Raw genomic sequence first — 65,046 nt, 5'->3', positions numbered from 1 at the left:
TCCTCTCAGATTAAAGCAGTCTGATTTATCTCTGTGTATCTTCTTTTACTGTTTTTGGAACTTTATTGCCATATGCATAGGGCAAAACATGACAAAACAATAACACTGTCCCAAGACTGGGCATCATTACAAATAAAAAATCAGAAACAAAAGAGAGAGAGAGAAGAAAAAAATACAGGCAAAGGGTAATCCTATTTTAGAAACTCAATCATTGGTCTCCACCTTTTATCAAAAACAGGTGTTTTTAATTGCAGTTGTGCTGTCAGCTGCTCCATTAAAAAAGAAAAACTTGTCTAATTTTTTGTGTCCATTCTGCAACTGTTGGTGGCTCAGGTTTCAACCAGCAAATTGTTATAATTTTTCTTGCAGTCATTAACATTAGATGCAGAAGATATTCTTGGTTATAAGAAAGACTGTCAGGAAAGATGTCCAGTAGAAATATTAAAGGATCCCTGGTTGGCATGGGCCGGTATGAGATTCTGACGGTATGATAACCTTAGGCAAAAATATCACGGTATCACGGTTTCACGGTATTATGATTGCAGCTATAAAATGTGTACTTTGAATGTCTGTATTTTTAAAAAAAAAAGGAAAAAACGTTTCAATTGAACAGTCTTATTTTTTCTGTTTTTTCTGTCCAAAAAAAAAAAAAAAAGACATACAAAATAAAACATTACACGTGCGTCTCTCTCCCTCACGTCATGTTAGAGAGTAAACTAGCTGTTGTTATCCATCTTAGCAATAAAGATAAATCCTTAGCAAGCTAGTTACCATATCTGCCTCAGTTAAAATATTAAAAGTTACTAAAAGAGAGATGAAGAAAAGATAAGATATGATAGTTACCATATCTGCCTCGGTAACAAGCTCATTTCACTAATGCCAGACGCTAATACGATCGTTCATTTCAAGACAGCATTAACTTTTCCTTAAATTTAGCATACAGCGATGGGTGGTGCTCCGTAGATGCACTATATTCGATGTATTGCCTCCTCGGGCTGCCACTGTCCGCAAGCACGTTTTGCACGTCGGGCGACCTTCTTCCTCCAAGCCGTGGCCGTTCACGGTAGCCGAAGTATTCCCAAACAGCCGACTTTTAGTCCACTTGGACGGCGGAAAAAGTTCCGGGGGCTCGCCTCCTTCAGCCATCACACAGCCTGCAGAGCTGCCTGCTGGTCACTCACAACAAGTGGGGGGGGGGGCTAGGCTGCTACTGCAGACAGCGTGAGGGACCTCTACTTTCTCCCTGATTAGACGTTACATTAGAAAAAAACGCTCATACCGCAGGAACGGTATGACGGAAAATTTTAGTGGTTTTGAAAACCTTGACTTTTTCATACCGTGGTATACCTTAAAACCGGTAACCGGCCCATGCCTAATCACAGGGAAGGTTTACTTTCTGATGCTTTTCCAATGTGCCTTTGATGTTTTTCCAATAATCTCGAACAGCAGAACAGTCCCAAAAAATATGAGCTTGGTCACCCACAAGTCCACAATTTCTCCAACATATATTACTTTTACTAATTTTTGACAAAAAAGTTTTTAACGGAGTTCCAGTCGAACTATTTTCAAGCCTGACTCCCCACACCATGATGACATCCTGAACAGACATTTCTCCAAACATCATTCTCCAAAACCACATTTAACTCCAGTTCCCACTGCTGTTTTATATGTAGTGTATTATCTGACATATCACTCTGCAGTTTTTGATACATCACTGCTATTTGTTTTTTCATTACCCCATTACTTTCAATAAGATTAATAAAATATGTTTCAATATTCGTTGGTTCTCTTCTACTGTATTCCCAGTCCAGATGATTTGTTAAATAGCTCCTTATTTGTAAATATCTATAGAAATCCTTTGATGGTATATCAAATTTTGCTCTTAATTGGGTAAAATGTTTTAATGACATTCCCTTCAAACATCTGATTTACTGTTATAAGTCATCTCTCAGCCCAGCTACTAAAGCCGCTGTCCAATAAAGATGGAAGGAATTCAATATTTCCATGTATTGACGTAGCTCGAGGTCGGGAAACCCTGCCCTTCAGTTGTTTTTGGATTCTATTCCAAATCTTTAGTGTATGCTTGACCCATACATTTTCAATTTTTATTTTTTCTGTGATTGCTGGTTAAGGAATGGGAAACATGAGAGAGAGATCCCTGGCAACGAATATTTTTCTATAGAAACCCACTGTTTCTGGATCACAAATGATCCATGCCACCATCGCCTTCAACTGGGCTGCCCAGTAGTACAATTTCATATTAGGTAGCCTCAGGCCCCCATTTTCTTTGTCCGACATCAAAATTTTGAAGCGCACTCTTGGTCTTTTCTTTTGCCAAATAAATGTTAACATTAATTTGTCTAATATTTTGAAAGGGGATTCTGGAATAGGGACGGGTAAGTTTTGAAATAGGAATAATAATCTAGGCCGAACATTCATTCTTATGCATTCAATTCTCCCTAAAAGAGAGAGTGGAAGTAAGTCCCATCTATTTAAATCATTTTTAATTTGTTTTAATAATTTATCATAATTTGCTGAAAACAACCCTGTGATATTTGGGGTAAGAATTACTCCAAGATATCTAAACCCATGTTTAGAGTGTCTAAATGTCACCATGTTATCCAATTGCGACGGCCAACTACCAGAAATCATTAGGGCTTCAGATTTATTCGTGTTTATTTTATAACCCGACACCTCACCATACTCTTTAAAGCGATACTTCAACATTTTGGCAAATTGGCCCGTTTAGCGCAATTCATTAGTCATTTCGAACAGCATACTTACTTTTTTTGTGAGGGCGAGCTGTTGTTTATTCAGAGGTGAGTCGGGGAAGGTTTTCGGGACGGACACAATGGAAGTGGATGGTATTTTGGTTCCCCCTCGTCAAACTCATCAAATACACAATCCAACAACCCCAAAACACTTTGGTGGGCAAATTATAATCCGCACATTCACTACACTGTGAAATATTAATACAAAATTACGAGATTGAGTTGTTTATGCGAAGATTGCTAAGACGGAACTACTTGTCTGGGCGTAGTGATTTCAAAAGAAAAAGTAGTTCCCAGTATTTGCTTCAGTGTCGTAACGCTACAATATTATTTGTTGGTGTTCCACAGCGTAGTGAATGTGCGGATTATAATTTGCCCACCAAAGTGTTTTGGGGTTGTTGGATTGTGTATTTGATGAGTTTGACGAGGGGGAACCAAAATACCATCCACTTCCATTGTGTACGTCCCAAAAACCTTCCCCGACTCACCTCTGAATAAACAACAGCTCGCCCTCACAAAAAAAGTAAGTATACTGTTCGAAATGACTAAATAATTGCGCTAAATGGGCCAATTTGCCAGAATGTTGAAGTATCGCTTTAAAGGAGCTATCCGTGATTCTGCACAATTTTGAGCCCTTACTTCAGTTTGAAATGTTGGCTCCGCCCCCGAGCTCTCTGACTGGCCAATTTGTGCTGCACATTATTTTCATCTCTTATTCCTTGTATCAGTGGGTTACATCTTATGAGTTCAGCTTGTGGCTCAATACTCAAAGCAAACAAGGATGGAGACAGAACCTCGCCCTGTCTTGTGCCGCGTCCCAGTGGAAAAAAATCTGAGCAATAAACATTCACTCTCACCCGTGATTTTGGATTTTTTATAAAAAATTTGAACCCTCTTAATAAACATCTCATTGAAGCCCATATGACTCAGTGTCTGTTGCAGGAGAGCCCCGTCTACCCGATCAAATGCTTTCTCGGCGTCTAAGTCGAGAAGCATCGACGGGGTGTTCCTTTTATGAGCGATTATTTGGAGGTTTAAGGCTCTTCAAACATTATCAGATCCGTGTCTATGTGCAATAAAGCCAGTTTGATCAGGTTTCGCTATTTTTCTTAGATATTTTTGTATTCTATTAGGTATAATAGCAGTGAGAATTTTCAGATCGACACAGAGAAGACTGATGGGATGATAAGATGTGCAGAAGACAGTCGGACGGCCAGGGGCGGCCGACCTTACCTGACCTTCTGGGGGGGCAGGGGGTGCCGTAGGGGGGGCGGGGTGCCCCCCTAATATAATGGTAGGGGAAACACTGATATTGCTCATTAGTCTTGCCTTAACTTACTGTGTAGAGGTTTGGGGTAATAATTACAAAGGTTCACTATATACTCTAATTATACTCCAAAAATGTGCAGTAAAAATCATACATAAGGTAGGATATTATGACCACACTAACATTTAGGGGTGTCCTCAGATAGTCGACGATTCGACTATTCCTTTGAAGGGGCCTGATTCGACTGCCAATCACGCAGTCGAAGCATCGAAAAAATGCGATTATTAAACGAGGACCATTCCATTCCAGCTGTATGGGGGTGCTGAATGACTGATTTTGCATAGAATTGCTCGGTTTTTTTCCCCAAATAAACATGATATAAATCCTATTTGATATACATGTTCACCTATCAAATATACTGTGGAAAAATTTACTTAACTTGTAGTTTTATTCAATATTCTATCTATTTAGTGTCTGTGAATCAACCACCATGGTGAGTGGCACAATCCCATTTTGCACAGAGCTCCGTCACAGAGCAGCATCTCAATGGTGATTTGGCTTAACTTTAAAAGGCTCACAATGTTGGAAAAAAACAGAACTTCAGACCAAGTCAAAGATGATCCAAAAAAAGTCAAATGCAAGTTGTGTCCTTTCATATCACTTCACAACAACATGGCTTTCCACATTAAACGGGTAAGTAGCCAGATAATTGGGCTAATAAAAGACGGTTCTGTTACTCAATTCTCATTTTTAATGCTGACTTTTATTTCGTTTAATTGTAATATTTTAGGTTATTATTATATTATTATTTTTATTTATCTAAAAGGCTTATTCTGTTGAATTTAGTGTTTGTTTTTGCATGGATGTTGCGCTGCGAAACGGACCGACACAGTGCAATTAAGCCTTTCATTTAATTTGAGCAGATAATGTGAGAAACTGTTTAGCCAAAAAATGTGAGCTTATCTGCAGAGATTTTAGATACAAATAAATAACATGCTTTAGCCCGTTTGTTAGAAGAGGGTTTGGTTCTGGTCATTTGAACTATACTTCATTTGTTCGATGTTTAGAGTGACCGACACTTTGTTCCAGTCTGTGTTTCAGTGTGTAGGAAAAAAATAAGTGTTGTTTTACCTGCCTGCGCTGTTTTTTTTTTTTTTTTTTTTTTTTTTAATTATTTGTATTTTTTATTATTATTAGTGCAATCAGGGCCGGCTGTGGGTATAGGCGCCCCGACGCTCCGTGTGCTGTGTGAGCACCGCTCTGCACTGTGCTGCGCTGCTCCGACTCCCCGTGCAGGCACGCTCTGCAGCGCCCCCCCTCCGCCAAACAAGATGATAGATTCGACTATCAGTCAACTATTGGCAGAATCGGACGAATCAGATTCAACTATCGAAATTCTTAGTCGGGGACACCTCTACTAACACTTTATTTCTGCAGGCAAAACTGTTAAAACTCTGATTTGGTTGAATTTTATTCAGCCCAGGTTCTATCGAGTGAAAATACACTGCTGGTGAATCTCCAAAAGCTTTTTATGCAGAGAGAAGGGGGCTATAATTTGAGTGGGTGTGTTAACTTTAAGATTAAAGCCGTGCGAACCACTCGAAAGAGCTTCTGTGTGTCTGTATGTGGAGTTATACTTTGGAATCAACCGGCACCAGAACTCAAACAATGTCCAAATATTCATCTGTTCAAATCCAGATTTAAAAATATGGTATTGTCAGGATACAGAGGTTTTGTGTTGGGCTGATTCATAAATGTTGTTCTCAATCATCAAATATGTAAGACAACAATGGAAAGTATGTATTATTATCATTATTATCAAGATGCCATAGCCTATAACACAGTGTTATGTGGTACCACCAAAATATATGTATTATATAAGACTATTTTACTTGATTATTGGTAAATGATAATCAACTGATATTCAGTTATATATTGGTGGTATTATTATTAATTATTATTACTACTACTACTACTGCTGCTACAATTGTTACTGACCCCCTCTGGCAGCAGGTCCACGTAACACCTGGGCATTTGAAGGTACATCATGTACTAGCAAAACTAATGCTTAAATTAAAGACAAATAGGTTAAACTATCAGCACCACTGATTATAATTACTGGTGATATTCTACTATATGTTGATATGTGTTGATGATGTGATAAGGGCGGTGGTAAACAGTATTATATATTAGACTTGTAGTTCTTGAGACTGGTCTTGGTCTCAAGACCACTTTTTTGTGGTCTTGGTCTCGTCTTGGTCTCGACAGTCTGTGGTCTTGGTCTCGGGTGTCTCGGACTGCCTGAGCGGTCTTGGAGGGATTAGTAAGTTGCGGCTGGTGGTACATTTCTAAGGCGGGGCTTCATTATTCTTCAGTTTCAGTGCTCACCGGCGGCTCCTCTCATCAACCGCTGCTGCTGTGCTCAGGTAACGTTGATGCAAGCTCGGACCTCGGTGAGGCGTTCAAAACTATTGGAAATTTGCAACGTTTACAGAAATGAAGAAATGACAGACAAAAATAAAACGTCAAACTCATCAAATACACAATCCAACAACCCCAAAACACTTTGGTGGACACGTTACAATCCGCACATTCACTACGCTGTGGAACACCAACAAATAATATTGTAGCGTTACGACAGTGAAGCAAATACTGGGAACTACTTTTTCTTTTGAAATCACTACGCCCAGACGCCATGTTTAGTAAGTAGTTCCGTCTTAGCAATCTTCTCATAAACAACTCCATCTCAGAATTTTGCATTAATATTTCACAGCGTAGTGAATGTGCAGATTATAACGTGTCCACCAAAGTGTTTTGGGGTTGTTGGCATTGTGTATTTGATGAGTTTTACGAGGGGGAACAAAAATACCGTTCATCTCCATTGTGTCCGTCCTGAAAACCTTCCCCGACTCACCTCTGAATAAACAACAGCTCGCCCTCACCAAAAAAGTAAGTATGCTGTTCGAAATGACTAAGGAATCGCGCTAAATGGGCCAATTTGCCAAAATGTTGAAGTATGGCTTTAAGCACAATAAACAGAAACAAGCACCTGACTCTCTCAGTTTCTGGCACCAGCTCCCTAAAGGCTTGCTGTCTCCACCCTTTTCTTCTAGCCATGCCCAGCGCCATTTGTTTTTAAGGCCGTTGTGAATTAGAACGTCTTCCCCTGGCTTCAAGAATTTATGCTCCATTTTCTGGTCTGATTTCGGCCAAACAAACGTCGGCTTGGATGCTGCGTTCATGACCACTCGGAAATAACGTCACGCCACAGGTTAACTCGGCGGAGAAAAACGAAGTGTGGCATATTATCACTATTTTCTGAACACTGAAACATGCAGCAGCAATTTATGCTTATCTTAGAAGACGAATATACGTGTAATTTCTGACTTTAACGGTGTTCATTGTTCAATTAATTTTCTACAATTCAGAGCCCGTTTTTTTACCAGAGGTGTCTTGAATGCAGCATTAGCTGATGCTAGTTACGGGTGCTAATTTAGGATTGGACAGGAGCAGTTTGAGGGTGGGACCTGACAAGTTTGTGTGTGTGTGTGTGTTTTTCTGAACCATAGCCAAACGCCGGGGATCCGGCAGGGTGTCGGAGTACTTTAAGCATTACAGTATCAGTGACACTGTCGTACTGGAACCACTGCCTGGAGGTTTGGAGCAGCAGCTCCAAATCCTCACTGCAGAAAAGAGCCGTCAGGAGGATCCATGAAGCAGCTTTCAGGACCACACTCATGTCTTCCTTCTAGTTGGTGCAGCACTGAAACTCCCAGATGGAGGAGAATTCCCAGCAGAGAGAGAAGCAGCAGTGAGCAGCAGAGTCCTACCTGAGCTCCACAGCAGCAGCAGCTTCAGCTCCATGTCCAGCCAGACCCGTCTCATCTTCTTCTTCTTTGTTAGCTGTTATACGGCAGACGCGGCTATGAAAGCGCATTACCGCCACCTGCTGTTGTATGTGTGAATGAACTCTCACAGTTATGGCTCACAAATGTAACAGTGAAAAATTATAGCATGCAAGCTACAGAACAAAAAAAAAAACACAACAAAAAACACTAGATTCTATTCATTAATTCCGTCCTAAGATATTCAAATAAATACTTAACAACTGCATGATCTGATGACTTGTCTAAAATTTCCTTCACTCTGAAGATCACATTCCTGTCCTCAACCTTGCTTTTAAAAACTTTTCTCTCTTTCAAAGGTTCTGCATCTAATCTATGGTTTCTGCTTCATGACACTCATCACATTCTCCTGAGTTGTGTTTCCCCATTAACTGCAGTGTTTTGTTCAGACCCGGATGTCCAATTCTCAATCTTGTGAATATTACTTCTTCTTTCCTCGACCTTGTTCTTTGACGTCCCAAACCAACCTTTGGATTCAAATTATAATAAGCCCTCCCCTTGGACTCTTCATCCCATCTGTCCTGCCACAAATTCCTTACGTGTTTTCTAATTACTGACTTGACCTCCGATTGAGACAGTTTACAATGGATGGAGACGGTGCTTCCTCTTAAGGCCCACTTTGCACATTTATCCACCAGCTCATTCCCATCCAGGCCCACATGAGCTGGAACCCAAACAAATCTGACATGAGACCCTAAATTTTGAACAGACTGGAGAAGAACCAATATTTCACCAATAAGGTCACATCTTTCACTGACATTACCTGACTGAAAGTTTTCTAATGCTGACAACGAATCTGTGCAGACTATTGCTCTGAGTAGTTTAACCGGAAAGCGTGCTGAAGAAAATGGTAAGGAAGGACAGTTGGACTCTATAACAGTCACGATCATAAGGATAAAGTTGTTTAAAAAATAAAAATTAAAAAACGCTCGCCCATGTTGTCTGTTGTTTTGTTTTCCCGGAGGTGCAGCCTGTAATCCTCTCGGTTTTGCTTTTACGTAATGATTAGAATATGTGCGCACCGCTAAATGACGTCACCGCTTAGCGAGTTCACTGCGGTCAAGCCAGCCGGCGCTCTGACAAACACAGTCACGTGAGCCGACACGTTATTTAGCGGTGCGCGCATTTTCTAGGCATTACGGTAAAAGCAAAACTGAGAGGACTGCAAAACAAACGATCACAGCTTTATTCATAATTAATCGAAGACACATGAATAATGATGACAAAAACTAAACTGAACAGCGAAGTAAATGAAGGAAAGCTTGTCCTAATGCTGCTTTTCAGTCAATAGGTCAAATGAACTGAGAGATACTGAGCTCAAATACTGCATTTCTATTAAAAATATTAATATATATATATATATATATATATATATATATATATATATATATATATATATATATATATATATATATATACATATTTGCATTATTTAAAGCGAAAACAGAGGTGTGTCTGAAAGAGACACTACAGTAATGTGATTCACAAGTGATTTGGAATCAAGAGGTCAAATAACCTGGGAGCTATTGAGCTACAATACTGTATTTTTCATAAAAATACTAATACAAATTATTAGGAACATTAACAGAGGAAACAAAGATGTGTGTGGGAACCAGACAGTGCAGTAATGTAATTCGCATGGGATTAGGAGTCAATCGGTCAAATAACCTGGGAGCTATTGAGAAAAAAAGTCTATTTTTAGAAAAATGTTACTAAGTTATTGAAAATGTTAAAAGCTAAAACAAAGAGGTGTGTCTGAACCAGACAGTGTAGTACATTACGTACATTGTACATTACATTATCTGTGGCTTTTTTTTTAAAGCGATTATGTTTTAATAGGGATGTTTAGGCCACAAGGGCCCATGGAGAATTGCTCCCACAGCTCCACACTGAATCTGTCTCTTCCTTCTCACCGTCTCCGTTTCAGTGGAAACTGCTGCAGTACTGCAAAAGTAATACTTTCTAACAAGACTTCAACCTGGTCCAGAAGAAGGCGCAGCAGCGTCTCCACTTCCTGAGAGTCCTCAGCAGGACCAGCCTGGACCGGGAGCTGCTGCTGGCCTTCTACCGCTGGTCCATCCAGAGCCTGCTGACCGACTGCATCTCCACCTGGACCGGGACAGAGGGAGGCTTCAGAGGACAGTCCAGGCTGCCCTGTCCCCTCCCTGATGGACATCTACTCCACCCGGTGCCTCAGCAGGACAGTTCACCCCCTGCTGCCCTCTGGGAGGCGCTACAGCTGCATTAAAACAAAGACGAACAGACTGAAGAACAGCTTCTTCCCGGAGCCGTCACCACCCTGAACTCGGCTCTACAACCACTCAGCTCACTGGAGGAAATGCAAATGTGCAATATTGATAACTCTGCCACTGCAGTTGCTGCTACTTTTTTTTTAGATATACTTATTTATACTTTTATTTTAATTTATTACCTTGCACTGAAGGAGAAGCTCTCCAATTTCGTTGAACACTTGTATAATGACAATAAAGGCTCTTCTATCTCCACCCAGGATGTGTCTGTCTCCTCCTCCTGTCAGAGGGAGTCTCTCCTCTCCACCCTCTCCTCCCTCCATGTTCAATAGTTGACTTTTCCTCTGTAAAGATATCTTCAAATGACTGGCTTGTATCTGGCAATGCAGAAATCAGCCTGAACTGAAAAGCCAAGAGGAGAAAACGACCCCAAGTCTCCACGTCCAAGCCCCTCAGTCAGACCTGTTCCTGTCTCAGTGTGAGCTGAGGAGGATGGGACTTCAGGAGGATTTTCAGTGGAATCATTCAGCGTATTTTTCAAACAGCTCATTTCAATAAAGGATGATAATTAGCTTCACACGCAGATATTATGTTGTAAAATTAAACACTATCTTTCCACTAATTTGAAGAACAGTAACAATCCTCACAGATGGAGATGTTTTCTTCTATCTCCTGTACAATGTCTGTGTTGCTTTTAAAGAATTTTGATTCACTGACAAAAAAAAACCCAATTTTTTTTATTCACTCTCTTTACAAACTTCCAATAAAATCAAATTTTAATGTCCATCATTCGAAGACAATTATTTTGTTGGAGCCACAGAACAAACAGGTGAGACTGATGTCAATCCATCTTCACATCATCACCTTTGACGCTCACAGTCTGACGCAGAGCGCCACATAATGGAGAAAATAATAATAATAACAATAATGCATTGGTTTTATATAGCGCTTTTCTGGACACTCAAAGACGCTTTACAATGCATTATTCATTCACTCCATACTAGGTGGTGGTAGGCTACTATTGTAGCCACAGCTGCCCTGGGGCAGACTGACAGAAGCGAGGCTGCCAATCTGCGCCATCGGCCCCTCTGACCACCAACCATTCACTCTCACAACTTGCATACTTAGGCAAGGTGGGTGAAGTGTCTTGTAGGAAAGTAGATCCTTCCTGCTGTACATATATACCTGTAATATTATCGTTTTTCAGAGAGTTTGGGGTTTGTGGTTAACCCTGAACACCTCCAACTGTGATTACTGTCACTGTTTTTTAAATCGGACTGCAATGCACCGTGAGGGATTCAGTTTTAAAGGATAACAAAGCGAAGGTGAAACTTGTTGATCCGACTCTTTGGTTGTAGTTTCCCCATGTGGCCACCAGAGGGCGATCATTCAGGAATCAACGACACACAGCGGCCATAAGGACCAATGACGTATAGAATTAGTAATTCTATACGTCATTGATAAGGACAGTAAACTATGGAGGTTTCAATTTCAATTCATTATCTTTAAAAGATGACTGAAATACATCACAAATACTTGACGGACCGTCTGCATGAATCAGACTGCAGGGGGGCGGGGGGGGGGGGGGGGGGGGGGGGGGGGCAGCCGAGATTGAAGTTTATCTTAATTTTCCACGCAACTGACTTTAATAATCAGATTTCTCCACAGGAGGGCAGCAATGCTCTCTGAATCTGCATCAAATCGATTTATTAGTTTAGTTCTGTTTTTTATGATTTCCAGTCAAAGCCTGTTTTTACTCATGTTAAATAAATCTAATGTAATCTAATGATGGAAATAGACAGGAAATAAATAGCAGTACTAATCCATGACTTCTTACGATTGCTTAGACTTCAGCATTTTCAATATCAGGCCTATTTTTGAACTCTACACTTCTCTTAATGTAAGAAAATATTTCCTCTGTCTTCAGTGATAAACAGAAACTCTACTGATATTTCTGTTCTGCGCTCTTGGTTTGCAGTTGTCGGGGGGGGGTGCGAAGCAGTTAGTTGCAGACTTGGTTTATCTTCTGCCACATGATGGAGAGCGGGATCACAGCTGGTGCTGATCTGAGGTTCCATATGAGATTCCACAGGTTCTCCTGAGAACATTTGGTGCTTCAGTTCAGAACAAGGGTCTGTGTGGGGTGGGGGGTTCCACATGTTCTCATGTTCCACACACTCACGTGAAGGCTTGGAGCTTTTCTTGGATCTTTCTGATGACATTTTGGCCTCTGGGTGAGAAAAACCTAAGATCTTCTGAAATACTGCGATATTGAGGAACTGAGTTAGAATTCTAAGACCTGATGGTTTCTGATCCCTGCAGGATCAGCGATGTGTCAGTTCAGTCTGTGACTGGACCCTGAACGGAGTCATAAACTGATCCAGTAGATTCGTTTTGGCTTTCAAGGATCATAATTCTGTAAATCATCTGCAGAGAGTCGTTCTGTCCAAAGTGCATTCCCTCCACTCTGATAAGGACTGCAGAGTTCCACACACAGATCAGGGGAAGGTTTTTATGATCAGACCGGTTTATAAACTGATCATAAACTGGTCCTGCAGTTCTGTTTTGACTTTCAAAGATCATAATTCTTCTGTGAATCATCAACAGAGTGTCTTCCTATCCAAAGTGCATTCCCTCCACTCTGATAATGACCCTCCCATAACGTCCATTTCCTCTAGTCAGAGAAGGACTGCAGGGTTCTTCACTCACGTCTCTGGAGTCTGGGAGAGGCTTCCATAGATCGGACTGGTTCGTCATTCACGTCCCTGAGAAAACATTCCTGAAGCATTTCTGCTGCGTGAGTATGTTTCAAAAATCTCTATTTCTGGAGTCCAATGAGTCCAGACTGGTGAAATATACACCTCAAGTAAAACTCAAGGAGGCCTACTGTCTGGACCCACCTGGAGAGGCTCCCATGAACTCGACGTCCAGAGAATGAGAAAGGTGTGATGTGATTCCAGAGCGGAGGACGAGCTGAGAGGATGGATCAGCGTGAGGACAGAGACAAGTCCACAGCTCAGAGGTGAGACCGTCTTCACTGGACTTCACTGCTCTGCATGTCAGAGCTCAGCACTCAGGGCCCTGCACTGTCTGCACCCTCAGCTCTGGACCTGGACCTGGACCTGGACCTGGACCCATGAGGACTCACTCAAAGATGACAGGAGTTAAAAGGCTTCGTCCTTCAGCTGGAAAGAGGTGAGCTGATCCAGATGTGATGAGGTCAGGTGATACAGATGTGGTGAGCCCGGCCGTTCAGGGAAGTGAGCTGGAGTCTTCAGTCTGATTCATTTGTTCATTGATTCCATTTCCCTCAGTAAACAGAGAGGTGAGAGTGTTTTTTTTTTTTGTTTGTTTTAGAGAGGTGAGAGTGTGGGCGACACGGTGGGGCAGTGGTTAGTGCTCGTGCCTCACAGCACGTGTACCCCAGGGCGTACCCCGCCTTCGCCCACAGCAGCTGGGATCGGCTCCAGCCACCCGCGACCCCGAAAGGGAGAAGCGATAGATAATGAAAAGATAATGAGAGTGGTTTTTTTTTTTTTTTTTTTTTTAAAGAGAGAGTTGAAAGCGTTGAGCCGGCGGTGAATCTGATGGTGAATCTCCAACATGGCACTGAAGCTCATGCTGGTGTGTGTTGTGTGCCGGTGTGTGTTGTGTCCTGTTTGAGGCCTGAATGAATCCCAATTACCTGCTTAATCCTCACTCCTCAACCTTGATCCTCAATCTCAAATTAAGTGCCTCCTAAAAACAAGTGTTAAGGAATGTAAAGTCACTTGGAAATGGGACTACCCTTAAAGACAGTTACGTCCTTGGACCACAGGGGGCAGCACTGCGCAAGAGGATAGAAGAAAGCCGAAAGAAGTGCAGCGTTTCCTGTAGGAAAAAAGTTCAGCCAGGGGGGAGCGCGCGGCGGGGAGTTTTTGGACCGTCGGGAGGGTGCCAGGGGCTCGCGCGACGCTTCTTTGGACCGTCCGAAGGAGAGAGAGAGAGAGCGCACACGCGTGGACCGCTGTTTTTTTCCCCTCTCCGTTGTCAAGGCGCTGCAGAATTTAGCGCGGGGGTGGTGGGGGTGGTGGTGGGGGGGTGGGGGGGGGGGGGGGGTGGCAGCAGTGATAATTTTGGTCAATGATCAATAACAACGCCCTTTATAACTGTAAGTACTGCGCCCTGCATTAGAAAAGTTTAACATTTTGCTGTGTGACCTTGTTAATAAATGCATTCAAATGAATTTTCTTGATTTCTTTCTAATAGCCTTTGTAAATATTATCTGTGATATAAAGTTAATACAACTACTCCCAAAGTAATATACACCATTTTTTATTAATAAAATAACAGCAAAACGAACTATTTAACAAGCATTCTGGATTCTCCTTAACTCCAAGGTAGGTCTGGTAGAATCTCAACTTGTTTAGGAATGGGACAGCACTTAACTTCACGGGAGCGCGCATTTTGAGGAATGAGGAGTAAGATTGAGGATTAAGCAGAGAATTGGGATTCGCCCTGAGACTCAGAGACAGAAGATCTGCTCACAATCTGCTGCATTGGTGCCACCTAGTGGTGAAATACTTCACAAACATTCTGAGTGGATTGAAGAAGCTCCAGAGCTTCAGTGTGTTTCAGTCTGAAAACAGTGTAGCTCGGGTAAGAGGAGCTCGCCTCTTTTCCTTTGACTTTTCACAATAAAATACAGCTTCTCTGATTTTTTTTTTCTCAGTATATTGAAAACTGAATTCATGCTCCTGAACAGTTTGTATTAATACATTTATCAACGTGTGTACAACATAAAACACACACACATAATTACTGAAACTGAGGGAAAACCAAATACTTCTTATTTGGGGTCTGCATTTATCCCAGTTGCTCCATCAGGATCAGGTTCTTGTTGATCCAGATCTTGAATATATTGACTGAAAGTCTCCTTTCACTCTGGAAAACCTGCTGTCAGGACTCTAACATCCAGGTTCTCTCTCTCATGCATGAACACTAACTGGACTTCAGTCGCTCCAGGCAGGCTGCTTCTCCTCTTTCCATCAGTTCCACTTGGTCTGAACTTCAGTTGGTTTGAGCTTTGATCAAATCTTAAGAGTTGTTTCTCTTTCAGGACCCTTCAGAAAGAAAAATCTCCTGAGTCTGGACCTGAGTCTGAGTCTGAGTCTGGACCTGAGTCTGGACCTGGGTCTGGGTCTGAGTCTGGACCTGGGTCTGAGTCCAGACCTGGGTCTGAGTCTGGACCTGGGTCTGAGTCTGGACCCAGCCTTGTGTCTTTGAAAAGCAACTGGTCAAGGAACGTTGGTGTTGTGTTTAAAGCGGGACGGCCTTCAGCTGGAAAGAGGTGAGCTGGATCTGCATGTTGTGGTGTAACAGTCTGAAAAGACAGTCGTAGCCATGGTAACAGACGCTGGCTTCTTTTTTTATTTAACTTCTCATACTGAAATACACTTTCTCAAATATTTTTTTCTCAGTCATGTTGCAAATTATTTGCTTTACGAACTTGACAAATAGAAATACATGAATGAAAAACTGCATCCAGGCACTAAGTAGTTTGTATTTACCAAAGTCCCAAGTTATTCCAGACTCTCCATAAAAAGAACAACAGCAGAAAAACAACAAACTCTGAGAACAAAAAGGCAACAATAAAGCAGGATATCATAGTCCAGGGCTCCTCCAACCTGGTCCTGCATGGTTCCGGTGTATGGTCCTGCAGGCCCACGGTCCTGCATGGTTCAAGTCTCTGGTCCTGCATGGTTCAGGTTTCTGGTCCTGCAGGCCCCGTATCCTGCATGGTTCAGGTCTCTGGTCCTGCAGGCCCCCGGCGGTCCTGCATGGTTCAGGTCTCTGGTCCTGCAGGCCCCCGGTCCTGCATGGTTCAGGTCTCTGGTCTGCTGTGAGCAGTTCACTTCCTCTTCAAGCCTTCAGCTGATTCGATCTGGTTCTTTCACTGGAAGAGACACTTGGTGCTCTGAGGCCGAGTCTGACAGCAAAGCTACCAGATGTTTGATAGGAGTCAACACGTCAGGACAGATGCTGCTATGTGTGTGTCTTAGGAGAAAGCTGGAGGAAACTGAATCATCTGCATGTGAAGAAAGTGTTCCTCTGAATCCCGACTGGACTGAAGACCAGGGATTTCCTTCAACAGCAGGCCTGCACCAGCAGGATGGAAGGTAAAGACACCACCACCTCCAGGAAACCTCCTCACTGAGCTGCAGATTCTCAGTGGGAACAGGAAGTCTCTGGACTTTTACTCTGGTCGTCTCTGGACCAACGGACATGCTGAGACCTGTCTCTTTGTCTTTTGTTGTGCAGTAGCAACCAGGGTGAAAGACCACTGGACTCCACGTTTCAGGTGTGTACTGAGAAACGTCGAAATGTGCGGAATGTGAAAAAAAACACGAAGCAGGGAAATGGTGTAGAATTAAGAATATTTATCATCATTCTAAATGTTGTTTCAAAACTCAGGACAACGGCTTCAGCTTCTCATTTCACATCACACTTCAGTTCAGTTTTCAACTGGAGCTGAAGCAAAGTATAAAACATAAATAACTCACACATACGACGCACATTGAAAACTCCAGGTTTTCAGAGAGCTGAAACCAGATCAGAGGCAGTAAATACACCGAAACAGTCTACCGGCTGTGAGATCCCGGGTATTAAAGTGCCTTCAGTGCAGACTGGAGATTTCTGCCTCCACGCTGTTAACAGCATCTTTACAGCTGATGGAGAAAGTCCGATAAGATTAAAGCTTTGGGACTGCACCAGCCGCCCCACTGAGGCCGTCCTCATCCTGATCACTGCTAAGTTACATTTAAAAGCTTCTAACAGTCACTGAATGGAAGACCTGACTGTCAGTTTGACTGACAGCTGCTCTCAGCTCTACGCCCATGTATCGTCATGAGGGTCAACAAAGTTTCTCTCTCAGAGAAAAGAGCTGTGAAATCTGAGGATTTTGGGCAAAAGTGAGCATTAATTATCTCTTTTGATAGGGAGATTGGTCATCTTTCACTTTGTGTGGTTTCCAGAGTAGTCAGATGTATAGTTTAGACAGTGGAGCTCTCAGTTTGTGGACGCGGTGAGATTTCCTCTCCATTATAACGACAGCCAAACAGAACTGCAGAGGTCAAGCTTTGATGCCTATTAAAAACCGCACCGTGGGCCTTATTAAAAGGTGGTTCTATATTTTTGGAGAGCAAGTTCTCCTCTTGCATGCAGTGATACTTGGACGTCTCTACCAAAAACGCCCTTGGAGGAGATCATGTTTTTGTAAGGAGCGAATTTGAAGGAAAATCTTATTTTGAAAAGTCTCTTGTTTGTTTTAGGGAAAAAATGACCACATGCGCTAGACAGCATGTTTGGTCACAGTGGGGTTAATTTGTTTTTGATTTTTAATTTGGTTTTGAGCACGTTTCAGGGGAGACACTTGTGGTTAAACACACACTTTTCAGCATCAAACTCCTGACTTAAAATGACAATCGGAACCTTGCCTTCCGGGACTCGATCCCTACTAAAACCTCCAGAGCCTGGAGAGCTTCCTCAGATAGGACTGTCGTGAAGATTCAGCCCTCCACATCAGACGGTACTTTCTGGTCTCAAGTCTTCCTGGTTTCTTCTGGATGGTTTGCATCTCAGAAACAGGAAACTTCTATTTCCCAGAGTGCCCTGATGTGGCCAGGCGGGTTAGGCTGAGGGTTGGTGTTCGGTTTGGTTTGGGTTTGGGTAAGGGCTCGGGGTTAGGCTTGGGGTTCGGTAGGCTTAGGGGTTTGGGTCAGGGTTAGGGTTAGGTAGTGTATCCTCTAATCCACTCTCTGGGCCAGTGGGTCTTCATGAATTCAGTCTGGGAGCGTCACTGATATCTCGTCCTTTGTTCCAGCTGCTGCAGGAACACTTCTTCACTTTTGTGAGCAACGAGTTGAAGAACATGAAGAATGCCTTGGATCTGGATTCCTCAGAATACTTTCGGAGTCTGAGTGAAGGCGATGATGAAGAACGGATGAGAGGCAAAAGAGAGCCGTTTCTGAAGCTTACACTCCATTTTCTGAGGGAACTGAATGAGGACGGGCTGGCTGACCGTCTGCAGAGCCGTAAGACCATTTCTCTAAACCAGAGGTGTCCAACGTCGGTCCTGAAGGGCCGATGTCCTGCATGTCCTCCTTGATCCCTGCTGCAGCACACCTCCACCTCATGTTGATGTCGTCCTCAAGCTTGCAGAAAAGCCCACTAAAGAGTCTCTCATTGCAACCAGCTGTGCTGCACCTGCGAGAAAACTAAGACGTGCATTACATCGGGCTTTCAGGACCGACTTTGGACACCCTGGTCTAAACAAACAGATTGATTAACATAACTCACCCATTCTCTTTTTGTTTGCTCATTCAGACACTGAGGCTGTCATTTGTCAACGTAAACTTAAAGCGAGGCTGAAGGAGAACTGCCAAAATGTGTTTGAGGGCATTGCGAAAACAGGAAGTCAAACAGCTCTCAGTGAGATCTACACCGAGCAAGACATCACCGAGGCGGAGGATGAGGATCCCAACCGGTGGCACGAGTTTGATCATATTGAGGCAGTTTTCAGGAAAACCGTCAGGCCACAGAAGAAGATCCAGCAGTGTGATCTGTTCAAACCTGACGGACACAAGGCCATCAGAACAGTGCTGACCAGAGGCGTGGCTGGCATCGGGAAAACCATCCTCACACAGAAGTTCACTCTGGATTGGGCCGAAGACAAGCTCAACGAAGACATCCACTTCACATTTCCATTCAACTTCAGAGAGCTGAACGTGCTGAAAGAGAAGCGCTTCAGCCTGGTGGAGCTGCTTCTCCACTTCTTCCCCGTAACTACAGAAGGAATCTGCCGATTGGAAGACTTCCGGGTTCTGTTCATCCTGAACGGTCTGGACGAGTGTCGACTCCCTCTGGACTTCCACGGTAACGAGGTCCAGACGGACCCTCAAGTGTCCACCTCACTCGATGGTCTTCTGACGAACCTGATCTGGGGAAAGCTGCTTCCTTCTGCACTCATCTGGATCACCACCCGGCCTGCGGCAGCCAATCACATCCCTGCTGGGTGTGTCCACAGGGTGACGGAGGTTCAAGGCTTCAGCGACCCTCAGAAGGAGGAGTACTTCAGAAAGAGGTTCAAAGAGCCCAAGCAGGCCAGCAGGATCATCTCCCACATCCAGATGTCTCGGACCTTTCACATCCTGTGCCACATCCCGGCTTTCTGCTGGATCACTGCCGCCGTTCTGGAGAAAGTCCTGCGGAGTGGGGACGAAGGAGAGCTGCCCAGGACCTTGACTGAGATGTTCATCCACATCTTGGTGATGCAGACGGAACTGAAGAAGGTCAAGTATGACGGAGGAGCCGAAACAGACTCACCCTGGACTACGCAGACTACCGCGATGATCACCTCTCTGGGGAAACTGGCTTTTGACCAGCTGCAAAAAGGCAACCTGATCTTCTACGAGTCGGACCTGAAGGAGTGTGGCATCGATATCAGGGCCGCCTCAGTCTACTCCGGACTCTTTACACAGATCTTTAAAGAGCAGAAAGGGGTGGGCCACATTCAGGTCTTTACCTTCCTCCACCTGAGCTTCCAGGAGTTCCTTGCTGCTCTTTATGCCCATGTGACCTTCACCAACCATGGAGTGAACATACTGAAGGGACAAACTTCAAGTCCCACCAAGACCTGTGAGACAAAGAGAGATGTGACTGCTCAGATCCAGTTCTACCAGGACACTGTGGACGAGGTCTTGAAGGCCCCACATGGACGCCTGGACTTGTTCCTCCGGTTCCTTCTGGGTCTTTCAATGAAATCAAATCAGATCCATCTCCAAGGCCTGCTGCCACAGACAGCAAGTCCACTGGCCAGACAGGAGACCGTCCAGCACATCAAGAGCAAGATGACTGCAGATCTGCCAGCGGAGAGGAGCACTTTTCTGTTCCACTGTCTGAACGAGCTGAACGATCGCTCCCTGGAGGACCAGGTCCAAGGGTACCTGAGTGCAGGACGCCTTGCCACCGACACTCTTTCCCATGCTCAGTGGTCAGCTCTGGTCTTCATCCTGCTGTCGTCAGAGGAAAACCTGGAGCGGTTTGACCTGAAACAGTATGGCGCCTCAGAGGAGGCCTTCCGGAGTTTACTGCCCATCGTCAGAACCTGTAATGAAGCTCTGTAGGTGCTCAGTCCATCAGACCATCGGTGAATATCTGCCGTCTTTCAGCTAGAAACATGAAATGAACAGCTTCCCTCTTCCCCTCTTTAGGCTGAGTGGCTGTAACCTGTCCCAGGAAAGCTGTGGACTTCTGTCCAACATCATCAGCTCTCAGTCCTGCAGTCTGAAGGAGCTGGACCTGAGTAACAACGACCTGAGGGACTCGGGAGTCCAGCTGCTCTCTGAAGGACTGAAGGGACCACTCTGTGAACTGGAAGCTCTCAGGTCAGCAGGACCAGACACTCACCTGGACACAGCAGGGACGGTGGCTGTCAGACATGCTCACTGACAGTGGTTTCAGACGTGCTGACAGACAGTGGATGATTCAGACAGTAGTTTGTGAGAGTGTTCAGGAACAGTGGTTCTCCCGCTGTTCTCATTATCAGTGATGGTTTCATACGCTGGTTCAGAGCAGTCTTTCTACTAAAGATGGGCTGATGTTCTGAAGATAAGACAGGGTTTCAGACTGGGTGCAGATGAGTTTTTTAAGGTGGACACTGGTTTCTGGCACTGTTGTTTGAAAATGGCTTTTCTAAAATGTTTGGAAAGGTGTCCAGACAGTGGTGAACCATGAAGAGCTGCTCCTCTCTGTCAGGTTTAGATCACAGGGTGAACTGACCTTTCTCCTCAGAGGTCATTCATCTTGCAGGCAGTGTTCAGGGTGGTAAGGCCTCCATTAACAGTTAAATACAGCTTGATCTCATCTTTCTCCTTGTTTTCCTGCAGATTATGCTTTAGTTTACATCCCTCAGATCTTCAGAAAGATTGCATTACATGAAGGAGGGGTCATGTACACATGAGCATTCAGGGCTAATGTTGGTCTTAACTGATCAGATTTGTCAGTATTACTGAGGCCGCCTTTCAGGAGGACTTCTCTTTTGTTCCCTGTTGTTTATTCTCATTGAAATATTAGCAGCAGATGATTTCTGTTCTTTGAGTCTAAAGTAGCTTTGAGAGAATCGTCTGATTTGATCAGGTAAATAATTTCATTTTCTCAAATGCCTCATAAATCAGATTATCTGGTGTCACTGCGCTTGGTGACTGATAAACTCCTTGGATGGGCTGTTTTCTTCTCGCTGGGTCTGTGACAGTACCCAGCAGTGATCCGAGGTGTTTCTCTGTGTATCTGCAGACTGTCAGGCTGTCTGATCACAGAGAAAGGCTGCCGGGATCTGGCCTCGGCTCTGACCTCCACCCAGACCCGTCTGAAAGAGCTGGACCTGAGCTACAATGACCTGGGAGAGGCGGGACCGGAGCTCCATCGTGCCGTCCAGGATCTCAAGCGGGACCAGAGATCATCAGTCACACTGTGGTGAGCTACCAGGCAGTCGGGGGTTTGTCTCCAGTCGCTTGCTGAATGAAGGGCAGACGATCACCGGAGGCCTCATTTAGACGTGCTGCTCATGCACACATCACGCCACTTCCTATGCAGGAGTTTGGATTTCGGATTTCTGTATGTAGGAGGGACCAACATCTGGAGTATTTCACCCTCCAGGAAGGTCTGACTGTCACTGAGCCGTCAGACCAGGAAGAGTAACATTTCTTTACCCACTGTGGAACAAAAGCAGATTTCTGTAGGAACACCAGCAGAAACAGCCTCTTCTCCATTATCCACTGTTTAGAAACACTCGGGGGAGCAGAACATCATTTTTAGATCTAGTATTTGAGCTGGTCCCCTGAATCCAGCTGGTCCTCTGAGCTGGTCCTCTAAATCCTCTTGTTCATGAGGAGTGACCAACCAGACACTCAGTCTGTCCCAGTGAAGAAAATGTTTTGTATTTACGTATGTGTGATGAACTCTGACCTCCTCTCAGGGTGGAGCCTGGTGGAGCCCGCTGGATGACCCCAGGTCTGAAGAAGTGTAAGTAAAAACACAGAAACCCCAACATCCAGCCCTGCTGCTCACCTCAGGCTCACCAGAGCGGGAGACACTGAATGAAACTCCACCTTTCCTCCATCAGACTGGTGTGACCTGGAACTGGACTGCAACACGGTCCACAGATGGATCAAGCTGTCCGAAGACCGCAGGACGGCCTGGCACGTGGGGGAGGACCAGCGGTACCCCCATCACTCAGACAGGTTTGACTGCCACCCTCAGCTGCTGTGCAGGAACCAGCTGACGGCCCGCTCGTACTGGGAGGTGGACTGGAAAGGAAAGCTTCATGTGTCCGTCAGCTACGGAGGAATCCCCCGGAAGGGGAGCACTTCCCAGGGGGTCTTAGGAAAGACCAGTCAGTCCTGGAGTCTGAAGTGCTCCGAGCAAGGCGGGTTCTCTTTCTGCCACAATCAGAAAACAACACCCATCTCCTCCACCTCCTCCACCCCCTCAGCCTCCAACAGAGTGGCTGTGTACGTGGACCGTCCTGCTGGGACGCTGTCCTTCTACAGAGTGTCCTCGGGGAGGCCGATCCACCTCTACACTGTCTCCACTGAGTTCACAGAGCCTCTGTATGCCGGCTTCAGGTTTGGACTTGAGTCCGGCTCGGAGTCCTCCATGTCTTTGTGCTCACTGCAGCTGGAATGAGCCGAGTTCATTTGAGTTCATGCTTTCAGACACACTGCTGTCAGCGATAAACGGATTCAGACACAAGGTCGATCTGTGTTTCACAAGGAGACACAATCAAAGGTGATTAAGAATGTTAAGCTGGATGTACATAGAGAAAGAGGATCAGAATAAACAGAATAAAGTCAAAGCTTTACGAAGATAACAGTGGGTAAAATAAATCAAATTGTTTCATGGAAGTCCTGAGGAGGCAAATCAGACTTGAAGGCCCATGGACAGCTCGTACTCAAAACCTTTCATTAAAGCTGTGTGCACTGCCAAGAGAAGAGGCGAAGAAAAGACTGTCAGTCTGACTGGAACTCTGCTGCCAAACGTCCAGAAGCGACTGCACAACTTTCAGTAAAGGAAACTAATGAGGAGATGGTTAGGATGACTCAAGAAAGACCAAATGAAGAGATGAGAGTTCCAGTAGAGAGTCCTTCAAGCACCAGGATATAGGTTAGACCGTCTGCAGGTAGAGGAGGAAGCAAGACACCCAGAAACTAAAGGGACCAAGACATGAGTTAGACCGTCTGCAGCCCCAAACCCAAACCTGACCCTATAACCCTAACCCCAACCCAACCCTGTCAGCTGAAAGAGGGATGATCGGTCTCATGGGAGATGCTTCTATTTTATCCTCAGATCATCTTAATGTAAGACGGTCTTCTTTTGAATGTCATTAATGAAATACACTGAAAGTCTTATTTGAGCTGCCTGATTGGGAACAGAATTTATTTTGGACGAGACGTCCTGACAGCTTTCATTCATCATCAATAAAAATGTGGATTTCAGATCTTCTCTTCTCGGTGTTTCATTTGATGAGTCATGCACTACAATTCTATTTATTTATTTATTTATTTAGAGATTAGATCCCCATTAGTTGTCACCTAGGTGACAACTAGTCTTCTTGGGGTCCATAACAAAAACAAACATCACATATCAAAGTACACAAGATTAAAACACAGAAATAGTGAACAGAATACACAAGATAAAATAATCATAACAAGCAGTGCAGAAACCCGTTATTAATATAGAAAAGGGTGAAAAGAATGTATATTCACAAATGATAGAGTGAAACAAGACCCTAATACAATTAAAACATAACCAACATTAAAAATGCACCAACAATTAAATCAAGATTTAAAAATTTCCGCGATCACAGATTTAAACCTTTTTATGTTGTTCTCTTTCCTTACTGCTGCAGGTAAATTATTCCACCGATTAGCTGCCCTGTACATCACTGTACTCTGCATAGCACCTGTCCGAGCCTTAGGGAGAGAAATGTAATCCTCTGTATGACACCTGGTGAAATGGTTATGGCGTTGATGAATGTACATGATTCTCTCAAAAAGAGGCCTAGGTTTCATTTTTATCTGTATATTCTGAAGGAAAATGACGAGATTCTTCTGTAACCTCCGCTCTACAGGTAGCCATGAGAGACAGCGATGCATATATCCAATGTGTGTTCGGAGTGGGCAACGAAGAACCAGCCGTGCAGCTTTATTCTGTAGTACTTGTAGCTTTTCAATATCTTTTTTAGTGGTTCCCGACCATAAGACTGAGCAGTAATCTAAATGAGATAAAACTAATGACTGGGTGACATATTTGACAGATGAGTCTGTCATGAAGTAGGCGCATCGTCTGATAGCCGAAAGAGCTCTTCCCATTTTTGTCGCAATTTTATTAACATGACTAGTCCAGCTCAAATTTTCATCTATGGTTAAGCCCAAGAGATCAACCTTATGCACCTGCTCCAGGTGTATATTATTTAAGGTGAGGGACAAAAGATTACTATTCATTGATTGCCTTCTATAATTTAGAGTCATGCACTTTGTTTTACTTATATTTAATGCTAACTTGTTAGATACCACCCATTCAAATACCTGGTCTAGCTCACTTTGAAGCGTATTATTTAGGATCCGCAGGTTCTCCGACCCATAATATATAGTAGAATCATCAGCATACATGGCAACAGAGGATTTCTTTAAGATAAAAGGAAGATCATTTGTAAATATCGAGAAACACAGAGGACCAAGACAGTGGTACTCCACATTCTAGCCCCAGTACAGAAGAAAAGCTACCATTGAAGTATACTGACTGAGATCGATTTGATAAATAACTCTTAAACCACTCAAGAGAGCAACCAGAAAAACCATATGCGGATAGTTTGTCCAACAACAAGTTGTGATCGATCATATCAAAGGCTGCACTAAAATCTAAGAAGACCGCCCCAACATAATTTCTTGCATCAAGTTTACACAGCCAGTCATCAGTCATATGAACAAGTGCAGTGGAAGTAGAGTGACAGTCTTTAAAAGCATGCTGAGAATCAGAGGCAAGGTTAAAATTCATAAAATATTGTGAAATCTGTGCAAATATAAGCTTTTCCATAATCTTACTCAGAACAGGCAATATACTAATGGGTCTGCTGTTAGTGCCATTGAGAGCAAGCTTATTATCTTTTCGTAGAGGATGACTTTAGCCAGTTTCCAAGTATTAGGGAAGAGACATTCTTTTAAACTCAGATTAAATATATGACAAACCGGCTTGGCAATATATTCTGCCATTATTGAAATCATTTTTCCATCTAAATAACGTCCTAGAATTCAAATTCTTCACTTGAGGACCTAAAGCAGATTTGAGATTCAAATGTGATTAATAAGATTAATTAATTACAAATGATGTAATTATATTCATTTTTTTGATCGCAATAGAAATTAATTGATTCAGGTGATTTTAGTTCAGCTAGTTCAGCTTGAAACATTCCTTTAGAAACGAGCAGTGACCAACCATGTTTTGATGTGTAGAGTTTGAGCTGTAACACCACTTCCGGTGACGGACTGTTGAGAGTCTGGAGACAGCTGGAGACCAAACATTCACACCCTCTATTTTTTCTTCTTGGTTTTTTCATGTATGGGATCAGTAAAAATACACCTTTCATCAAGGGAGTGGCTCGGTTTTAAGTTCAGGGGGGCTGAGCCCCCAGGAGATGAAATGCTGTTTGTCATCCATCAGTCCAGAACAGAGAAACAGACTGTTCTTCTCACTACTTTAACCTGTTAGAAAATATTGAACTTTATCACGACATGCTAATTTTTTGAGGAGGACCTGTATATCAGAGATTTAATGACACCCTACAGCTCGGCCCGAAGCCTGAGGTCGTCGGATAAGAATCTCCTGAGAGTCCCCCGTACTCGTTTTAAAACTCCCTGGACTCGGGGAATGCTTTGATGAAACTCTTGAAAACATTTCTGTTTCAGAAGGCATTCTGGACCACCGGTCAGCGTTGTCTTGGCAGTAGCATATTCTGTCTATATGACTCTGACCTCCCTGTTTTTATGTGTTGTGCAATTTCTCTGATCTCTTTGTGCTTTTTATACTGTGAAGCACTTTGTGACGGATGATCTGTAAAAAGTGCTCTATAAATAAATTTTACTTACTTACTTGTTCTTCCGGACTGAGTCAGGGTTCAGACTGTCTGGAGTCACTGGAAGATGAAGGAAAGAATCTTCAGAACTCAACACTTGATCAACAGGTACTGTACAGAACGTTCCACTGCACACACTACCTGCTTAACTCCTTAACTTCCTGCAGCTGCTGGAACTCCAGGACCCCACTGGAACATGAGAGCTGCCCTCTGACCTGCCTGACGAGAACATAACATCCACATTACAGCTGTGCTCCTGTTCTGAAAGCTGGAAAAGCTGCAAATTTAAAATTCTATGCTGTGAAGTGAAAACGTAGTTTCAATGAGTCTTTCGTTGTGTTTAAAATTATAGAAATTGTATTGGCATTACTCCAATTTAATTGAGTTAAGTTCATTTCTACTCTACAGATCTTTAATGTTTAGGTTTGAAAAAATAGACAATTCATAGAGCTTTTGGGGTTTCAAATGTCACATTGTGTTCAATTAGCAAGAGGATTATGAGGAGTCCTTAAAAAATGTTGCTCCCTGACAAGGTCCCTGGACCGAAAAGGTTTGAGAACCCTGGTCTGTAATGTTAAAAGTCAGGTCTTTATTTGTGAGACAAGCAGCATTTGGTTCATTAATTCCATGGGACTTCCTGCTGTCAGCTGGAGCTAAACAGCTGTTACTACCAGTAGTGATCAAGACTGACTTTACTGAAAAGCTTTCTTGTATCCATCTTTCACCCATCCGTCCAAGTCCCTCTCTTTTCAGCTGTGTTCTTCACACACGCTCACGCGCAGGTACCGCTGACACAGACACAGGTCACAGGGAAAACCTGGACTGGATTCTCATCCAGTCCAGGTTGTGGTCGTTCTCTATATGAACCAGTGGAATGGATTCACTGAAGGGCTCTCTGGCTGACGATATAAAATGAGGGGAAACTGACAGATTACTGATCATATCTGAGTAAATCATTAATGGTTATATGTTAATTCATTTAAAATCATATTCCAACTGCTTTATGTAGAAAATGAATTAGTAAAAAAATATTCTTTTTAAACAGCACCAAATTATTTAGGGGGCTTAAGAAAGTTTTATGGGGGCTTCAGCCTCCTAAAATCAGCCTAACGACACCACCGCCTGTCGTTACTCTTGCTTGTAATGTTGTTCCGTCATGTAAATCCAGATGTGTAATGTTGAGTGCCGCTCCACTAAATACAACCTTCATGTTGATGATGTGCTTTAAATCCAGGGCCGGCGATGAGGCTGGGCATCCGGGGCACTTGCCCAGGGCGCCGAGCCATAGGGGGGCGCTTGATGAGGCCGTGAGGCGCACCGCCCAGGGTGCGCCGCTGTGACGGCCGTTTGAGCCGCGCACTGCTTGCACTGCTTGGTTCACTCGCTCGCGCCCCTCGACAACTATTGCCGACTGTGCCCCCCCCCCCCCCCCCCCCCCCCCCCCCACTCAACAACTTCCGCGGCGCGACTCTCTGAGACACTACCACGGGGCGCTCGTGTCGGGCTTGCCCAGGGTGCCTGAGAAGCCCGCGCCGGCCCTGCCAAGGGGTCACACTTCGCCTCACTCCCAGGGGAACCACGGTCTTGACAAAGTATCATGACAAACGAGCCTCTTCTGGTTGTTTCCTTCACAATAACGAAATAAACACTTATTGCTAAGAGACCACATGTGGAGCTAAATGAGATTAGCTTTGTTTTTAGTCGCTTTTTGTGTTGGATGAATGAGCTTTGGCTCCATGTGAGTGAATCTGAAGACAAACTGAACTGTGGTCAGGTAGTGCTCTCTCCACTTCTGCAGATCATAGTTTTTAAACACTCCATTTACAGAAAAACTGTGAATTCACTTCACACGCAGACTCTTACACTGTAAAATCAAATATCTTTTACTCTGAAGCCACTCATTTACAGAACAGTGACATTAATCACAGCTGGAGGTGTTTTTCCTCTACTATTTCCCATCTCTACTGCTTGAATTGAACTTTGATTCATTTATTAAAACATTCAGCCAGTTTTCAGTCCCAGAATAAAATCACACTTTCATGTCCAGGTGAGATGGAAGTAAATCGAACATTACCACGCAACTGACAGTAATTATCAGATTTCACCACAGGAGGGCAGCAAAGCACTTGTTCTTAATCTGCATCAAATCGGTTTATTAGTTTAGTTCTGTTTTTTGTGATTTCCGGTCAAAGCCTGTTTTTACTCATGTTAAATAAATCTAATGTAATCTAATGATGGAAATAGACAGGAAAAAAATACCAGTACTAAACCATGACTTTTTAAGATTGCTTGGACTTCAGCATTTTCAATATCGGGGTGGGGGGGTGGGGGTTGGGGGTCTCTGGTCGGTGTTTTGTCTCCAGGTCAGTCTCTGGTCAGTTAGTTGCAGACTTGGTTTATCTTCTGCCACATGATGGAGAGTGGGATCACAGCTGGTGCTGATCTGAGGTTCCACATGAGGTTCCACAGGGTCTCCTGAGAACATTTCACGCTTCAGTTCAGAACAAGGGTCTGTGGGGGGTGGGGGGTTCCACATGTTCTCATGTTCCACACGCTCACGTGAAGGCTTGGAGCTTTTCTTGGATCTTTCTGATGATATTTTGGCCTCTGGGTGAGAAAACCTAAGATCTTCTGAAATACTGTGATATTGAGGAGCTGAGTTAGAATTCTGAGACCTGATGGTTTCTGATCCCTGCAGGATCAGCGATGTGTCAGTTCAGTCTGTGACTGGACTCTGAACGGAGTCATAAACTGATCCAGTAGATTCGTTTTGGCTTTCAAGGATCATAATTCTATAAATCATCAGCAGAGAGTCGTTCTGTCCAAAGTGCATTCCCTCCACTCTGATAAGGACTGCAAAGTTCCACACACAGTTCAGGGGAAGGTTTTCATGATCAGACCGGTTTATAAACTGATCATAAACTGGTCCTGCAGTTCTGTTTTGACTTTCAAGGATCATAATTCTTCTGTGAATCATCAACAGAGTGTCTTCCTATCCAAAGTGCGTTCCCTGTACTCTGATAATGACCCTCCTATAACGTCCATTTCCTCCAGTCAGAGAAGGACTGCAGGGTTCTTCACTCTCGTCTCTGGAGTCTGGGAGAGGTTTCCATGGATCGGGCTGGTTCGTCATTCACGTCCCTGAGAAAACATTCCTGAAGCATTTCTGCTGCGTGAGTATGTTTCAAAAATCTCTATTTTTGGAGTCCAATGAGTCCAGACTGGTGAAATATACACCTCAAGTAAAACTCAAGGAGGCCTACTGTCTGGACCCACCTGGAGAGGCTCCCATGAACTCGACGTCCAGAGAATGAGAAAGGTGTGATGTGATTCCAGAGCGGAGGACGAGCTGAGAGGATGGATCAGCGTGAGGACAGAGACAAGTCCACAGCTCAGAGGTGAGACCGTCTTCACTGGACTTCACTGCTCTGCATGTCAGAGCTCAGCACTCAGGGCCCTGCACTGTCTGCACCCTCAGCTCTGGACCTGGACCTGGACCTGGACCTGGACCTGGACCTGGACCCATGAGGACTCACTCAAAGATGACAGGAGTTAAAAGGCTTCGTCCTTCAGCTGGAAAGAGGTGAGCTGATCCAGATGTGATGAGGTCAGGTGATACAGATGTGGTGAGCCCGGCCGTTCAGGGAAGTGAGCTGGAGTCTTCAGTCTGATTCATTTGTTCATTGATTCCATTTCCCTCAGTAAACAGAGAGGTGAGAGTGTTTTTTTTGTTTGTTTGTTTTAGAGAGGTGAGAGTGTGGGCGACACGGTGGGACAGTGGTTAGTGCTCGTGCCTCACAGCACGTGTACCCCAGGGCGTACCCCGCCTTCGCCCACAGCAGCTGGGATCGGCTCCAGCCACCCGCGACCCCGAAAGGGAGAAGCGAAAGATAATGAAAAGATAATGAGAGTGTTTTTTTTTTTGTTTTTTTTTTTTTAAAGAGAGAGTTGAAAGCGTTGAGCCGGCGATGAATCTGATGGTGAATCTCCAACATGGCACTGAAGCTCATGCTGGTGTGTGTTTGTGCTGGTGTGTGTTGTGTCCTGTTTGAGGCCTGAATGAATGTTGAGACTCAGAGACAGAAGATCTGCTCACAATCTGCTGCATTGGTGCCACCTAGTGGTGAAATACTTCACAAACATTCTGAGTGGATTGATGAAGCTCCAGAGCTTCAGTGTGTTTCAGTCTGAAAACAGTGTAGCTCGGGTAAGAGGAGCTCGCCTCTTTTTCTTGACTTTTCACAATAAAATACAGCTTCTCTGATGTATTATTTCTCAGTATATTGAAAACTGAATCCATGCTCCTGAACAGTTTGTATTAATACATTTATCAATGTGTGCACAACATAAAACACACACACATAATTACTGAAACTGAGCGAAAACCAAACATTTCTTATCTGGGGTCTGCATTTATCCCAGCTGCTCCCTCAGGTTCTTGTTGATCCAGATCTTGAACATATTAACTGAAAGTCTCCTTTCACTCTGGAAAACCTGCTGTCAGGACTCTAACATCCAGGTTCTCTCTCTCATGCATGAACACTAACTGGACTTCAGTCACTCCAGGCAGGCTGCTTCTCCTCTTTCCATCAGTTCCACTTGGTCTGAACTTCAGTTGGTTTGAGCTTTGATCAAATCTTAAGAGTTGTTTCTCTTTCAGGACCCTTCAGAAAGCGAAATCTCCTGAGTCTGGACCTGGGTCTGGACCTGGGTCTGGGTCTGAGTCTGGACCTGGGTCTGAGTCCGGACCCAGCCGTGTGTCTTTGAAAAGCAACAGGTCAAGGAGCGTTGGTGTTGTGTTTAAAGAGGGACGGCCTTCAGCTGGAAAGAGGTGAGCTGGATCTGCATGTTGTGGTGTAACAGTCTGAAAAGACAGTCGTAGCCATGGTAACAGATGCTGGCTTCTTTTTTTATTTAACGTCTCACATTAAAATACACTTTTTCAAATATTTTTTACTCAGTCATGTTGCAAATTATTTGCTGTACGAACTTGACAAATAGAAATAAATGAATGAAAAACTGCGTCCAGGCACTAAGTAGTTTGGATTTATCAAAGTCCCAAGTTATTCCAGACCCTCCAAAAAAAAAGAACAACAAGCAGAAAAACAATGAAATCTGAGAACAAACAGGCAACAATAAAACAGGATATCATAGTCCAGGGCTCCTTCAACCTGGTCCTACGTGGTTCCCGTCTCTGGTCCTCCAGGCCCACTGTCTTTGGCTCAGGTCCATCGTGTAGTCTTCAGTCCTGAAGGCAGTCCATCACCTTATGAACCTGCAGCTTTGAGTTTGGCTCTGCTGTAATTTCACCAGCAGGGGGCAGTGTGCAGTGGCATGCAGTCCCTTCAAGTACAGTTATCTTTACCTCGGCAGTTTTCGTGTTGAATCTACGTTGCAGCATGTTGACTGTCAGTTCCCTGTGGCTGGGTCTCCCTCGTCCCGGGTGTCTCTGTCTGTCCCCCTGTGCGCCTGTCCCCTTATTCTCTCCAGCTCCAGTTCAGCTCTTGTGTTCCTCCTGTCGTTTGTTCCTTTTCAGTTCCCCTGGCTGGAGTCCTTCCACCCACACCGTGACATTAGCTTGTTCCAATCCTGTCTTCGAAGGTTGTCTTCATCACAGAATCCCAGTTGCTCCCTCAGGTTCTTGTTGATCCAAATCTTGAATATATTAACTGGAAGTCTCCTTTCACTCTGGAAAACCTGCTGTCAGGACTCTAACATCCAGGTTCTCTCTCTCATGCATGAACACTAACTGGACTTCAGTCGCTCCAGGCAGGCTGCTTCTCCTCTTTCCATCAGTTTCACTTGGTCTGAACTTCAGTTGGTTTGAGCTTTGATCAAATCTTAAGAGTTGTTTCTCTTTCAGGACCCTTCAGAAAGCGAAATCTCCTGAGTCTGGACCTGGGTCTGGACCTGGGTCTGAGTCTGGACCTGGGTCTGAGTCCGGACCCAGCCGTGTGTCTTTGAAAAGCAACAGGTCAAGGAGCGTTGGTGTTGTGTTTAAAGAGGGACGGCCTTCAGCTGGAAAGAGGTGAGCTGGATCTGCATGTTGTGGTGTAACAGTCTGAAAAGACAGTCGTAGCCATGGTAACAGATGCTGGCTTCTTTTTTTATTTAACGTCTCACATTAAAATACACTTTTTCAAATATTTTTTACTCAGTCATGTTGCAAATTATTTGCTGTACGGACTTGACAAATAGAAATAAATGAATGAAAAACTGCGTCCAGGCACTAAGTAGTTTGGATTTATCAAAGTCCCAAGTTATTCCAGACCCTCCAAAAAAAAAGAACAACAAGCAGAAAAACAATGAAATCTGAGAACAAACAGGCAACAATAAAACAGGATATCATAGTCCAGGGCTCCTTCAACCTGGTCCTACGTGGTTCCCGTCTCTGGTCCTCCAGGCCCACTGTCTTTGGCTCAGGTCCATCGTGTAGTCTTCAGTCCTGAAGGCAGTCCATCACCTTATGAACCTGCAGCTTTGAGTTTGGCTCTGCTGTAATTTCACCAGCAGGGGGCAGTGTGCAGTGGCATGCAGTCCCTTCAAGTACAGTTATCTTTACCTCGGCAGTTTTCGTGTTGAATCTACGTTGCAGCATGTTGACTGTCAGTTCCCTGTGGCTGGGTCTCCCTCGTCCCGGGTGTCTCTGTCTGCCCCCTGTGTGCCTGTCCCCTTATTCTCTCCAGCTCCAGTTCAGCTCTTGTGTTCCTCCTGTCGTTTGTTCCTTTTCAGTTCCCCTGGCTGGAGTCCTTCCACCCACACCGTGACATTAGCTTGTTCCAATCCTGTCTTCGAAGGTTGTCTTCATCACAGAATCCCAGTTGCTCCCTCAGGTTCTTGTTGATCCAAATCTTGAATATATTAACTGGAAGTCTCCTTTCACTCTGGAAAACCTGCTGTCAGGACTTTAACATCAGGTTCTCTCTCTCATGCATGAACACTAACTGGACTTCAGTCGCTCCAGGCAGGCTGCTTCTCCTCTTTCCATCAGTTCCACTTGGTCTGAACTTCAGTTGGTTTGAGCTTTGATCAAATCTTAAGAGTTGTTTCTCTTTCAGGACCCTTCAGAAAGCAAAATCTCCTGAGTCTGGACCTGAGTCTGAGTCTGGACCCAGCCTTGTGTCTTTGAAAAGCAACAGGTCAAGGAACGTTGGTGTTGTGTTTAAAGCGGGACGGCCTTCAGCTGGAAAGAGGTGAGCTGGATCTGCATGTTGTGGTGTAACAGTCTGAAAAGACAGTCGTAGCCATGGTAACAGACGCTGGCTTCTTTTTTTATTTAACTTCTCACACTGAAATACACTTTCTCAAATATTTTTTTCTCAGTCATGTTGCAAATTATTTGCTTTACGAACTTGACAAATAGAAATACATGAATGAAAAACTGCATCCAGGCACTAAATGGTTTGTATTTACCAAAGTCCCAAGTTATTCCAGACTCTCCATAAAAAGAACAACAGCAGAAAAACAACAAACTCTGAGAACAAAAAGGCAACAATAAAGCAGGATATCATAGTCCAGGGCTCCTCCAACCTGGTCCTGCATGGTTCCGGTGTATGGTCCTGCAGGCCCACGGTCCTGCATGGTTCAGGTCTCTGGTCCTGCAGGCCCCCGGCGGTCCTGCATGGTTCAGGTCTCTGGTCCTGCATGGTTCAGGTTTCTGGTCTGCTGTGAGCAGTTCACTTCCTCTTCAAGCCTTCAGCTGATTCGATCTGGTTCTTTCACTGGAAGAGACACTTGGTGCTCTGAGGCCGAGTCTGACAGCAAAGCTGAGAGAGCTACCAGATGTTTGATAGGAGTCAACACGTCAGGACAGATGCTGCTATGTGTGTGTCTTAGGAGAAAGCTGGAGGAAACTGAATCATCTGCATGTGAAGAAAGTGTTCCTCTGAATCCCGACTGGACTGAAGACCAGGGATTTCCTTCAACAGCAGGCCTGCACCAGCAGGATGGAAGGTAAAGACACCACCACCTCCAGGAAACCTCCTCACTGAGCTGCAGATTCTCAGTGGGAACAGGAAGTCTCTGGACTTTTACTCTGGTAGTCTCTGGACCAACAGACATGCTGAGACCGGTCTCTTTGTCTTTTGTTGTGCAGTAGCAACCAGGGTGAAAGACCACTGGACTCCACGTTTCAGGTGCGTACTCACAGAAATGTCGAAATGTGCAGAATGTGAATAAAAACACGAAGCAGGGAAATGGTGCTGAATATTTATTTATCATCATTATAAATGTTTCAAAACTCAGGACAACAGCTTCAGCTTCTCATTTCACATCACACTTCAGTTTTCAACTGGAGCTGAAGCAAAGTATAAAACAAATGACTCACACATATGACGCACATTGAAAACTCCAGGTTTTCAGAGAGCTGAAACTAGATCAGAGGCAGTAAATAAACCGAAACAGTCTACCGGCTGTGAGATCCCGGATATTAAAGTGCCTTCAGTGCAGACTGGAGATTTCTGCCTCCACGCCATTCACAGCATCTTTACAGCTGATGGAGAAAGTCCGATAAGATTAAAGCTTTGGGACTGCACCAGCCGCCCCACTGAGGCCGTCCTCATCCTGATCACTGCTAAGTTACATTTAAAAGCTTCTAACAGTCACTGAATGGAAGACCTGACTGTCAGTTTGACTGACAGCTGCTCTCAGCTCTATGCCCATGTATCGTCATGAGGGTCAACAAAGTTTCCCTCTCTGAGAAAAGAGCTGTGAAATCTGAGGATTTGGGGCAAAAGTGAGCATTAATTATCTCTTTTGATAGGGAGATTGGTCATCTTTCACTTTGTGTGGTTTCCAGAGCAGTCAGATGTATAGTTTAGACAGTGGAGCTCTCAGTTTGTGGACACGGTGAGATTTCCTCCCCATTATAACGACAGCCAAACAGAACTGCAGAGGTCAAGCTTTGATGCCTATTAAAAACCGCACCATGGGACTTATTACAAGGTGGTTCTATATTTTTGGAGAGCAAGTTCTCCTCTTGCATATAGTGATACTTGGATGTCTCTACCACAAACGCCCTTGGAGGAGATCATGTTTTTGTAAGGAGTGAATTTGAAGGAAAATCTTATTTTGAAAAGTCTCCTGTTTGTTTTAGGGAAAACATGACCACATGCGCTAGACAGCATGTTTGGTCACAGTGGGGTTAATTTGTTTTTGATTTTTAATTTGGTTTTGAGCACGTTTCAGGGGAGACACTTGTGGTTAAACACACACTTTTCAGCATCAAATTCCTGACTTAAAATGACAATCGGAACCTTGCCCTCTGGGACTCGGTCCCGACTAAAACCTCCAGAGCCTGGAGAGCTTCCTCAGACAGGACAGTCGTGGAGATTCAGCCCTCCACATCAGACGGTACTTTCTGGTCTCAAGTCTTCCTGGTTTCTTCTGGATGGTTTTCATCTCAGAAACAGGAAACTTCTATTTCCCAGAGTGCCCTGATGTGGCCAGGCGGGTTAGGCTGAGGATAGGTGTTCGGTTTGGTTTGGGTTTGGGTTTGGGTAAGGGCTTGGGGTTAGGCTTGGGGTTCGGCAGGCTTAGGGGTTTGGGTCAGGGTTAGGGTTAGGTAGTGTATCCTCTAATCCACTCTCTGGGCCAGTGGGTCTTCATGAATTCAGTCTGGGAGCGTCACTGATATCTCGTCCTTTGTTCCAGCTGCTGCAGGAACACTTCTTCACTTTTGTGAGCAACGAGTTGAAAAATATGAAGAAAGCCTTGGATCTGGATCCCTCAGAATACTTTCGGAGTCTGAGTGAAGGCGATGATGAAGAACGGATGAGAGGCAAAAGAGAGCCGTTTCTGAAGCTTACACTCCATTTTCTGAGGGAACTGAATGAGGACGGGCTGGCTGACCGTCTGCAGAGCCGTAAGACCATTTCTCTAAACCAGAGGTGTCCAACGTCGGTCCTGAAGGGCCGATGTCCTGCATGTCCTCCTCTATCCCTGCTGCAGCACACCTCCACCTCATGTTGATGTCGTCCTCAAGCTTGCAGAAAAGCCCACTAAAGAGTCTCTCTTTGCAACCAGCTGTGCTGCACCTGCGAGAAAACTAAGACGTGCATTACATCGGGCTTTCAGGACCGACTTTGGACACCCTGGTCTAAACAAACAGATTGATTAACATAACTCACCCATTCTCTTTTTGTTTGCTCATTCAGACACTGAGGCTGTCATTTGTCAACGTAAACTTAAAGCGAGGCTGAGGGAGAACTGCCAACATCTGTTTGAGGGCATTGCGAAAACAGGAAGTCAAACAGCTTTCAGTGAGATCTACACCGAGCAAGACATCACCGAGGCGAAGGACGAGGATCCCAACCAGTTTCCCGAGTTTGATCATATTGAGGCAGTTTTCAGGAAAACCGTCAGGCCACAGAAGAAGATCCAGCAGTGTGATCTGTTCAAACCTGACGGACACAAGGCCATCAGAACAGTGCTGACCAGAGGCGTGGCTGGCATCGGGGAAAACCATCCTCACACAGAAGTTCACTCTGGATTGGGCCGAAGACAAGCTCAACGAAGACATCCACTTCACATTTCCATTCAACTTCAGAGAGCTGAACGTGCTGAAAGAGAAGCGCTTCAGCCTGGTGGAGCTGCTTCTCCACTTCTTCCCCGTAACTACAGAAGGAATCTGCCGATTGGAAGACTTCCGGGTTCTGTTCATCCTGAACGGTCTGGACGAGTGTCGACTCCCTCTGGACTTCCACGGTAACGAGGTCCAGACGGACCCTCAAGTGTCCACCTCACTCTTCTTCTGACGAACCTGATCTGGGGAAAGCTGCTTCCTTCTGCACTCATCTGGATCACCACCCGGCCTGCGGCAGCCAATCACATCCCTGCTGGGTGTGTCCACAGGGTGACGGAGGTTCAAGGCTTCAGCGACCCTCAGAAGGAGGAGTACTTCAGAAAGAGGTTCAAAGAGCCCAAGCAGGCCAGCAGGATCATCTCCCACATCCAGATGTCTCGGACCTTTCACATCCTGTGCCACATCCCGGCTTTCTGCTGGATCACTGCCGCCGTTCTGGAGAAAGTCCTGCGGAGTGGGGACGAAGGAGAGCTGCCCAGGACCTTGACTGAGATGTTCATCCACATCTTGGTGATGCAGACGGAACTGAAGAAGGTCAAGTATGACGGAGGAGCCGAAACAGACTCACCCTGGACTACGCAGACTACCGCGATGATCACCTCTCTGGGGAAACTGGCTTTTGACCAGCTGCAAAAAGGCAACCTGATCTTCTACGAGTCGGACCTGAAGGAGTGTGGCATCGATATCAGGGCCGCCTCAGTCTACTCCGGACTCTTTACACAGATCTTTAAAGAGCAGAAAGGGGTGGGCCACATTCAGGTCTTTACCTTCCTCCACCTGAGCTTCCAGGAGTTCCTTGCTGCTCTTTATGCCCATGTGACCTTCACCAACCATGGAGTGAACATACTGAAGGGACAAACTTCAAGTCCCACCAAGACCTGTGAGACAAAGAGAGATGTGACTGCTCAGATCCAGTTCTACCAGGACACTGTGGACGAGGTCTTGAAGGCCCCACATGGACGCCTGGACTTGTTCCTCCGGTTCCTTCTGGGTCTTTCAATGAAATCAAATCAGATCCATCTCCAAGGCCTGCTGCCACAGACAGCAAGTCCACTGGCCAGACAGGAGACCGTCCAGCACATCAAGAGCAAGATGACTGCAGATCTGCCAGCGGAGAGGAGCACTTTTCTGTTCCACTGTCTGAACGAGCTGAACGATCGCTCCCTGGAGGACCAGGTCCAAGGGTACCTGAGTGCAGGACGCCTTGCCACCGACACTCTTTCCCATGCTCAGTGGTCAGCTCTGGTCTTCATCCTGCTGTCGTCAGAGGAAAACCTGGAGCGGTTTGACCTGAAACAGTATGGCGCCTCAGAGGAGGCCTTCCGGAGTTTACTGCCCATCGTCAGAACCTGTAATGAAGCTCTGTAGGTGCTCAGTCCATCAGACCATCGGTGAATATCTGCCGTCTTTCAGCTAGAAACATGAAATGAACAGCTTCCCTCTTCCCCTCTTTAGGCTGAGTGGCTGTAACCTGTCCCAGGAAAGCTGTGGACTTCTGTCCAACATCATCAGCTCTCAGTCCTGCAGTCTGAAGGAGCTGGACCTGAGTAACAACGACCTGAGGGACTCGGGAGTCCAGCTGCTCTCTGAAGGACTGAAGGGACCACTCTGTGAACTGGAAGCTCTCAGGTCAGCAGGACCAGACACTCACCTGGACACAGCAGGGACGGTGGCTGTCAGACATGCTCACTGACAGTGGTTTCAGACGTGCTGACAGACAGTGGATGATTCAGACAGTAGTTTGTGAGAGTGTTCAGGAACAGTGGTTCTCCCGCTGTTCTCATTATCAGTGATGGTTTCATACGCTGGTTCAGAGCAGTCTTTCTACTAAAGATGGGCTGATGTTCTGAAGATAAGACAGGGTTTCAGACTGGGTGCAGATGAGTTTTTTAAGGTGGACACTGGTTTCTGGCACTGTTGTTTGAAAATGGCTTTTCTAAAATGTTTGGAAAGGTGTCCAGACAGTGGTGAACCATGAAGAGCTGCTCCTCTCTGTCAGGTTTAGATCACAGGGTGAACTGACCTTTCTCCTCAGAGGTCATTCATCTTGCAGGCAGTGTTCAGGGTGGTAAGGCCTCCATTAACAGTTAAATACAGCTTGATCTCATCTTTCTCCTTGTTTTCCTGCAGATTATGCTTTAGTTTACATCCCTCAGATCTTCAGAAAGATTGCATTACATGAAGGAGGGGTCATGTACACATGAGCATTCAGGGCTAATGTTGGTCTTAACTGATCAGATTTGTCAGTATTACTGAGGCCGCCTTTCAGGAGGACTTCTCTTTTGTTCCCTGTTGTTTATTCTCATTGAAATATTAGCAGCAGATGATTTCTGTTCTTTGAGTCTAAAGTAGCTTTGAGAGAATCGTCTGATTTGATCAGGTAAATAATTTCATTTTCTCAAATGCCTCATAAATCAGATTATCTGGTGTCACTGCGCTTGGTGACTGATAAACTCCTTGGATGGGCTGTTTTCTTCTCGCTGGGTCTGTGACAGTACCCAGCAGTGATCCGAGGTGTTTCTCTGTGTATCTGCAGACTGTCAGGCTGTCTGATCACAGAGAAAGGCTGCCGGGATCTGGCCTCGGCTCTGACCTCCACCCAGACCCGTCTGAAAGAGCTGGACCTGAGCTACAATGACCTGGGAGAGGCGGGGACCGGAGCTCCATCGTGCCGTCCAGGATCTCAAGCGGGACCAGAGATCATCAGTCACACTGTGGTGAGCTACCAGGCAGTCGGGGGTTTGTCTCCAGTCGCTTGCTGAATGAAGGGCAGACGATCACCGGAGGCCTCATTTAGACGTGCTGCTCATGCACACATCACGCCACTTCCTATGCAGGAGTTTGGATTTCGGATTTCTGTATGTAGGAGGGACCAACATCTGGAGTATTTCACCCTCCAGGAAGGTCTGACTGTCACTGAGCCGTCAGACCAGGAAGAGTAACATTTCTTTACCCACTGTGGAACAAAAGCAGATTTCTGTAGGAACACCAGCAGAAACAGCCTCTTCTCCATTATCCACTGTTTAGAAACACTCGGGGGAGCAGAACATCATTTTTAGATCTAGTATTTGAGCTGGTCCCCTGAATCCAGCTGGTCCTCTGAGCTGGTCCTCTAAATCCTCTTGTTCATGAGGAGTGACCAACCAGACACTCAGTCTGTCCCAGTGAAGAAAATGTTTTGTATTTACGTATGTGTGATGAACTCTGACCTCCTCTCAGGGTGGAGCCTGGTGGAGCCCGCTGGATGACCCCAGGTCTGAAGAAGTGTAAGTAAAAACACAGAAACCCCAACATCCAGCCCTGCTGCTCACCTCAGGCTCACCAGAGCGGGAGACACTGAATGAAACTCCACCTTTCCTCCATCAGACTGGTGTGACCTGGAACTGGACTGCAACACGGTCCACAGATGGATCAAGCTGTCCGAAGACCGCAGGACGGCCTGGCACGTGGGGGAGGACCAGCGGTACCCCCATCACTCAGACAGGTTTGACTGCCACCCTCAGCTGCTGTGCAGGAACCAGCTGACGGCCCGCTCGTACTGGGAGGTGGACTGGAAAGGAAAGCTTCATGTGTCCGTCAGCTACGGAGGAATCCCCCGGAAGGGGAGCACTTCCCAGGGGGTCTTAGGAAAGACCAGTCAGTCCTGGAGTCTGAAGTGCTCCGAGCAAGGCGGGTTCTCTTTCTGCCACAATCAGAAAACAACACCCATCTCCTCCACCTCCTCCACCCCCTCAGCCTCCAACAGAGTGGCTGTGTACGTGGACCGTCCTGCTGGGACGCTGTCCTTCTACAGAGTGTCCTCGGGGAGGCCGATCCACCTCTACACTGTCTCCACTGAGTTCACAGAGCCTCTGTATGCCGGCTTCAGGTTTGGACTTGAGTCCGGCTCGGAGTCCTCCATGTCTTTGTGCTCACTGCAGCTGGAATGAGCCGAGTTCATTTGAGTTCATGCTTTCAGACACACTGCTGTCAGCGATAAACGGATTCAGACACAAGGTCGATCTGTGTTTCACAAGGAGACACAATCAAAGGTGATTAAGAATGTTAAGCTGGATGTACATAGAGAAAGAGGATCAGAATAAACAGAATAAAGTCAAAGCTTTACGAAGATAACAGTGGGTAAAATAAATCAAATTGTTTCATGGAAGTCCTGAGGAGGCAAATCAGACTTGAAGGCCCATGGACAGCTCGTACTCAAAACCTTTCATTAAAGCTGTGTGCACTGCCAAGAGAAGAGGCGAAGAAAAGACTGTCAGTCTGACTGGAACTCTGCTGCCAAACGTCCAGAAGCGACTGCACAACTTTCAGTAAAGGAAACTAATGAGGAGATGGTTAGGATGACTCAAGAAAGACCAAATGAAGAGATGAGAGTTCCAGTAGAGAGTCCTTCAAGCACCAGGATATAGGTTAGACCGTCTGCAGGTAGAGGAGGAAGCAAGACACCCAGAAACTAAAGGGACCAAGACATGAGTTAGACCGTCTGCAGCCCCAAACCCAAACCTGACCCTATAACCCTAACCCCAACCCAACCCTGTCAGCTGAAAGAGGGATGATCGGTCTCATGGGAGATGCTTCTATTTTATCCTCAGATCATCTTAATGTAAGACGGTCTTCTTTTGAATGTCATTAATGAAATACACTGAAAGTCTTATTTGAGCTGCCTGATTGGGAACAGAATTTATTTTGGACGAGACGTCCTGACAGCTTTCATTCATCATCAATAAAAATGTGGATTTCAGATCTTCTCTTCTCGGTGTTTCATTTGATGAGTCATGCACTACAATTCTATTTATTTATTTATTTATTTAGAGATTAGATCCCCATTAGTTGTCACCTAGGTGACAACTAGTCTTCTTGGGGTCCATAACAAAAACAAACATCACATATCAAAGTACACAAGATTAAAACACAGAAATAGTGAACAGAATACACAAGATAAAATAATCATAACAAGCAGTGCAGAAACCCGTTATTAATATAGAAAAGGGTGAAAAGAATGTATATTCACAAATGATAGAGTGAAACAAGACCCTAATACAATTAAAACATAACCAACATTAAAAATGCACCAACAATTAAATCAAGATTTAAAAATTTCCGCGATCACAGATTTAAACCTTTTTATGTTGTTCTCTTTCCTTACTGCTGCAGGTAAATTATTCCACCGATTAGCTGCCCTGTACATCACTGTACTCTGCATAGCACCTGTCCGAGCCTTAGGGAGAGAAATGTAATCCTCTGTATGACACCTGGTGAAATGGTTATGGCGTTGATGAATGTACATGATTCTCTCAAAAAGAGGCCTAGGTTTCATTTTTATCTGTATATTCTGAAGGAAAATGACGAGATTCTTCTGTAACCTCCGCTCTACAGGTAGCCATGAGAGACAGCGATGCATATATCCAATGTGTGTTCGGAGTGGGCAACGAAGAACCAGCCGTGCAGCTTTATTCTGTAGTACTTGTAGCTTTTCAATATCTTTTTTAGTGGTTCCCGACCATAAGACTGAGCAGTAATCTAAATGAGATAAAACTAATGACTGGGTGACATATTTGACAGATGAGTCTGTCATGAAGTAGGCGCATCGTCTGATAGCCGAAAGAGCTCTTCCCATTTTTGTCGCAATTTTATTAACATGACTAGTCCAGCTCAAATTTTCATCTATGGTTAAGCCCAAGAGATCAACCTTATGCACCTGCTCCAGGTGTATATTATTTAAGGTGAGGGACAAAAGATTACTATTCATTGATTGCCTTCTATAATTTAGAGTCATGCACTTTGTTTTACTTATATTTAATGCTAACTTGTTAGATACCACCCATTCAAATACCTGGTCTAGCTCACTTTGAAGCGTATTATTTAGGATCCGCAGGTTCTCCGACCCATAATATATAGTAGAATCATCAGCATACATGGCAACAGAGGATTTCTTTAAGATAAAAGGAAGATCATTTGTAAATATCGAGAAACACAGAGGACCAAGACAGTGGTACTCCACATTCTAGCCCCAGTACAGAAGAAAAGCTACCATTGAAGTATACTGACTGAGATCGATTTGATAAATAACTCTTAAACCACTCAAGAGAGCAACCAGAAAAACCATATGCGGATAGTTTGTCCAACAACAAGTTGTGATCGATCATATCAAAGGCTGCACTAAAATCTAAGAAGACCGCCCCAACATAATTTCTTGCATCAAGTTTACACAGCCAGTCATCAGTCATATGAACAAGTGCAGTGGAAGTAGAGTGACAGTCTTTAAAAGCATGCTGAGAATCAGAGGCAAGGTTAAAATTCATAAAATATTGTGAAATCTGTGCAAATATAAGCTTTTCCATAATCTTACTCAGAACAGGCAATATACTAATGGGTCTGCTGTTAGTGCCATTGAGAGCAAGCTTATTATCTTTTCGTAGAGGGATGACTTTAGCCAGTTTCCAAGTATTAGGGAAGAGACATTCTTTTAAACTCAGATTAAATATATGACAAACCGGCTTGGCAATATATTCTGCCATTATTGAAATCATTTTTCCATCTAAATAACGTCCTAGAATTCAAATTCTTCACTTGAGGACCTAAAGCAGATTTGAGATTCAAATGTGATTAATAAGATTAATTAATTACAAATGATGTAATTATATTCATTTTTTTGATCGCAATAGAAATTAATTGATTCAGGTGATTTTAGTTCAGCTAGTTCAGCTTGAAACATTCCTTTAGAAACGAGCAGTGACCAACCATGTTTTGATGTGTAGAGTTTGAGCTGTAACACCACTTCCGGTGACGGACTGTTGAGAGTCTGGAGACAGCTGGAGACCAAACATTCACACCCTCTATTTTTTCTTCTTGGTTTTTTCATGTATGGGATCAGTAAAAATACACCTTTCATCAAGGGAGTGGCTCGGTTTTAAGTTCAGGGGGGCTGAGCCCCCAGGAGATGAAATGCTGTTTGTCATCCATCAGTCCAGAACAGAGAAACAGACTGTTCTTCTCACTACTTTAACCTGTTAGAAAATATTGAACTTTATCACGACATGCTAATTTTTTGAGGAGGACCTGTATATCAGAGATTTAATGACACCCTACAGCTCGGCCCGAAGCCTGAGGTCGTCGGATAAGAATCTCCTGAGAGTCCCCCGTACTCGTTTTAAAACTCCCTGGACTCGGGGAATGCTTTGATGAAACTCTTGAAAACATTTCTGTTTCAGAAGGCATTCTGGACCACCGGTCAGCGTTGTCTTGGCAGTAGCATATTCTGTCTATATGACTCTGACCTCCCTGTTTTTATGTGTTGTGCAATTTCTCTGATCTCTTTGTGCTTTTTATACTGTGAAGCACTTTGTGACGGATGATCTGTAAAAAGTGCTCTATAAATAAATTTTACTTACTTACTTGTTCTTCCGGACTGAGTCAGGGTTCAGACTGTCTGGAGTCACTGGAAGATGAAGGAAAGAATCTTCAGAACTCAACACTTGATCAACAGGTACTGTACAGAACGTTCCACTGCACACACTACCTGCTTAACTCCTTAACTTCCTGCAGCTGCTGGAACTCCAGGACCCCACTGGAACATGAGAGCTGCCCTCTGACCTGCCTGACGAGAACATAACATCCACATTACAGCTGTGCTCCTGTTCTGAAAGCTGGAAAAGCTGCAAATTTAAAATTCTATGCTGTGAAGTGAAAACGTAGTTTCAATGAGTCTTTCGTTGTGTTTAAAATTATAGAAATTGTATTGGCATTACTCCAATTTAATTGAGTTAAGTTCATTTCTACTCTACAGATCTTTAATGTTTAGGTTTGAAAAAATAGACAATTCATAGAGCTTTTGGGGTTTCAAATGTCACATTGTGTTCAATTAGCAAGAGGATTATGAGGAGTCCTTAAAAAATGTTGCTCCCTGACAAGGTCCCTGGACCGAAAAGGTTTGAGAACCCTGGTCTGTAATGTTAAAAGTCAGGTCTTTATTTGTGAGACAAGCAGCATTTGGTTCATTAATTCCATGGGACTTCCTGCTGTCAGCTGGAGCTAAACAGCTGTTACTACCAGTAGTGATCAAGACTGACTTTACTGAAAAGCTTTCTTGTATCCATCTTTCACCCATCCGTCCAAGTCCCTCTCTTTTCAGCTGTGTTCTTCACACACGCTCACGCGCAGGTACCGCTGACACAGACACAGGTCACAGGGAAAACCTGGACTGGATTCTCATCCAGTCCAGGTTGTGGTCGTTCTCTATATGAACCAGTGGAATGGATTCACTGAAGGGCTCTCTGGCTGACGATATAAAATGAGGGGAAACTGACAGATTACTGATCATATCTGAGTAAATCATTAATGGTTATATGTTAATTCATTTAAAATCATATTCCAACTGCTTTATGTAGAAAATGAATTAGTAAAAAAATATTCTTTTTAAACAGCACCAAATTATTTAGGGGGCTTAAGAAAGTTTTATGGGGGCTTCAGCCTCCTAAAATCAGCCTAACGACACCACCGCCTGTCGTTACTCTTGCTTGTAATGTTGTTCCGTCATGTAAATCCAGATGTGTAATGTTGAGTGCCGCTCCACTAAATACAACCTTCATGTTGATGATGTGCTTTAAATCCAGGGCCGGCGATGAGGCTGGGCATCCGGGGCACTTGCCCAGGGCGCCGAGCCATAGGGGGGCGCTTGATGAGGCCGTGAGGCGCACCGCCCAGGGTGCGCCGCTGTGACGGCCGTTTGAGCCGCGCACTGCTTGCACTGCTTGGTTCACTCGCTCGCGCCCCTCGACAACTATTGCCGACTGTGCCCCCACCCCCACCCACCCCCACCCCCCCACTCAACAACTTCCGCGGCGCGACTCTCTGAGACACTACCACGGGGCGCTCGTGTCGGGCTTGCCCAGGGTGCCTGAGAAGCCCGCGCCGGCCCTGCCAAGGGGTCACACTTCGCCTCACTCCCAGGGGAACCACGGTCTTGACAAAGTATCATGACAAACGAGCCTCTTCTGGTTGTTTCCTTCACAATAACGAAATAAACACTTATTGCTAAGAGACCACATGTGGAGCTAAATGAGATTAGCTTTGTTTTTAGTCGCTTTTTGTGTTGGATGAATGAGCTTTGGCTCCATGTGAGTGAATCTGAAGACAAACTGAACTGTGGTCAGGTAGTGCTCTCTCCACTTCTGCAGATCATAGTTTTTAAACACTCCATTTACAGAAAAACTGTGAATTCACTTCACACGCAGACTCTTACACTGTAAAATCAAATATCTTTTACTCTGAAGCCACTCATTTACAGAACAGTGACATTAATCACAGCTGGAGGTGTTTTCCTCTACTATTTCCCATCTCTACTGCTTGAATTGAACTTTGATTCATTTATTAAAACATTCAGCCAGTTTTCAGTCCCAGAATAAAATCACACTTTCATGTCCAGGTGAGATGGAAGTAAATCGAACATTACCACGCAACTGACAGTAATTATCAGATTTCACCACAGGAGGGCAGCAAAGCACTTGTTCTTAATCTGCATCAAATCGGTTTATTAGTTTAGTTCTGTTTTTTGTGATTTCCGGTCAAAGCCTGTTTTTACTCATGTTAAATAAATCTAATGTAATCTAATGATGGAAATAGACAGGAAAAAAATACCAGTACTAAACCATGACTTTTTAAGATTGCTTGGACTTCAGCATTTTCAATATCGGGGTGGGGGGGTGGGGGTTGGGGGTCTCTGGTCGGTGTTTTGTCTCCAGGTCAGTCTCTGGTCAGTTAGTTGCAGACTCGGTTTATCTTCTGCCACATGATGGAGAGTGGGAACACAGCTGGTGCTGATCTGAGGTTCCACATGAGGTTCCACAGGGTCTCCTAAGAACATTTCACGCTTCAGTTCAGAACAAGGGTCTGTGGGGGGTGGGGGGTTCCACATGTTCTCATGTTCCACACGCTCACGTGAAGGCTTGGAGCTTTTCTTGGATCTTTCTGATGATATTTTGGCCTCTGGGTGAGAAAACCTAAGATCTTCTGAAATACTGTGATATTGAGGAGCTGAGTTAGAATTCTGAGACCTGATGGTTTCTGATCCCTGCAGGATCAGCGATGTGTCAGTTCAGTCTGTGACTGGACTCTGAACGGAGTCATAAACTGATCCAGTAGATTCGTTTTGGCTTTCAAGGATCATAATTCTATAAATCATCAGCAGAGAGTCGTTCTGTCCAAAGTGCGTTCCCTCCACTCTGATAAGGACTGCAAAGTTCCACACACAGTTCAGGGGAAGGTTTTCATGATCAGACCGGTTTATAAACTGATCATAAACTGGTCCTGCAGTTCTGTTTTGACTTTCAAGGATCATAATTCTTCTGTGAATCATCAACAGAGTGTCTTCCTATCCAAAGTGCGTTCCCTGTACTCTGATAATGACCCTCCTATAACGTCCATTTCCTCCAGTCAGAGAAGGACTGCAGGGTTCTTCACTCTCGTCTCTGGAGTCTGGGAGAGGTTTCCATGGATCGGGCTGGTTCGTCATTCACGTCCCTGAGAAAACATTCCTGAAGCATTTCTGCTGCGTGAGTATGTTTCAAAAATCTCTATTTTTGGAGTCCAATGAGTCCAGACTGGTGAAATATACACCTCAAGTAAAACTCAAGGAGGCCTACTGTCTGGACCCACCTGGAGAGGCTCCCATGAACTCGACGTCCAGAGAATGAGAAAGGTGTGATGTGATTCCAGAGCGGAGGACGAGCTGAGAGGATGGATCAGCGTGAGGACAGAGACAAGTCCACAGCTCAGAGGTGAGACCGTCTTCACTGGACTTCACTGCTCTGCATGTCAGAGCTCAGCACTCAGGGCCCTGCACTGTCTGCACCCTCAGCTCTGGACCTGGACCTGGACCTGGCCCTGGACCTGGACCTGGACCCATGAGGACTCACTCAAAGATGACAGGAGTTAAAAGGCTTCGTCCTTCAGCTGGAAAGAGGTGAGCTGATCCAGATGTGATGAGCTGATCCAGATGTGATGAGGTGATCCAGATGTGGTGAGATCAGCTGATCCAGATGTGGTGAGCCGGGCCGTTCAGGGAAGTGAGCTGGAGTCTTCAGTCTGATTCATTTGTTCATTGATTCCATTTCCCTCAGTAAACAGAGAGGTGAGAGTGTTTTTTTTGTTTGTTTGTTTTAGAGAGGTGAGAGTGTGGGCGACACGGTGGGGCAGTGGTTAGTGCTCGTGCCTCACAGCACGTGTACCCCAGGGCGTACCCCGCCTTCGCCCACAGCAGCTGGGATCGGCTCCAGCCACCCGCGACCCCGAAAGGGAGAAGCGATAGATAATGAAAAGATAATGAGAGTGTTTTGTTTTTGTTTTGTTTTTTTAAAGAGAGAGTTGAAAGCGTTGAGCCGGCGATGAATCTGATGGTGAATCTCCAACATGGCACTGAAGCTCATGCTGGTGTGTGTTGTGTCCTGTTTGAGGCCTGAATGAATGTTGAGACTCAGAGACAGAAGATCTGCTCACAATCTGCTGCATTGGTGCCACCTAGTGGTGAAATACTTCACAAACATTCTGAGTGGATTGATGAAGCTCCAGAGCTTCAGTGTGTTTCAGTCTGAAAACAGTGTAGCTCGGGTAAGAGGAGCTCGCCTCTTTTTCTTGACTTTTCACAATAAAATACAGCTTCTCTGATGTATTATTTCTCAGTATATTGAAAACTGAATCCATGCTCCTGAACAGTTTGTATTAATACATTTATCAATGTGTGCACAACATAAAACACACACACATAATTACTGAAACTGAGGGAAAACCAAACATTTCTTATCTGGGGTCTGCATTTATCCCAGCTGCTCCCTCAGGTTCTTGTTGATCCAGATCTTGAACATATTAACTGAAAGTCTCCTTTCACTCTGGAAAACCTGCTGTCAGGACTCTAACAGCAAGGTTCTCTCTCTCATGCATGAACACTAACTGGACTTCAGTCGCTCCAGGCAGGCAGCTTCTCCTCTTTCCATCAGTTTCACTTGGTCTGAACTTCAGTTGGTTTGAGCTTTGATCAAATCTTAAGAGTTGTTTCTCTTTCAGGACCCTTCAGAAAGCGAAATCTCCTGAGTCTGGACCTGGGTCTGGACCTGGGTCTGGGTCTGAGTCTGGACCTGGGTCTGAGTCCGGACCCAGCCGTGTGTCTTTGAAAAGCAACAGGTCAAGGAACGTTGGTGTTGTGTTTAAAGAGGGACGGCCTTCAGCTGGAAAGAGGTGAGCTGGATCTGCATGTTGTGGTGTAACAGTCTGAAAAGACAGTCGTAGCCATGGTAACAGACGTTGGCTTCTTTTTTGTTGAACGTCTCATGTTAAAATACACTTTTTCAAATTTTTTTTCTCAGTCATGTTGAAAATTATTTGCTGTACGAGCTTGACATATAGAAATAAATGAATGAAAAACTGCATCCATGCACTAAATATTTTTTATTTTTACAAGTCGCAAGTTATTCCAGACCCTCCATAAAAAGAACAACAAGCAGAAAAACAATGAAATCTGAGAACAAACAGGCAACAATAAAACAGGATATCATAGTCCAGGGCTCCTTCAACCTGGTCCTACGTGGTTCCCGTCTCTGGTCCTCCAGGCCCACTGTCCTTGGCTCAGGTCCATCGTGTAGTCTTCAGTCCTGAAGGCAGTCCATCACCTTATGAACCTGCAGCTTTGAGTTTGGCTCTGCTGTAATTTCACCAGCAGGGGGCAGTGTGCAGTGGCATGCAGTCCCTTCAAGTACAGTTATCTTTACCTCGGCAGTTTTCGTGTTGAATCTACGTTGCAGCATGTTGACTGTCAGTTCCCTGTGGCTGGGTCTCCCTCGTCCCGGGTGTCTCTGTCTGTCCCCCTGTGCGCCTGTCCCCTTATTCTCTCCAGCTCCAGTTCAGCTCTTGTGTTCCTCCTGTCGTTTGTTCCTTTTCAGTTCCCCTGGCTGGAGTCCTTCCACCCACACCGTGACATTAGCTTGTTCCAATCCTGTCTTCGAAGGTTGTCTTCCTCACAGAATCCCAGTTGCTCCCTCAGGTTCTTGTTGATCCAAATCTTGAATATATTAACTGGAAGTCTCCTTTCACTCTGGAAAACCTGCTGTCAGGACTTTAACATCAGGTTCTCTCTCTCATGCATGAACACTAACTGGACTTCAGTCGCTCCAGGCAGGCTGCTTCTCCTCTTTCCATCAGTTCCACTTGGTCTGAACTTCAGTTGGTTTGAGCTTTGATCAAATCTTAAGAGTTGTTTCTCTTTCAGGACCCTTCAGAAAGCAAAATCTCCTGAGTCTGGACCTGAGTCTGAGTCTGGACCCAGCCTTGTGTCTTTGAAAAGCAACAGGTCAAAGAACGTTGGTGTTGTGTTTAAAGAGGGACGGCCTTCAGCTGGAAAGAGGTGAGCTGGATCTGCATGTTGTGGTGTAACAGTCTGAAAAGACAGTCGTAGCCATGGTAACAGACGCTGGCTTCTTTTTTTATTTAACTTCTCACATTGAAATACACTTTCTCAAACATTTTTTTCTCAGTCATGTTGCAAATTATTTGCTTTACGAACTTGACAAATAGAAATACATGAATGAAAAACTGCATCCAGGCACTAAATGGTTTGTATTTACCAAAGTCCCAAGTTATTCCAGACTCTCCATAAAAAGAACAACAGCAGAAAAACAACAAACTCTGAGAACAAAAAGGCAACAATAAAGCAGGATATCATAGTCCAGGGCTCCTCCAACCTGGTCCTGCATGGTTCCGGTGTATGGTCCTGCAGGCCCACGGTCCTGCATGGTTCAGGTCTCTGGTCCTGCAGGCCCCCGGCGGTCCTGCATGGTTCAGGTCTCTGGTCCTGCATGGTTCAGGTTTCTGGTCCTGCAGGCCCAGTATCCTGCATGGTTCAGGTCTCTGGTCTGCTGTGAGCAGTTCACTTCCTCTTCAAGCCTTCAGCTGATTCGATCTGGTTCTTTCACTGGAAGAGACACTTGGTGCTCTGAGGCCGAGTCTGACAGCAAAGCTGAGAGAGCTACCAGATGTTTGATAGGAGTCAACACGTCAGGACAGATGCTGCTATGTGTGTGTCTTAGGAGAAAGCTGGAGGAAACTGAATCATCTGCATGTGAAGAAAGTGTTCCTCTGAATCCCGACTGGACTGAAGACCAGGGATTTCCTTCAACAGCAGGCCTGCACCAGCAGGATGGAAGGTAAAGACACCACCACCTCCAGGAAACCTCCTCACTGAGCTGCAGATTCTCAGTGGGAACAGGAAGTCTCTGGACTTTTACTCTGGTAGTCTCTGGACCAACAGACATGCTGAGACCTGTCTCTTTGTCTTTTGTTGTGCAGTAGCAACCAGGGTGAAAGACCACTGGACTCCACGTTTCAGGTGCGTACTCACAGAAATGTCGAAATGTGCAGAATGTGAATAAAAACACGAAGCAGGGAAATGGTGCTGAATATTTATTTATCATCATTATAAATGTTTCAAAACTCAGGACAACAGCTTCAGCTTCTCATTTCACATCACACTTCAGTTTTCAACTGGAGCTGAAGCAAAGTATAAAACAAATAACTCACACATATGTCGCACATTGAAAACTCCAGGTTTTCAGAGAGCTGAAACTAGATCAGAGGCAGTAAATAAACCGAAACAGTCTACCGGCTGTGAGATCCCGGATATTAAAGTGCCTTCAGTGCAGACTGGAGATTTCTGCCTCCACGCCATTCACAGCATCTTTACAGCTGATGGAGAAAGTCCGATAAGATTAAAGCTTTGGGACTGCACCAGCCGCCCCACTGAGGCCGTCCTCATCCTGATCACTGCTAAGTTACATTTAAAAGCTTCTAACAGTCACTGAATGGAAGACCTGACTGTCAGTTTGACTGACAGCTGCTCTCAGCTCTATGCCCATGTATCGTCATGAGGGTCAACAAAGTTTCCCTCTCAGAGAAAAGAGCTGTGAAATCTGAGGATTTGGGGCAAAAGTGAGCATTAATTATCTCTTTTGATAGGGAGATTGGTCATCTTTCACTTTGTGTGGTTTCCAGAGCAGTCAGATGTATAGTTTAGACAGTGGAGCTCTCAGTTTGTGGACACGGTGAGATTTCCTCCCCATTATAACGACAGCCAAACAGAACTGCAGAGGTCAAGCTTTGATGCCTATTAAAAACCGCACCGTGGGACTTATTACAAGGTGGTTCTATATTTTTGGAGAGCAAGTTCTCCTCTTGCATATAGTGATACTTGGATGTCTCTACCACAAACGCCCTTGGAGGAGATCATGTTTTTGTAAGGAGTGAATTTGAAGGAAAATCTTATTTTGAAAAGTCTCCTGTTTGTTTTAGGGAAAACATGACCACATGCGCTAGACAGCATGTTTGGTCACAGTGGGGTTAATTTGTTTTTGATTTTTAATTTGGTTTTGAGCACGTTTCAGGGGAGACACTTGTGGTTAAACACACACTTTTCAGCATCAAATTCCTGACTTAAAATGACAATCGGAACCTTGCCCTCTGGGACTCGGTCCCTACTAAAACCTCCAGAGCCTGGAGAGCTTCCTCAGACAGGACAGTCGTGGAGATTCAGCCCTCCACATCAGACGGTACTTTCTGGTCTCAAGTCTTCCTGGTTTCTTCTGGATGGTTTTCATCTCAGAAACAGGAAACTTCTATTTCCCAGAGTGCCCTGATGTGGCCAGGCGGGTTAGGCTGAGGATAGGTGTTCGGTTTGGTTTGGGTTTGGGTTTGGGTAAGGGCTTGGGGTTAGGCTTGGGGTTCGGTAGGCTTAGGGGTTTGGGTCAGGGTTAGGGTTAGGTAGTGTATCCTCTAATCCACTCTCTGGGCCAGTGGGTCTTCATGAATTCAGTCTGGGAGCGTCACTGATATCTCGTCCTTTGTTCCAGCTGCTGCAGGAACACTTCTTCACTTTTGTGAGCAACGAGTTGAAAAATATGAAGAAAGCCTTGGATCTGGATTCCTCAGAATACTTTCGGAGTCTGAGTGAAGGCGATGATGAAGAACGGATGAGAGGCAAAAGAGAGCCGTTTCTGAAGCTTACACTCCATTTTCTGAGGGAACTGAATGAGGACGGGCTGGCTGACCGTCTGCAGAGCCGTAAGACCATTTCTCTAAACCAGAGGTGTCCAACGTCGGTCCTGAAGGGCCGATGTCCTGCATGTCCTCCTCTATCCCTGCTGCAGCACACCTCCACCTCATGTTGATGTCGTCCTCAAGCTTGCAGAAAAGCCCACTAAAGAGTCTCTCCTTGCAACCAGCTGTGCTGCACCTGCGAGAAAACTAAGACGTGCATTACATCGGGCTTTCAGGACCGACTTTGGACACCCTGGTCTAAACAAACAGATTGATTAACATAACTCACCCATTCTCTTTTTGTTTGCTCATTCAGACACTGAGGCTGTCATTTGTCAACGTAAACTTAAAGCGAGGCTGAGGGAGAACTGCCAACATCTGTTTGAGGGCATTGCGAAAACAGGAAGTCAAACAGCTTTCAGTGAGATCTACACCGAGCAAGACATCACCGAGGCGAAGGACGAGGATCCCAACCAGTTTCCCGAGTTTGATCATATTGAGGCAGTTTTCAGGAAAAACGTCAGGCCACAGAAGAAGATCCAGCAGTGTGAGCTGTTCAAACCTGATGGACACAAGGCCGTCAGAACAGTGCTGACCAGAGGCGTGGCTGGCATCGGGAAAACCGTCCTCACACAGAAGTTCACTCTGGATTGGGCCGAAGACAAGCTCAACCAAGACATCGACTTCATATTTCCATTCAACTTCAGAGAGCTGAACATGCTGAGAGAGAAGCACTTCAGCCTGGTGGAGCTGCTTCTCCACTTCTTCCCAGTAACTACAGAAGGAATCTGCCGATTGGAAGACTTCCGGGTTCTGTTCATCCTGAACGGTCTGGACGAGTGTCGACTCCGTCTGGACTTCCACCGTAACAAGGTCCAGACGGACCCTCGAGTGTCCACCTCACTCGATGGTCTTCTGACGAACCTGATCTGGGGAAAGCTGCTTCCTTCTGCACTCATCTGGATTACCACCCGGCCTGCGGCAGCCAATCACATCCCTGCTGGGTGTGTCCACAGGGTGACGGAGGTTCAAGGCTTCAGCGACCCTCAGAAGGAGGAGTACTTCAGAAAGAGGTTCAGAGAGCCCAAGCAGGCCAGCAGGATCATCTCCCACATCCAGATGTCTCGGACCCTTCACATCCTGTGCCACATCCCGGGTTTCTGCTGGATCACTGCCGCCGTTCTGGAGAAAGTCCTGCGGAGTGGGGACGAAGGAGAGCTGCCCAGGACCTTGACTGAGATGTTCATCTACATCTTGGTGATGCAGACGGAACTGAAGAAGGTCAAGTATGACGGAGGAGCCGAAACAGACTCACCCTGGACTACGCAGACTACCGCGATGATCACCTCTCTGGGGAAACTGGCTTTTGACCAGCTGCAAAAAGGCAACCTGATCTTCTACGAGTCGGACCTGAAGGAGTGTGGCATCGATATCAGGGCCGCCTCAGTCTACTCCGGACTCTTTACACAGATCTTTAAAGAGCAGAAAGGGGTGGGCCAAATTCAGGTCTTTACCTTCCTCCACCTGAGCTTCCAGGAGTTCCTTGCTGCTCTTTATGCCCATGTGACCTTCACCAACCATGGAGTGAACATACTGAAGGGACAAACTTCAAGTCCCACCAAGACCTGTGAGACAAAGAGAGATGTGACTGCTCAGATCCAGTTCTACCAGGACACTGTGGACGAGGTCTTGAAGGCCCCACGTGGACGCCTGGACTTGTTCCTCCAGTTCCTTCTGGGTCTTTCAATGAAATCGAATCAGTTGCATCTCCAAGGCCTGCTGCCACAGACAGCAAGTCCACTGGCCAGACAGGAGACCGTCCAGCACATCAAGAGCAAGATGACTGCAGATCTTCCAGCGGAGAGGAGCACTTTTCTGTTCCACTGTCTGAACGAGCTGAACGATCGCTCCCTGGAGGACCAGGTCCAAGGTTACCTGAGAGCAGGACGCCTCACCGCCGACGCTCTTTCCCATGCTCAGTGGTCAGCTCTGGTCTTCATCCTGCTGTCGTCAGAGGAAAACCTGGACCGATTTGACCTGAAACAGTATGGCGCCTCAGAGGAGGCCTTCCGGAATTTACTGCCCATCGTCAGAACCTGTAATGAAGCTCTGTAGGTTCTCAGTCCATCAGACCATCGGTGAATATCTGCCGTCTTTCAGCTAGAAACATGAAATGAACAGCTTCCCTCTTCCCCTCTTTAGGCTGAGTGGCTGTAATCTGTCCCAGGAAAGCTGTGGACTTCTGTCCAACATCATCAGCTCTCAGTCCTGCAGTCTGAAGGAGCTGGACCTGAGTAACAACGACCTGAGGGACTCGGGAGTCCAGCTGCTCTCTGAAGGACTGAAGGGACCACTCTGTGAACTGGAAGCTCTCAGGTCAGCAGGACCAGACACTCACCTGGACACAGCAGGGACGGTGGCTGTCAGACATGCTCACTGACAGTGGTTTCAGACGTGCTGACAGACAGTGGATGATTCAGACAGTAGTTTGTGAGAGTGTTCAGGAACAGTGGTTCTCCCGCTGTTCTCATTATCAGTGATGGTTTCATACGCTGGCTCAGAGCAGTCTTTCTACTAAAGATGGGCTGATGTTCTGAAGATAAGACAGGGTTTCAAACTGGGTGCAGATGAGTTTTTTAATGTGGACAGTGGTTTCTGGCACTATTGTTTGAAAATGGCTTTTCTAAAATGTTTGAGAAGGTGTCCAGACAGCGGTGAACCATGAAGAGCTGCTCCTCTCTGTCAGGTTTAGATCACAGGGTGAACTGACCTTTCTCCTCAGAGGTCATTCATCTTGCAGGCAGTGTTCAGGGCGGTAAGGCCTCCATTAACAGTTAAATACAGCTTGATCTCATCTTTCTCCTTGTTTTCCTGCAGATTAGGCTTTAGTTTACATCCCTCAGATCTTCAGAAAGATTGCATTACATGAAGGAGGGGTCATGTACACATGAGCATTCAGGGCTAATGTTGGTCTTAACTGATCAGATTTGTCATTATTACTGAGGCCGCCTTTCAGGAGGACTTCTCTTTTGTTCCCTGTTGTTTATTCTCATTGAAATATTAGCAGCAAATGATTTCTGTTCTTTGAGTCTAAAGTAGCTTTGAGAGAATCGTCTGACTTGATCAGGTAAATAATTTCATTTTCTCAAATGCCTCATAAATCAGATTATCTGGTGTCACTGCACTTGGTGACTGATAAACTCCTTGGATGGGCTGTTTTCTTCTCGCTGGGTCTGTGACAGTACCCAGCAGTGATCCGAGGTGTTTCTCTGTGTATCTGCAGACTGTCAGGCTGTCTGATCACAGAGAAAGGCTGCCGGGATCTGGCCTCGGCTCTGACCTCCACCCGGACCCGTCTGAAAGAGCTGGACCTAAGCTACAATGACCTGGGAGAGGCGGGACCGGAGCTCTGTCGTGCCGTCCAGGATCTCAAGCGGGACCAAAGATCATCAGTCAGACTGTGGTGAGCTGCCAGGCAGTCGGGGGTTTGTCTCCAGTAGCTTGCTGAATGAAGGGCAGACGATCACCGGAGGCCTCGTTTAGACATGCTGCTCACGCACACATCACGCCACTTCCTATGCAGGAGTTTGGATTTCTGTATGTAGGAGGGACCAACATCTGGAGTATTTCACCCTCCAGGAAGGTCTGACTGTAACTGACCCGTCAGACCAGGAAGAGCAACATTTCTTTACTCACTGTGGAACAAAAGCAGATTTCTGAAGGAACACCAGCAGAAACAGCCTCTTCTCCATTATCCACTGTTTAGAAACACTCGGGGGAGCAGAAGGTCATTTTTAGATCTAGTATTTGAGCTGGTCCCCTGAATCCAGCTGGTCCTCTGAGCTGGTCCTCTGAATACTTTTGTTCATGAGGAGTGACCAACCAGACACTCAGTCTGTCCCAGTGAAGAAAATGTTTTGTATTTACGTATGTGTGAAAGTCACCTTTGGTACCTGCTGATGAACTCTGACCTCCTCTCAGGGTGGAGCCTGGTGGAGCCCGCTGGATGACCCCAGGTCTGAAGAAGTGTAAGTAAAAACACAGAAACCCCAACATCCAGCCCTGCTGCTCACCTCAGGCTCACCAGAGCGGGAGACACTGAATGAAACTCCACCTTTCCTCCATCAGACTGGTGTGACCTGGAACTGGACTGCAACACGGTCTACAGATGGATCAAGCTGTCCGAAGACCGCAGGACGGCCTGGCACGTGGGGGAGGACCAGCGGTACCCCCATCACTCAGACAGGTTCGACTGCTACCCTCAGCTGCTGTGCAGGAACCAGCTGACGGCCCGCTCGTACTGGGAGGTGGACTGGAAAGGAAAGCTTCTTGTGTCCGTCAGCTACGGAGGAATCCCCCGGAAGAGGAGCACTTCCCAGGGGGTCTTAGGAAAGACCGGTCAGTCCTGGAGTCTGAAGTGCTCCGAGCAAGGCGGGTTCTCTTTCTGCCACAATCAGAAAACAACACCCATCTCCTCCACCTCCTCCACCCCCTCAGCCTCCAACAGAGTGGCTGTGTACGTGGACCGTCCTGCTGGGACGCTGTCCTTCTACAGAGTGTCCTCGGGGAGGCCGATCCACCTCTACACTGTCTCCACTGAGTTCACAGAGCCTCTGTATGCCGGCTTCAGGTTTGGACTTGAGTCCGGCTCGGAGTCCTCCATGTCTTTGTGCTCACTGCAGCAGGAATGAGCCGAGTTCATTTGAGTTCATGCTTTCAGACACACTGCTGTCAGCGATAAACGGATTCAGACACAAGGTCGATCTGTGTTTCACAAGGAGACACAATGAAAGGTGATTAAGAATGTTAAGCTGGATGTACATAGATAAAGAGGATCAGAATAAACAGAATAAAGTCAAAGCTTTACGAAGATAACGGTGGGTAAAATAAATCAAATTGTTTCATAGAAGTCCTGAGGAGGTAAATCAGACTTGAAGGCCCATGGACAGCTCGTACTCAAAACCTTTCATTAAAGCTGTGTGCACTGCCAAGAGAAGAGGCGAAGAAAAGACTGTCAGTCTGACTGGAACTCTGCTGCCAAACGTCCAGAAGCGACTGCACAACTTCCAGTAAAGGAAACTAATGAGGAGATGGCTAGGATGACTCAAGAAAGACCAAATGAAGAGATGAGAGTTCCAGTAGAGAGTCCTTCAAGCACCAGGATATAGGTTAGACCGTCTACAGGTGGAGGAGGAAGCAAGACACCCAGAAACTAAAGGGACCAAGACATGAGTTAGACCACCTCCAGCCCCAAACGCAAACCTGACCCTATAACCCTAACCCCAACCCAACCCTGTCAGCTGAAAGAGGGATGATCGGTCTCATGGGAGATGCTTCTATTTTATCCTCAGATCATCTCAACGTAAGACGGTCTTCTTTTGAATGTCATTAATGAAACACACTGAAAGTCTTATTTGAGTTGCCTGATTGGGATCAGAATTTATTTTGGACGAGACGTCCTGACAGCTGTCATTCATCATCAATAAAAATGTGGATTTCAGATCTTCTCTTCTCTGTGTTTCATTTGATGAGTCATGCACTACAATTCTGTAACGTCCTAGAATTCAAATTCTTCACTTGGGGACCTAAAGCAGATATGAGATTCAAATGTGATTAATAAGATTAATTAATTACAAATGATGTAATTAGATTAATTTTTTTGATCGCAATAGAAATTAATTGATTCAGGTGATTTTAGTTCAGCTAGTTCAGCTTGAAACATTCATTTAGAAACGAGCAGTGACCAACCATGTTTTGATGTGTAGAGTTTGAGCTGTAACACCACTTCCGGTGACAGACTGTTGAGAGTCTGGAGACAGCTGGAGACCAAACATTCACACCCTCTATTTTTTCTTCTTGGTTTTTTCATGTATGGGATCAGTAAAAATACACCTTTCATCAAGGGAGTGGCTGGGTTTCAAGTTCAGGGGGGCTTAGCCCCCAGGACATGAGATGCTGTTTGTCATCCATCAGTCCAGAACAGAGAAACAGACTGTTCTTCTCACTACTTTAACCTGTTAGAAAATATTGAACTTTATCACGACATGCTAATTTTTTGAGGAGGACCTGTATATCAGAGATTTAATGACACCCTACAGCTCGGCCTGAAGCCTGAGGTCGTCGGATAAGAATCTCCTGAGAGTCCCCCGTACTCGTTTTAAAACTCCCTGGACTCGGGGAATGCTTTGATGAAACTCTTGAAAACATTTCTGTTTCAGAAGGCATTCTGGACCACCGGTCAGCGTTGTCTTGGCAGTAGCATATTCTGTCTATATGACTCTGACCTCCCTGTTTTTATGTGTTGTGCAATTTCTCTGATCTCTTTGTGCTTTTTATACTGTGAAGCACTTTGTGACGGATGATCTGTAAAAAGTGCTCTATAAATAAATTTTACTTACTTACTTGTTGTTCCGGACTGAGTCAGGGTTCAGACTGTCTGGAGTCACTGGAAGATGAAGGAAAGAATCTTCAGAACTCAACACTTGATCAACAGGTACTGTACAGAACGTTCCACCGCACACACTACCTGCTGAACTCCTTAACTTCCTGCAGCTGCTGGAACTCCAGGACCCCACTGGAACATGAGAGCTGCCCTCTGACCTGCCTGACGAGAACATAACATCCACATTACAGCTCTGCTCCTGTTCTGAAAGCTGGAAAAGCTGCAAATTTAAAATTCTATGCTGTGAAGTGAAAACGTAGTTTCAATGAGTCTTTCGTTGTTTAAAATTATAGAAATTGTATTGGCATTACTCCAATTTCATTGAGTTAAGTTCATTTCTACTCTACAGATCTTTAATGTTTAGGTTTGAAAAAATAGACAATTCATAGAGCTTTTGGGGTTTCAAATGTCACATTGTGTTCAATTAGCAAGAGGATTATGAGGAGTCCTTAAAAAATGTTGCTCCCTGACAAGGTCGCTGGACCCAAAAGGTTTGAGAACCCTGGTCTGTAATGTTAAAAGTCAGGTCTTTATTTGTGAGACAAGCAGCATTTGGTTCATTAATTCCATGGGACTTCCTGCTGTCAGCTGGAGCTAAACAGCTGTTACTACCAGTAGTGATCAAGACTGACTTTACTGAAAAGCTTTCTTGTATCCATCTTTCACCCATCCGTCCAAGTCCCTCTCTTTTCAGCTGTGTTCTTCACACACGCTCACGCGCAGGTACCGCTGACACAGACACAGGTCACAGGGAAAACCTGGACTGGATTCTCATCCAGTCCAGGTTGTGGTCGTTCTCTATATGAACCAGTGGAATGGATTCACTGAAGGGCTCTCTGGCTGACGATATAAAATGAGGGGAAACTGACAGATTACTGATCATATCTGAGTAAATCATTAATGGTTATATGTTAATTCATTTAAAATCATATTCCAACTGCTTTATGTAGAAAATGAATTAGTAAAAAAATATTCTTTTTAAACAGCACCAAATTATTTAGGGGGCTTAAGAAAGTTTTATGGGGGCTTCAGCCTCCTAAAATCAGCCTAACGACACCACCGCCTGTCGTTACTCTTGCTTGTAATGTTGTTCCGTCATGTAAATCCAGATGTGTAATGTTGAGTGCCGCTCCACTAAATACAACCTTCATGTTGATGATGTGCTTTAAATCCAGGGCCGGCGATGAGGCTGGGCATCCGGGGCACTTGCCCAGGGCGCCGAGCCATAGGGGGGCGCTTGATGAGGCCGTGAGGCGCACCGCCCAGGGTGCGCCGCTGTGACGGCCGTTTGAGCCGCGCACTGCTTGCACTGCTTGGTTCACTCGCTCGCGCCCCTCGACAACTATTGCCGACTGTGCCCCCACCCCCACCCACCCCCACCCCCCCACTCAACAACTTCCGCGGCGCGACTCTCTGAGACACTACCACGGGGCGCTCGTGTCGGGCTTGCCCAGGGTGCCTGAGAAGCCCGCGCCGGCCCTGCCAAGGGGTCACACTTCGCCTCACTCCCAGGGGAACCACGGTCTTGACAAAGTATCATGACAAACGAGCCTCTTCTGGTTGTTTCCTTCACAATAACGAAATAAACACTTATTGCTAAGAGACCACATGTGGAGCTAAATGAGATTAGCTTTGTTTTTAGTCGCTTTTTGTGTTGGATGAATGAGCTTTGGCTCCATGTGAGTGAATCTGAAGACAAACTGAACTGTGGTCAGGCAGTGCTCTCTCCACTTCTGCAGATCGTAGTTTTTAAACACTCCATTTACAGAAAAGCTGTGAATTCACTTCACACGCAGACTCTTACACTGTAAAATCAAATATCTTTTACTCTGAAGCCACTCATTTACAGAACAGTACCATTAATCACAGCTGGAGGTGTTTTCCTCAACTATTTCCCATCTCTACTGCTTGAAATGAACTTTGATTCATTTATTAAAACTTTCAGCCGGTTTTCAGTCCCAGAATAAAATCACACTTTCATGTCCAGGTGAGATGGAAGTAAATCTAACATTACCACGCAACTGACTGTAATTATCAGATTTCACCACAGGAGGGCAGCAAAGCACTTGTTCTTAATCTGCATCAAATCGGTTTATTAGTTTAGTTCTGTTTTTTGTGATTTCCGGTCAAAGCCTGTTTTTACTCATGTTAAATAAATCTAATGTAATCTAATGATGGAAATAGACAGGAAAAAAATACCAGTACTAAACCATTACTTTTTAAGATTGCTTGGACTTCAGCATTTTCAATATCGGGGTGGGGGGGTGGGGGGTTGGGGGTCTCTGGTCGGTGTTTTGTCTCCAGGTCAGTCTCTGGTCAGTTAGTTGCAGACTCGGTTTATCTTCTGCCACATGATGGAGAGTGGGATCACAGCTGGTGCTGATCTGAGGTTCCACATGAGGTTCCACAGGGTCTCCTAAGAACATTTCACGCTTCAGTTCAGAACAAGGGTCTGTGGGGGGTGGGGGGTTCCACATGTTCTCATGTTCCACACGCTCACGTGAAGGCTTGGAGCTTTTCTTGGATCTTTCTGATGATATTTTGGCCTCTGGGTGAGAAAACCTAAGATCTTCTGAAATACTGTGATATTGAGGAGCCGAGTTAGAATTCTGAGACCTGATGGTTTCTGATCCCTGCAGGATCAGCGATGTGTCAGTTCAGTCTGTGACTGGACTCTGAACGGAGTCATAAACTGATCCAGTAGATTCGTTTTGGCTTTCAAGGATCATAATTCTATAAATCATCAGCAGAGAGTCGTTCTGTCCAAAGTGCGTTCCCTCCACTCTGATAAGGACTGCAAAGTTCCACACACAGTTCAGGGGAAGGTTTTCATGATCAGACCGGTTTATAAACTGATCATAAACTGGTCCTGCAGTTCTGTTTTGACTTTCAAGGATCATAATTCTTCTGTGAATCATCAACAGAGTGTCTTCCTATCCAAAGTGCGTTCCCTGTACTCTGATAATGACCCTCCTATAACGTCCATTTCCTCCAGTCAGAGAAGGACTGCAGGGTTCTTCACTCTCGTCTCTGGAGTCTGGGAGAGGTTTCCATGGATCGGGCTGGTTCGTCATTCACGTCCCTGAGAAAACATTCCTGAAGCATTTCTGCTGCGTGAGTATGTTTCAAAAATCTCTATTTTTGGAGTCCAATGAGTCCAGACTGGTGAAATATACACCTCAAGTAAAACTCAAGGAGGCCTACTGTCTGGACCCACCTGGAGAGGCTCCCATGAACTCGACGTCCAGAGAATGAGAAAGGTGTGATGTGATTCCAGAGCGGAGGACGAGCTGAGAGGATGGATCAGCGTGAGGACAGAGACAAGTCCACAGCTCAGAGGTGAGACCGTCTTCACTGGACTTCACTGCTCTACATGTCAGAGCTCAGCACTCAGGGCCCTGCACTGTCTGCACCCTCAGCTCTGGACCTGGACCTGGACCTGGACCCATGAGGACTCACTCAAAGATGACAGGAGTTAAAAGGCTTCATCCTTCAGCTGGAAAGAGGTGAGCTGATCCAGATGTGATGAGCTGATCCAGATGTGATGAGGTGATCCAGATGTGGTGAGATCAGCTGATCCAGATGTGGTGAGCCCGGCCGTTCAGGGAAGTGAGCTGGAGTCTTCAGTCTGATTCATTTGTTCATTGATTCCATTTCCCTCAGTAAACAGAGAGGTGAGAGTGTTTTTTTTGTTTGTTTGTTTTAGAGAGGTGAGAGTGTGGGCGACACGGTGGTGCAGTGGTTTGTGCTCGTGCCTCACAGCACGTGTACCCCAGGGCGTACCCCGCCTTCGCCCACAGCAGCTGGGATCGGCTCCAGCCACCCGCGACCCCGAAAGGGAGAAGCGATAGATAATGAAAAGATAATGAGAGTGTTTTGTTTTTGTTTTGTTTTTTTAAAGAGAGAGTTGAAAGCGTTGAGCCGGCGATGAATCTGATGGTGAATCTCCAACATGGCACTGAAGCTCATGCTGGTGTGTGTTTGTGCTGGTGTGTGTTGTGTCCTGTTTGAGGCCTGAATGAATGTTGAGACTCAGAGACAGAAGATCTGCTCACAATCTGCTGCATTGGTGCCACCTAGTGGTGAAATACTTCACAAACATTCTGAGTGGATTGATGAAGCTCCAGAGCTTCAGTGTGTTTCAGTCTGAAAACAGTGTAGCTCGGGTAAGAGGAGCTCGCCTCTTTTTCTTGACTTTTCACAATAAAATACAGCTTCTCTGATGTTTTTTTTCTCAGTATATTGAAAACTGAATCCATGCTCCTGAACAGTTTGTATTAATACATTTATCAATGTGTGCACAACATAAAACACACACACATAATTACTGAAACTGAGCGAAAACCAAACATTTCTTATCTGGGGTCTGCATTTATCCCAGCTGCTCCCTCAGGTTCTTGTTGATCCAGATCTTGAACATATTAACTGAAAGTCTCCTTTCACTCTGGAAAACCTGCTGTCAGGACTCTAACAGCAAGGTTCTCTCTCTCATGCATGAACACTAACTGGACTTCAGTCGCTCCAGGCAGGCAGCTTCTCCTCTTTCCATCAGTTTCACTTGTTCTGAACTTCAGTTGGTTTGAGCTTTGATCAAATCTTAAGAGTTGTTTCTCTTTCAGGACCCTTCAGAAAGCAAAATCTCCTGAGTCTGGACCTGGGTCTGAGTCTGGACCCAGCCTTGTGTCTTTGAAAAGCAACAGGTCAAGGAACGTTGGTGTTGTGTTTAAAGAGGGACGGCCTTCAGCTGGAAAGAGGTGAGCTGGATCTGCATGTTGTGGTGTAACAGTCTGAAAAGACAGTCGTAGCCATGGTAACAGACGCTGGCTTCTTTTTTGTTGAACGTCTCATGTTAAAATACACTTTTTCAAATTTTTTTTCTCAGTCATGTTGAAAATTATTTGCTGTACGAGCTTGACATATAGAAATAAATGAATGAAAAACTGCATCCATGCACTAAATATTTTTTATTTTTACAAGTCGCAAGTTATTCCAGACCCTCCATAAAAAGAACAACAAGCAGAAAAACAATGAAATCTGAGAACAAACAGGCAACAATAAAACAGGATATCATAGTCCAGGGCTCCTTCAACCTGGTCCTACGTGGTTCCCGTCTCTGGTCCTCCAGGCCCACTGTCCTTGGCTCAGGTCCATCGTGTAGTCTTCAGTCCTGAAGGCAGTCCATCACCTTATGAACCTGCAGCTTTGAGTTTGGCTCTGCTGTAATTTCACCAGCAGGGGGCAGTGTGCAGTGGCATGCAGTCCCTTCAAGTACAGTTATCTTTACCTCGGCAGTTTTCGTGTTGAATCTACGTTGCAGCATGTTGACTGTCAGTTCCCTGTGGCTGGGTCTCCCTCGTCCCGGGTGTCTCTGTCTGTCCCCCTGTGTGCCTGTCCCCTTATTCTCTCCAGCTCCAGTTCAGCTCTTGTGTTCCTCCTGTCGTTTGTTCCTTTTCAGTTCCCCTGGCTGGAGTCCTTCCACCCACACCGTGACATTAGCTTGTTCCAATCCTGTCTTCGAAGGTTGTCTTCCTCACAGAATCCCAGTTGCTCCCTCAGGTTCTTGTTGATCCAAATCTTGAATATATTAACTG

The 65,046-nt window shown here is 45.3% G+C and overlaps 4 protein-coding genes across 4 annotated transcripts in view; all 4 read left to right on the top strand.

Annotated features, from left to right (window-relative positions):
- Positions 1 to 13,173: 13,173 nt before the first annotated feature.
- LOC115383883 (NLR family CARD domain-containing protein 3-like) lies at positions 13,174 to 22,915 on the top strand. Its single transcript, XM_030086089.1, has 7 exons — positions 13,174 to 13,214; positions 18,017 to 18,264; positions 18,557 to 20,351; positions 20,443 to 20,616; positions 21,524 to 21,703; positions 22,206 to 22,252; positions 22,353 to 22,915. Exons 1-7 carry the CDS (start codon positions 13,174 to 13,176, stop codon positions 22,913 to 22,915), a joined length of 3,048 nt encoding a protein of 1,015 aa, XP_029941949.1.
- A 12,442-nt stretch (positions 22,916 to 35,357) lies between these two features.
- Positions 35,358 to 40,871, top strand: LOC115383882 (NACHT, LRR and PYD domains-containing protein 4-like). The gene is given in 9 exon segments (XM_030086088.1): positions 35,358 to 35,398; positions 35,975 to 36,222; positions 36,515 to 36,813; positions 36,815 to 37,100; positions 37,103 to 38,306; positions 38,398 to 38,571; positions 39,479 to 39,610; positions 40,162 to 40,208; positions 40,309 to 40,871. Coding segments are annotated over 9 exon segments (2,994 nt in total).
- A 10,973-nt stretch (positions 40,872 to 51,844) lies between these two features.
- LOC115383881 (NLR family CARD domain-containing protein 3-like) lies at positions 51,845 to 57,704 on the top strand. The gene is made up of 7 exons (XM_030086087.1): positions 51,845 to 51,909; positions 52,790 to 53,037; positions 53,330 to 55,124; positions 55,216 to 55,389; positions 56,297 to 56,476; positions 56,995 to 57,041; positions 57,142 to 57,704. The coding sequence occupies exons 1-7, from the start codon at positions 51,845 to 51,847 to the stop codon at positions 57,702 to 57,704; spliced, it is 3,072 nt and encodes a 1,023-aa protein (XP_029941947.1).
- Positions 57,705 to 62,753: 5,049 nt separating this feature from the next.
- LOC115383879 (NLR family CARD domain-containing protein 3-like) overlaps positions 62,754 to 65,046 on the top strand; it is a 9,970-nt gene continuing 7,677 nt past the window's right edge. Inside the window, exon 1 of the mRNA XM_030086086.1 lies at positions 62,754 to 62,794. Coding sequence (XP_029941946.1) covers positions 62,754 to 62,794 — 41 coding nt within the window. The remainder of the gene's footprint in view (positions 62,795 to 65,046) is intronic.

This window comes from Salarias fasciatus, assembly GCF_902148845.1.
Source record: "Salarias fasciatus chromosome 23 unlocalized genomic scaffold, fSalaFa1.1 super_scaffold_20, whole genome shotgun sequence".
Taxonomy (NCBI): Eukaryota; Metazoa; Chordata; class Actinopteri; order Blenniiformes; family Blenniidae; genus Salarias; species Salarias fasciatus.
The sequence above is the reverse complement of the archived record's forward strand: the minus strand, read 5'-3'. Positions and strand labels throughout refer to the sequence as shown.

What these genes read in the sequence shown, in the direction of transcription:
- LOC115383881 (XM_030086087.1), top strand. Translation starts at nt 51,845, where the DNA reads ATGAGGGTCAACAAAGTTTCCCTCTCAGAGAAAAGAGCTGTGAAATCT. An exon ending in TCTGAGGATTTGGGGCAAAA is followed by an intron (nt 51,910 to 52,789) that starts GTGAGCATTAAT and finishes TCATGAATTCAG; the next exon opens with TCTGGGAGCGTCACTGATAT. An exon ending in TGTGAACTGGAAGCTCTCAG is followed by an intron (nt 55,390 to 56,296) that starts GTCAGCAGGACC and finishes GTGTATCTGCAG; the next exon opens with ACTGTCAGGCTGTCTGATCA.
- LOC115383883 (XM_030086089.1), top strand. Translation starts at nt 13,174, where the DNA reads ATGGATCAGCGTGAGGACAGAGACAAGTCCACAGCTCAGAG. An exon ending in GGCTGACCGTCTGCAGAGCC is followed by an intron (nt 18,265 to 18,556) that starts GTAAGACCATTT and finishes TTGCTCATTCAG; the next exon opens with ACACTGAGGCTGTCATTTGT. An exon ending in AGAACCTGTAATGAAGCTCT is followed by an intron (nt 20,352 to 20,442) that starts GTAGGTGCTCAG and finishes TCCCCTCTTTAG; the next exon opens with GCTGAGTGGCTGTAACCTGT.